Genomic DNA, 72,089 nt, shown 5'->3' on the forward strand with positions numbered 1-72,089 from the left:
GCTTCCCTAAAATGTAAAAAGTTGAGTAAATTCAATTTTTCAAACAAAGCCCTTTTTGTATCTCTGTGAGAGCATCTGTTGTCAATAGCTCCAAAAGTTAAGTAGCTGCAATATTTCCTGTTTATTCAGCGTTACTGCTGTTTCATTACAGTCTGCGTCACCAGAGCTTAAACACCTTGGTGTCATTATTAATGCTCTGCTCCCTGTGGAGTTAACATCCTCTTATCATTCACATCTCCCACCCGTGTGTTATTAATTGCAGACACCTGACTGCACCTACTTCACACGCCCGCACATCGCAGTGTCTGCTGGGACCATGTGGGTTCTGGATAAGATCCGCGGGTCGGTGGAGACCGGCGTGCTGCGTCAAGGGGAGAACGGAGACAAGAAAGGCGTCACCTACAGCAACGTCCTCACTCCCGACAAGATCCCAGACTTTTTCATTCCCCCGAAGCTGGTCAGCGCCCCCCCGGAACCTGAGATTCCTAATATTACGCCCAAAGAAGGACTGCATCCTTCAACTTCGGAGCTAACTATCAGCAGTGGGAAGAAGATGAGCAGCCCGAGGAGTCCACGCCTGTTGGCGAAGGTCGCAGGAGACACCAAGAACCTGCTGAGAGCAGCAAACCGTCACATCATACAGATAGAGAGTGCTGACGATGTTGGGGACACCAATGCAGACCCCCAGTCGCAGACAGCAATGTCCCTGCCTTATGTGCCCAAGACTCAAACCCCTTATGGCTTTGCAACCTTGAAGGAAAGCCCACACACTCGCCGTAAAGAGTCACTCTTCCACTGCGAGCTTACCAGTCCTATCACCTCCCCGAACGCCCAGAGGAAGACCCAGGGGAGAGGCAGCGACGGGGGAAACCACCTGAACCCAGCTGACTTCAACACCTCCCACATGAATCCGTATCGGTACTTCAGCGGAGGGGAGAGCGACACCTGCTCTTCAGCCGAGTCCTCTCCCTTCAGCTCCCCCCTTCTCTCCCGCTCGGCCTCCCTGCTCAAGATCTTCACCCATGAGACGCAGGCCAAAGTGGTGAAAGCCAAGCGGTCGTTCGCCCGCCACAGCTCTCTCTCCACCGACGAGTGCAGCTCGGCCGAGCCCAGCCCCAACGTCCAGCGCCGGCTCCACGTCCCCTCCTTCCACGGCGCCGGAGCGTCAGACCACGGCCTCCAACGGGAGCACACCATCAACCTTCACAAAGGCGGGACGGTGAGGATCAGTGCCAACTACGACTCCAGCACTTCTCGCCTGCTCATCCGTGTCCTGGTGGCGGAGAGTCTCTACGACAAGCACTTTGACATCAAGAGCATCAACTGCTGCGTGTCCGTCTACCTGAACCCAGGCAAGCAGCAGAAGCAACGGAGCAACATCATCAAGAACAGCCGCAACCCGGTCTTCAACGAGGACTTCTTCTTTGACTCGATAAGCTTGGTTCAAGTGAAGAACCTGCAGGTGAAGTTCAAGGTGGTGAACAAAGGCACCAGCCTCAAGAGGGACACCCTGCTTGGAGAGCGAGAGGTGCCTCTAACAAAGCTGCTCACAGGGGTTTAGAGCCACAGGACCTGGGGGTCAAAGGACGCAAAAAACTGATTGAAACTTAAATTAAAAGTTTGTACTAATTTCTATTCAAACTGCTCTTTTTATCCCAATGAAAACCATGAACATTACAATAAAAGGAGAGGTAGTGAAATACGTTCTCAGAAGAAAAGAGGGGCTTTCTTCTGAGATCTGTAAAAACTGCCAAGCTCAGAAAATGAAGCTCTTGATGTTCGTGGAGGGATGATTTGTGGTGGTCGAGACTGGCCTGGCTCCTTTCACCCAATAATGAATGCTCATTAAACCAAGCCGGTCTCGACAGCAACAGATTCATTTTGACAGATGAAAGGGTTTCTTTCTCTGGACATATCTCCCAGCCAACTTCCTCAGCCAGGTCTGGTTCAAAGGTTGGACGACACCTGTGCATCAGCCCTCATCGCTATCTTTGCCTGCGCCGTGTTTGTCATGTGTGGCATGGTTTTATTATTGTAATGTGACATAAATCCACAGCGGCGCAGGATGTGATTCTGCATTAGCTACACAGTGTGTTCAGCACAAAGATGCTTTTGTGAATCAGAGCTTTGAAGTGGCACTACATTCTGATGTGCAAATGACCCTTTGATCCCAGTTGCCATGGCCCACCTCCCACTGGGGAGGGCCAGGGACAAACAGAGTGGCCACAATAGTCACATTTACATGCACATCAAAAATAGAATTATAATTCAAAGTCCTAGTATTTATATAATCTGATTATGTCAGTCTAATTCAATTCTTATTAACAGTAAGTAGAACTACAGTAAGATACATGTGCTGCAAAAAATTCTAATTTGTGTCTTTCTTTGAGTAAAATTAATGTAACTTGAAAGTAAAAGGTGCCCCGTGGAGTTTTCGAGTAAATTATTGGTGTTTTTTACTAAAATGCATTGTGTCAATCCTTGAGGTCCAACAAACGTGTTGAATGCATTTCCTTCCCCATAAAACAACTTTTTAAATATTTTAAATACTGCATTGTTTGCATCTCTGCTCGCCTAAATAATTCAAGTTTGTCTGTCATTCAGCAGAATCGTATGAAACCAACGTCACAAACAAAATTAGCCCCCGCTCTCACCATCATTACTCCCCAGTGCTACTGGCTGTAAAACCCTCCACAGGGTACCTTCAAAGTAGATTTTTCTTTAAATAATTTTAAACATCTGTGCAGTAAGCATGTATAAACCTGTTTCAAATGCAAATCAATTTATTTAAAGTAAAGTAAAAGTAAGAAATTGATTCTTGCAACATTTGCAACGGTTCGTAAGGTATCTTATGAAATGTATTATTTGTGTGCTCTCCTATGAATGTCCAGCAACACAAGTAATCAGGGTGCCTGCGCAGTGCAGAACCTGTTTAGGCAGCTTGGTTAGGTTTAGGGAAAGATTGTGGTTTGGGTTAAATTAAGTATGTCTGTTATCAAACTCACTCTTGTTGCGTTAGTTGAGTTCGTAAGTAACACTGACTTTTGGTTTCACACGGGTCTGAACAGAATTCCTATATTTGTTTGACCCATCCATACAGCCCGACCTCCTCGCTATGTTTGCTTTGTTTGTCTTCACCACGTCGTCACCCATAATAACATGGGTTTATATGAATTATAGTGTGTTACTTTTTGTAGGGATAGGTACGAACATTTAATGTCTTGTGCAACAATTAGACACAAAATCTTAAAAGAAGTTGATTTCTAATACAAACAGGTTGAAATATTCTTACTGCACTTGCATATTTTTCTGTTTTATAATAATTTGCTTTCAAAACTCAATTATAGACAGAACTGAATGTAGTGAGGGGGTTTTATTGTCTTCAATAGCCACCATTTTTCTCTTTAACTGCATCAAACTCAACACACAGAGTTAAAAGCTAAACAGAAGAAATGTTTACAGGATACATGAGAAAATACCTTCTTACATTTGATATATAATTGATTTCTGTTAGGTTGATCTCGTGAACATTTTGACCGACCTGTGTGGACGTTCAGGCTGCAGCCTTTCACGCATGGCACATCCAGTGTGGGCACCTTGATTAAATCTTGTGCAACTAGGCAACGAGCTCTCGCCACATCTTCACTCTGCATGTAGACCGGTTGGCGATACATCCGTGTTATTCTGCACGGATTCTCATGAACCAAGACGATTATCTTAGGAGTATTTATTCAGTCACACAGCCTTTCAGCTTCAAGCAAATCTGTCTCTCCATAAAAAAATTCAAAGTAGCAACCTAAGGATAGAGTTCTCACTGCTTTTGGGTTAATATTAATAGTAGGACGAGAAAGAAGGTGATAAAAAAGTCCCTTTTTTTTTTTTTACTGTGTAATCAAATTAAACATGTTCATCATGTAAACAGAAGTAAACAATCTTCAATTTATGCAAAAAGGCTGCTTCCTTAGTCACGGTATTGACAGTGGACAAATACAGTACTTGTGTGCATGTAAATGTATTAAATGGCTCACATGAGAAGAACAGAGCACTGGTATCACGATGAAGATTACCAGTTGCATGGCACAAATATGTCACTGACATACTCGTGTTTGCATGACATGCTCAAAGTTTCATGAAACCCTAAAGCCTTACTTTGTGTGTGTGTGTGTGTGTGTGTGTGTGTGTGTGTGTGTGTGTGTGTGTGTGTGTGTGTGTGTGTGTGTGTGTGTGTGTGTGTGTGTGTGTGTGTGTGTGTGTGTGTGTGTGTGTGTGTGTGTTTGGTCTGATCAGCATGATATTTTGTCCCAAAATTATAAATTTTTCTATGTAAAACATGTAGTATTTTGTAAAATGCGTTTGAATGGTTTGAAAGGTGTGATGAATTTGTACTGTACATAGCTATATAATTATGTACTAGTTTCTACAATTGTTAGTGAAATGCCATTTATGCACCAGTGAAGTGCTGATGAGAGGCATTTCTAATTACGTCTCTAATGAAGCCCTGGGGGTTGAAATGTCAAAAAGGAAATAAGGAAAACAGTATCATGTGTTTTGACAGCTTGAAGCTCTTCTTTCGGCCGAGTAGAGCAACTACAGACAGAGAAGAAGTCAGAGACATCACAGTGATGCAAATTACTGAGGTGTCTTACACACAGCCAAGAGCTTCAATTTAATTCTGAGAGGATTACTCTCACCTGGTGTTTGTAGCTCACTTGTAGCACTGTTCTTGATATGCTCTATTTGTGTTATATACAGTGACACTGCTGGTTGGCTTTGTTATGGTGTTAAAATTGGTGATCTGTTGTATTCCCTGTTGCATACATACAGTGCCTGCTCGTAGGGTTATTGTATTTTCTACTCAAACTTCCTAAACGGTATTCAGCCCTGTTGTTCCCAAACTCTTTCTGAGGTTTTCTTCGAGCATGACTATCATACTTCAGTAGTGTCAGTAATGAATTTCAGTGGATTCATGTTGTGCAGTGGTGGGTCGCCTTGTGCTCTGATTTGGAGCTGACACAAATGTTTCTAATGATACACCTGAAATCTGGGTGATATGTTCTGCAAACTGTCCAATTGAGATCTGTTTATTTTTTTTTACAACTATTTGTTTTGACTGTTTTTATCATGTGGCTTTATCACAGATTCAGATTCTGCAAATGGTAAAACGTTGGGCCACATGTCTGAATAGAAGAACTTTATCAGTAAACATATGGAGACTTGAGAGAAGGCAACATCTATTACACTTTTGAGCTTTTTAAAAAAGTTTTCTTTGACTTTCTCTCTCTGCCACAAGTGCACCAAAATCAACAATTTATTTGGTAAAAACCCTCTTTTGGACTCAGTCAAGATTCACTTCCTGTCTCTGAAACTTTTTCAGAAAAGGTAGAACCCATAGGCAAAGATTTATGATTTACATTTTGCATTTGACAACATAGCAGCAGAAATTCGAATCTGAATGAGGTGGAATGCAATTAAGGTTTTCACTGACAAGGAATTTGCCTTGTTGTATTGTTGCACACAGTAAACATAATAAGAGGATAAAAAAAATACAAAGTACTTCAAAGTCTGAAGTGTGGAATAGAAAAATATTCAAAGAAAATATGAAAAAGATAGGCTACTATAAAAATCACTACAACAAATATAAAGGACTACAATATAACTAAAGAATTTCATTTTTTTATAATGAACAGGAGATTTATTTTATATGTTTGTGCACTTATTATTGATTTTGAGATGAGAGAGAGGCTGACCACATATCTCTCCCAGAAATATATTGGACAATGATAAGAGGTGATAAGTCCTTATACGCCAATAGGTTCTAAATAAACACGGTTCATTTTTAACGCAATCACCAAATATTTTTTGTTTTTGTGAAATGAAATGCTCCCTGTTTAGCTAGTCAATAGCTTTGTTAGCAAGTGAATGGTCTCAAAATGGCTGGATGGATAAGAAATGAGGAGGTAATGCTAATCAAAAGTGAGAAAACAATATGTGTTGCAATGGAAACTATAGTTATATAAATAAGGTTCATCCTCTGTACAGTTGACATTTCATTACTACTTTTATCCATCTAAGGTACATAGTCTCAGTCTCCTGCTCCCATTAGCATGTTAGCTTGTTATGTTAGCCTCAATCTCAAAGTGTAGCTGAGATTGCGCTTTCTTGCCGGGAATTAGATGAGAAAATTGATTCCACTCTAATATCCGTGAGCTAAATATTGAGCTACAGCCAAGAGGCAATTAGCATTAGCTTAGCATAAAGCTGGGGAACATGGCGATAGCTAACTTGGCCATCTCAGAAGTTAATAAAAATACTACAAGCACCTCTGAAGCTGACTACTTAACATGTTGTATTAAGTATGTTTAATTTTTACACAAAACGAAATGTAACAATAACAATTTATGGGGAGTTATGTTATGTAACTAGTAGCAACCTGCAGAGCAGTGACAAACTGAAAAGTGCCCGTCCGTTACTTGACACTGAAATCTTTCATTTTTTTTCAGACTTATATAAACAATGGATGTTGGTTTCCATGTGCTGTAGCTGTTCTAGTTGTGTGTCTTGCCTGTTCAGGTAGATACTATTTTACTGTGATGCTACAACTACTGACAACTGTTCTCTGGTTATTTACTGTATTGGTGGATTTCAAATAATTTAATTAAAGAAAATGTTCCACAGCATCCTTGCTTATGTCGTTACTGATTTAACAGTTCAACGGTGCAGTTTTTTTTAGATATGGTGAAAATATTTGTGTCAGAATAATCATAATAAATGTGTGTCTAGTCTTGGTCATATTTTCTTTTTCAGATAAACCAAAGGATAAATGTTCTTTATATGTTGCAGAAATGATCCTACTTCTTATTTGCACAAACCAATTCAAAGTTATTGGACTATCTGAAAAACAGTTCTTTGTAAGAATTCCTCAATTTGTGATAAAAAAATGTTTTGGAGTTGAACAAAACACTTTATTAGCAAATATGTTTGTAACAGAGTTTATACGATAACATGATGGTGAACTTAACTAGAAATAAATTATCATAAATAATTATACTAAAACAATACCATTAACATGTATTAAGAAAACTGATTGTCAATTAAACATAACAAATTATCTTTATTGCTGCAACTTTCTGTTGGGCTCTGAGGGAGATATTTTTTTTATTTTTTATAGCGAAACTAAAAAACAACATACATGTATCATTTTCTTTTAACATTGCAGTAACAGACACAAACACTCATAAAAAGAAAAAAAAACACACTTATTGTACATAATGTTCAAAAAGAAATAGGTAAAAAAAATAATAAGAGCAAAAAAAATATATAGACTGTCTTGCAAATTAAGTGCTTTTATTTCATCATTTTCATTCATCAGCTTATTCAATTGGTTTCCAATTGGGATTCCATACAAAGACCAAAGACTAAAACAGTTTAAATGAATGATCTAAATGATGGTGTTTTGATATCAAAATATTGTTGATATTAAGAAACACAGTCTCTGATTATTTGTTTTTGTTTTGCATATGTATTTGCTGCTTCATAAATATTCTCAGCAATATTTTTTCTAGTTGTACTTTGCTTTAAGGTGTGAAGAATGCGTGTAGATTGGCATCTAAGTGTTTTAACTGAGCCAACTATACAGATGTTTTATCTGCACACCATGAATAAGAGAGAAAATTGTGACTGAGAGGATGAAAACATCCCTGTGCTCCTCAAGGCTCTCCTCTCACTTTGACTAAATCCCCAACATTTTCAGTCATGATAGGGTCACCTCATCTCTGAGCTGCTCTGTCTCTGTCCTTCCTGTCTTTCTAATTATTTGATTCACCAGAGTATTGTGACACTCTCGCTCCCTCAGACTAACCCCAAATCATGTTGATGATGTCTTCCCACTTAACATTCCACATTCAACAGAGTTTTCAGGCTTCCTGTCCTTCTCAACTGCTGTCCCTCTTCTCAGCATTAACAGCAAACCCAAAGAGAGATATAAGAAATCTCATCTCTGCCACGCTGTCTTTAATAAGCAGGGTAGACTTACTGAACCGTCACCGTTAGCCTCAGGGAGGAGTCAGTCTTGAGATGCCTGAGGAAGTGCGTGGGAGGCGGGAAGAGACAGGAGGCAGGAGCTGTTACACACCAGCAGGGAAACATCGGTAATAACTGCTGCCAATTTCATATTTCAGAATCAGAATACAGAGAGGGCAGCACTGTGTATTCTTCGGCATGCTTATTTGAACACTGAGCTCATTATAAAGTAATGTGAAAGCGGTTGCTCATTTATGGCTAAACAGAAAATGATCACCCAAATCTACAATGCCCTCCAGCGCATTGGAAACTTTTAGTCTCTTAAAGTGCATTGTTTTGATTTTAAAGACCATGATTTTAAAGTTTTTGGTTAACTCTAACTTCTCTTATCAACATAATTTCTGATTAAAAGCTCTGATAAACTCACTGCACACTATCTGCCAGGTACCAATCAACAGGCAGATAAAACTAGCAACTAGCTGGTGAACATTGTCGAGCATTAAGCAGCTAAAGGGCCAGATATTTTTCTCTGGATATGGTGGAGACCAAAATAGAGCATGAATAGGCTATTTGTCAGATGGCCACAAACACGAGGAGAAATAATAACAGTGTTTACAGCTTATTGCACCCCCACCAAGCATCCCTAGGGACTCTACAGGGCTATACTTCAAGTTTAGCAATGCTTTGAGTTTAATCAAAAGACAAAAATTCACCATGTTACTAAAAGTACAGCTTAGGCTCATGAGAATGTCTTTGGTTTTGCAGGTATTTGGTCATAAATCAAAGTATTGCACATTGAAACATTATTGTTAGGCCTACAGTTCATCCTGAGAGAGGTATTAGAGTGCGTAACTTAGCAGTCTTTTTTTATTTTTGAGATTTTACTAAAAACAAAAAAACATCAAACTCATGATGGCGCTAGAGGAAAAGTCAGAGGGATTAATCCATATAAATAAAAGTCATTGTCATTTTGGGAGCACGACATTCATTGTCGATGCAAAATATCAGGGCAATTCATCCTCTAGTTCAGAGAACTGACCTGGGCAGTTTTTTAAACCCTCAGCGAATCATTTGCGAGGATTTGTGTCACGTGATGCAAAGAGATACGCAATACCCACTGGGAAGCAGGAAGAGAGCAGAGAGGACGGAGCGTAGCACGTAGCTAGTTTAGCTAGCTAATGCGTAACATTAGCCTGGATAGCTAATGGTCAGAAATGTTTGAAATAATGCAAAAAGTATTTTTGATGATTCTGGGAGGAACATTGTATCATAACCTTGATGTGAGAACAGATAAAAACTTCTACAACTACAGGTCTACAACGTATTGTTGTCAAGTTCAGTTGGGAAAGACTTGATTTGACCAGACACGTGACTGTGTGTGATCTGACTAAATGGCAATATTTATCAAATAACCGGTAAGGCAGGTCCTTTATTATTTTGAGATGTTATTGTGTTACATGCTGACAGTTAACGGCCACAAAAAAAGTTTTGCAGAAATTACACTATGTTTTATAGGTTTGTTCACCTGCAAGTGTCAGTTAACGTTGGTTAGTTTGTTTTTTACCAGTGAGAAAACGTTAAGGTGAACTTTGTCTTTGACCAATAAATAGCTAAAATATAGCCTCGGTCATGGGTTAGGTTCTGGTGTGGACATTGTCCAGGTTTGGGTCTTGGGGCCCTTGCAGAAAAGAGTGACTGTCTGACATTGCCATCTGAAAATGAATTATTACAGCATTAAATTTGAGCTTAACATCTTTGAAACAGCCCCCTTTGTAAAAGTCAACAGGTTGGCCTGGCAACAGGAGACAGATTGGTGCTGGACACCCTGCACTCTGACCTCACTGATGAACACATCAAACTTTTGAATTTCTATCGGTCAAATGAGGTGACTTTGACCGCCCCATCTCATTCGCCAAATTGAGTTACCCCAAACAACTTTGCCTGCTATGACCGAACATTTCCACTATTTATTATTCAGGACCCCACACAAGCAACAGACTGATACAGATCGTCCTCGCCTCTCCTCGTCCCCAATTCATCATCACACACAAAAACACTATTAGGTTTCATGTGCCAGCTGCACACGAGACGATGCCACTGCCTACACTGTGGCCGCAAGAAAATGTTATCCAATATCCTTCATCTGCCATTGTTCATTTCCATCCTCTGCCGGATGTCTCTCGCAGCTTGTAAATTGATTTATAATGCTGTCTCCTCCTGAGTAGGGTGGAGGATGTTTGGGGGGTGGGGGGGGGGGGGGGCACAGTATAAGCTGGGGGTCTGGTAGAATGGGTGCAGGTTCTGGGTGCGACATGGCTGCAGCAATGGAAACCCATATTCTCTGTAGGGCAAATTTGATTGGGGCAATTTCCATCGCTGGATTCCGTGACTTGAGGGAGGAAAGGTTTAGGGCTGTTATTGACTTTGGGATTGCTATGGCAACCACAGAGCAGAGTGGTTTGCTGAGTGAAGGAATGAGATGTGTGTGTGTGTGTGTGTGTGTGTGTGTGTGTGTGTGTGTGTGTGTGTGTGTGTGTGTGTGTGTGTGTGTGTGTGTGTGTGTGTGTGTGTGTGTGTGTGTGTGTGTGTGTGTGTGTGTAGTGTTGTTGAGTATCGCTGTTTAAATTGCAATCCAGTATAATTGCAGCACATTGTGTATTTCCTTTCAGATTAACCCTCAAACAAAAACATGGCATTTGGTTTGATCTTAAATTAGTGGCCCTCAAAATGTTTGCAATGTGTGTGTCCAGTCACATACTGAATGGTTTGAATGGTTTTCTTTTCACTTTATTTTTGCCTTCTGTCAGAGGCACTCTACAGATGTTTTACTAGAAACTAGAAACACTTGAAATCCCGCTAATGCAATGGGTTTGGATTGTGAAAGAGCAGCCCGTTGCAGTTATATGAGCAGCTCCACAGACCTGTTGCACTGTGGTCATTTTCACTTTCGCACACACTAATAACTACTATGAAGGTCAAAATGTCCAGTTAGGATCATCTGTTGCTTCTACTGGTGTGATTACTGTAATGTCGTGTGTTACTGAATTTGCTGTTTACAAGAGAATGCGGTATGCTTTGCATTTTTACAAAAAACTATTTATATAAGTTATTTTGATTTTGATTACAACTTAAGTATCGAAAATAGTAGTAGTTATAGAAAAAAAAAGTCCCCTTTGACTGACATATTATTATATCTGACACAACAACATTGTAAATTAGAAGTGTGGAGCATTTTTTCGATTCTTTGATGCATCACGATTTGGTAATGACCGACTCTGCATCAAGTCAGTGACAGAACATAATCAGGTGATTGGTTTCATGTCAGCTTAGTTTGAGCCCTCACTGTGTTTTGCTGCCATTTACTTTCTGCCGTCCCTGTTATTCTGCTCTGATCTCTGTTTTACCGAGGTTGGAGCTTACTCTCCTTGTGTGCGTAGCAGACTGCTAACTTCTGTCTCTCTCTACCAACATTATCTGCTCTGTTTTCAGCAATGTTGGGCTGAAAAAAACTAGCATGCATCAAGTAAAATTTTTAAAAAGCTCTAGATGAGGAAAAGTCTTCTAGTCACAGGGCTAATACATGCTCTGTAAAATGCCGTAGGCATTCAGTGTCCTATTAGATCTGCTATGTGAAAACCTTTTTGTAGGTTACAACACACTTGAAATACAGAAGGATTTATGTTTTGTCTTTATAATGTATTTACTGAGGAGAAACTAGTATTGAAAAGGTGCAGCCTTTTTATATTAGACTGTTGTAGTCTAAAGTCTTTCTAAAGAAAAAGGAAGATAAGATTAATCTGACCTCTTGTATTACTTGATGAAAATATAACCATGGTAGTATAGAAAAAAATAGGATGCGATACATTTAGAAGCATGGAGATGCATCAAGCTTGTTGAAGATTCACACCTGTATTGTTAAGAATGATGCATCAATGTATAACCAGAATTTTACTGTTGTAGCTGGTTCGGGTGGAGCTAGTTTTCAACTGCTACTACCCCCTCTAGTGGGTCACAAAATTAATCTTTTGTGATTGTAATATGATTAATGGGATAGAAAAGAAACACAAAAAAACACAATTTTGCCACACAATTCTGTATTCATTTCTTGGACTTTTCTCAAATCTTTGCTGTTATTTGTGATACATTGGATACACATATCTCTCAAACAGTCATTTAGATAAAAGCACGTGAGCATCTTTAAAAAAGTATCGTATTTTCTTAGTTTATTTAGTTGTCAGTAAAATCATCTGCATCACTGACTGTGATTGGTCTGTTTCTGAGCAGGTGTTTAGACATTAAAGCTAGCAGGTTGACAGTTTCTAATTCACCACTACCTTGTCCTTGTATAAACTCCTTATGATAAATGTCACTGAGTCTTTGTGGTGGATCTAAAGCATAACACTGGTTTGTTTGATGCACGCTACCGTTTGTGTAGACAAAGGTATGTGGTCCTTCTGTCAGTGTATCGCCTGAAATGAACCTTCGCTAAACATCGATCGACCAATTATAGCTGAGCAACCTGCAACTAGACAGGTCACGTCAATCAAGCTTTGGCGTCTACACCACCGGCTTATCAGAAGTGGACCAGCACATCCCCTGCAAACTCTGCAGCAGAGTTCAGGGTAATGGCTCCGTCCTGTTCTTCACTGACGAGGCTTTTTTTCAGACATTTTGATATGCCAGAGCAGAAGAAGCACAGGTGATGTGCAGTTTTTTTCATTTGCAGGATGTTTGTTGGGCTTTAGATGTTTGCTATCAACTTTTTCACATGGTCGTACCAGCACATGATTTGTTCTCGCCCTGTTTTTGGTACAGAATGGTATTAATCAGTGGTGGAAAGAAACTTAGTAAATTTACTCAAGTACTGAACTCAAGTTCAGTTCGGATGCTCAATTACTCTACTACATTTCAGAGGGAAATATTGTACTTTATACGTCATTACATTTATTTATAATCAGAACAATGCATTTTTCTTTTTCAGTAAAATAAACAACCCAACAATATAAAAATAGATTTAATAAAATTAGCTCTATTGCATCCAGCTACAACATTAAAATAAATCTTATATGTTGCTGCGTCAATAATAATTATAATCATATATTATGATATATAATCATTTAATAATAGTAATAACTAAAGAGCCCATTGGCTGCATTGTAAGTACTTTTACTTTTATACTTTAAGTCTGTTTTCTATTATTCAATGACATTGAAACTGTCGTTGTCTCTCTCTCCAATCAGCCTCTTCGTCCTCTCTCCTCATTTTGCTTTTTGAAAATAATCAGCTATGGATTGCACAGCAACAGCTTCGTGGATCGTTTTGTAAAGATTTCTGCTGCTACGTACCCGCGTACAGACGATAGTTAGGATACAAGGGCAGGTCCCTGGAAACTCGTGGCCTGCGAAACCATTGTTTTCCTTTGGTAGGCGCACCTGACCTCGGTCCTCTCTTGCGTTGTTTTTGAAGCAGCAGAGCCTTTTGCAGGTTGTCTCCTTGTTAATTAGTCTCAACCTGTGCCCATTAAAAACTAGGTGCATGGACTTGATACGAGCAGACATAGTGAGCATCATTGCGAGGGAACTTTTCTGCTCAGGTTGTACATGGTCCCGTGAGCATGGACTGTGACTGCTCAACGCTCGTTTGTCAAGTTGGCTGTTGAGACCTCAAAGGCGAGGATGGGATAGAGTAGATAGTGGCTGATGTCTCGGCTCCAGCAGTGGCACCAATGATAATGATCATCATAAACTAGCATGAATGCAACCTCGCACACTCACAAAAAAATAACCGTATATGCAACCATTTTGGTGGCAGTCTGTAGGCCTATTAAGGGATCCTAGGTCAGAGGGAACAAAGACAGGCTCCCATGAAGTGTCAGTTACACTCACAGGTTAATTCAGTCCTCTATCATCACAGTCAGACCTGGAGTGGAACTCTAGTTAATTCAGTCTATAGGAGACACGCGTTACAAAGGAAGGTTTATCCATGAGGAGCATTCTTGGTGTATTTATCACCTGGCAGCCAGCACCATTAATGATCAGTGGCTGCTCCTTTGTTGGCCTGACCTCCAATGACCCTGTCAGCGTCGGCTCCCGGTGGCCCTAAGCAGTGAGATGGCCGACCCCTCAGCCACCAGCACCGCGCCTCAACTGTCGTTATTTATAACCCCAAGACATTCAGTTCACTGCCATAGAAGAGTAGAGAAGCGGGAATAAAAAGAAATGCTCACACTTATTTAATATTTTTTTAAATAGTTGTCAAGTACTTTATTAATTGATTGATGGATCACTTGTGCAGCTTTTAGAAGGACTAAATAAACAGTTGATTTAAAAGAAAAAATGTATTGTTCAAATATTTTAGCATCTACTCTCATAAATTAAATGTTTGAATGATTATAGAGCTCATGACGGATGATTATTGCTGTCATAATTCATGTTGAGATGTTGTCTCATGTAAGGGTTTAATTATAGCAGAAAATATCGGTTTCATTATGAAATATTGACCGATAAAGATTAAGTATTAGGCTATATTGAAACAGATAAATTTATTAATTTTGGTTTTCCCACCATAGCTTCGCGGTAATGATGGAGGATGTGCAATAATGGAACATATTGTATGCATTTGTCTTCCGTGATTTGTCACTGATAAATAAAAGACAGGAAAACTCTACCTCTTTTGATTTTCATTATGGAAATAGAACTGGATGAAAGGAAATGAAAAGCAGTTTCATTAACTAGTCATGAACGCTCCGGAGACAAGGTGAGGGCTATTTTACTCCCAATCTCTCATATTAGGAAGATATTGAGGGAAGTACTGTACCGGTTGTTCTCTCAGAGAACAGCAAATTATTCATCTCTTCAAACAGAGTGACAACATCCTGACATGATGTCCTCGTCAACAAATGCACATGGCACCATTTTATCTTTATATCTTTTTTTCTCTATTAGACACAGCCTCCAAAAGCACATGTCTCAAGATTACAAGGTTAATTTACTGTGTCCAAGGGTTGCACAAGGGAATGGAAGTTGTGCCCGAAGAAAAACAAATAAATACTTGTTAAATAATCTATCTCGCACTCGATGCGAATATAGCAATCTTAAAGGAATTGTGTGATCTTATCATCAACTCTTTGCGAGAGAGTGAATAAGGTTATTTCCCACATTGCCAACCTTTTCCCTTAGGCACATCATTAAACAACCACTCAAATTTTTGATCATCTGTTTACCAGCATATTTCAAGGTATGTCTTGCTGTTTCATGTAAAACCGAAGAGAAAAGAAAAGAAATTGGACTCACTTTCCACCTCTGCAAATCACACAGCTCAACTTATCTGATTTTAACTGTGCCACTTAAAGATGTCTGGCTTTAAGATAAGTGAGATATAACATATGATTCAAGGCCATACTCTTCATTTCTATGCAGTATAGATTTGTGCATCACTGGAACTCAAACTTAATAAAGACTACGGAGTGATGAAAGAGAAAGATTCTCTGCTGAGATTACCTGAAGATGTGTAATCAATCAACCAAGAATTCCCATGATAGTGAGCTCATTGATCGGACAAGCACAGGTTTTTCAAGCAACATACATCCACCTTTACTTAGACTTTGCATTATTGCTCACAATTATGATGATCCGCACTGCATGGCCTGAGTACACATCCAGGGAAGTTAAAGCAGCTAAGGGGCTTTAGTGGATTTCATGAACAAGCCTTGATGGTTTGTCTGTACGATTCAGAATGGACTTTTAAAAGACAGCCTCAATTTCTTGTTCAGCCTCAATTTCTTGTTCAGCCAAAATCAGCGGCAGGCTTCTCATGCCACAGCGACCATTGTTTGTTGTCCAGATTAATCAGCCTTGATAAGAGAAGGGGCCGAGAAAAAAAAAGTAGTGTGTGTCTGTTACGGATTAGCCGGCGTACCTTGAGGTTGCCATGGTGACTGGCAAGCACCAGACACCTGTGAATTAACATTAGAGCTGCAGCACCAGGATCTTAATTAGAGACACAGGAAAGGAGCAGGACGGCCGTGTGTTATTCTGGCCCTTTATCAACGCGCTGCTCCATGAAATCAAAGCAAATGAAAATTAGCTTTCAAATGAACAGGTGTCAGATAGAAGGAGGCAGGCACGAAGAGAATGAGTTTATTTAAACAAAACTCTGGTTGGTTTGAATGCAGACTGAGGAGTGAAGAGCTAGTCCTGTCTGCTTCCCCAGCAGAATCTCTTTTTTTTTTTTTTTTTTTTTTTTTTTTTTTTAAATGTCTCCCTACATCTGCTCTATTCATGTTTCTGCTGAGAATGAATGATGCCAACGGAAAGATTAGCACCTCGGAGCTATCACAGCTACTTCTGATATTTGTTTTTATTTGTTGTTGTTGACTCACCGGCGCCACAATGACTTCCACAGAAAGTTCATCAGTTACAAGTCAAAACAGACACATGGAACTATGTGTACTATATGGATATTTAAGATTTATTCCTCACTTATAGCTGGCCAGTTTTGACCCCCACATACTGTATTTAAGCCTTTCAAACTTAAGAACTCTATACTAGATTTAAAAATTACCTAAAGTTGCCCAATACAGAGTTCAGAGCGTATTGATTGACGTACCTAACAAGCCGACAAGCTGCATTGAAAACTGATGCACAAACTGGTTCAATCCACCATTCATCACCAGCTGCAGCATATGTGCAAAACAGCTGTGCATTATCTGGATACAGACACTTTCCCAGTAAGTCCTGACCTCATCACTTTATTTAGCTGCAATATTGTCAGCTGTGTATCTGCCTGGCAGGTTTTTAGGGTTTCCTGGCAGTGTGTTGCAAGCCCGGTATAACGTTAGGGATTGTCTGGTTTAGAGGGAGTGTGTGTGTGTGTGTGTGTGTGTGTGTGTGTGTGTGTGTGTGTGTGTGTGTGTGTGTGTGTTGCTGTGTGTGTGTGTGTTGATTTAACGTTATAGCTGTGAACGCAGTAGTGCAGTGGGTGTACAATTTAATTGTCAAGCCTCAAGCTTAGTTCTTTTCAAGCCACTGATTATAAAGACTTAGGGTCCGGCTAACTTAAGGTGGGCTGCCCTTTTAAGGTGGACAAAGACTATTCTCTTTTAGGCGACAAGATGCTCCTTTGTGTTTTGCTCAGCTTTTTGATTTAAGATATTTATTTCAATTAAAGTGATGACATTAACCGTCAGAATACCTTTTGACGTTTAACGGTTAATCATTAACATTCCTAGTTCAGATCCTCAAATTCTTAGAAAACATATGGACATGATTCATATGGCCATGATTCCTACTTTTCATACATAAAGTGAAACGGATCACTACTGTAATCATTTTCATGTCACTTGCCTCAGAGTAATTTTATCTTATTTTGAAACCAAATATTATGTATATTATTGTCTGCAATGTTTTGAATTTACAGACCCACTAAGCACTGATCGTACTCTTCTTGGCCCTTTCTGACCCTTGTATCCTTATCATTTGTCTTTGTTTGTCTCACTTTTGTATTCGATATAGCTCCTGCACTCCATCCATCTTAGTCTTTATTGACTCTCAACCTGTTATTAAAAAAGAAAATCTATATACATTATACACATCTGAGTGAAGCACTTGGAGCTACACCGTATGGTAGATGGAAGGTATATTCAGGACGGCTGCCTTACAATACTTTACTCCAGGAGTAAACTTACGAGGGTTAATATGTGTCTTCAGAAGAAGAGAAACATCATATATGATTATATATTACTGTTATGTGCCACCCGGTGTTATGCATCAAAATAATGATTGATATTAATCTCAGTAAAAATGTATTCAAAATGTTTTTAAAGAGCAAAATCAGAAAAGATTAAGAAGATGATTTTGATTTTAGGTAATTGTTTTTGCATATATTATATAGGTGCACAATGTGACCCTCCATGTGATCTAAAATATTTAAAATGTCATTTTTCATTTTATCCCGCCTACAAAGGTGGATTTTAATGGGTTCCTCAAACACTGATGTTTGTAATTTGGATAGAAAAGAGCACATTTCTACGTTGCATGAAAGCAGACACACTGTATAATGTCATTAAAATGATGTTTGTCCTCTACTAGTCGTCTCACCTGAACCTGGTCTCGATTGGTCATAGATAAAAACGATTCCATTTCAGATGCTTCCTGACTTGTGTATCCCAGCCGGTTTAAATAAAAGGCAAAACTTCTCATTTATATCCATCTCATTCAGGTGAAACACAGTTTCATCTCTGCTGATGAGTTCTTCAGTGCCATTTTGTGGAATTTCTTTCACAATTTCTTTTTCTAATTTTCATGTTTGAGTCATATAATGGATGGCTGAGCTTTTAATTTGCTTCACAGTCCTGCTGATCTCTCATCAGTTTTATACTGTAAAAGCTTAATCTGTTCAATGTGAGTCAGGAGCAACATGTCTGTTGTGTCATCCTCCCCTGATAAATTATTCATCTTAATTATTGTTACCATTTAATGATCTTCTTGGCCCTGGGTAGATTTACCAAAACATGATCTAAAAACCTCTGATTCACCTTTTCTCGTACTGAGGTCCATAGTGACCACATGTGAGTGGGTGTTAGCGATCAGAGTTAAGTTACGGCCTTAAATTCTGAATTCTTTTACCTTCTGTAGACACACAAACTGCTTGAGACAAGAGAATGAAGTGAGCCGTTGGATTTATACATAAGCAAATGATGAATTGTCTTATATGATTGCCCTATTAATTACTTGTGTTTTGTAAATGTCACATTGGTGCCCCTTTTTCTGCCTGTCAACCCGTTTAATGAGTGAGTAAAGAAGGGTTTTTAAATTCACACGAAATCTCCTGCGGAGATGTTTTTTATGCAGGGATTCTTATAAAGACAGTTTATGTTCCAGACAAAGTAAAAAGCAAAGTTTTTTTTAAATTGCAAACAGCATGAAGACACACAGCAACTTTTTAAAAAGCCTTCACTTTTATTATTTATTTGTGACCGTAACATTAAATCACTTAATAGAAGCTGATGGAAAAATGGACAAATGTGCTTTTTATATGCATGTAAATGTAGGAATTTTAAAAGCTTAAGTGCTTTTACAGAAATTTGCATGCTAGTGGTTTTGAGTTGAACAGTGCATTATATGAGATTGATGTTTCATAAGACTGAAGATTTCTTTGCATGGTTTGTTAGCCGTTTTGATGTTATAGGAGCTACAGCAGGGTTAAGATGCAATTAAATGTTTTGTATACAACATATTTAATATAATCATGTCCTTAACTGGAAGAGAGCAGGGCTAAGTAGCTCTCTGATTTTTGTCGACCAGATGTACCTCTGAATACCAATTGTCTTTGGCTGTATATAAATAAAACTTTGATTTATTTGATAGATTAATGCCTTCAGGCCTTTAAACACCAAGGATGAACCAAAAATGTTGAATTCTCGTCAGTAAATATTTCACAATATTCATACTGGCAGCAATGCACATTTATGGCAATGGCAGCACTTTTTCAGTAAAAGGTTGCAATAGATTTTGAGAATCGCTGCTTTTCTTTGCCAATTTATAGTTTTTAAAATGTCTGACTTGTCGTTTCCAATTTTTGCCAATCGTCTTTCTAAAAACTCTAATTGACAGCAAGACAACTTTTTTTCTTACAACCGTCCCGGAACTGTCTCAAAAAAATAAACCATCCTGTTTGTAGTAGTTAAGTTTTTAGAAAACTTTTTACAGTATTTTTACTCAGAAAACAGGAAATTTCAACTAATAGGAAATTAAAGTTTGTATTTTATTTTAAGTAATTGCTTTGATTAAAGAAATAAATTTGGTATTTGTATTTTAAATCATGTATTATAGGCCGCTGCTTAGAACTAGTTCTAGGTATTTAAACAGGTCATAATTCTCCCTCTAATATCTATTTTATATCACTGTGGAAACATCTAGTTCAAACAACAGAATTTGTTTCTGTTTAGAAAAATCAACCTTGCTCAGGAAAAAACAAAATTACTTTTTCACAGCGTAATGTGCCTTCTGTGCAAAAGTATTCATGGGAAGAAAAAAAACTGTTAAAAAAATGTATTGATGTGCGAATCAATCCCACAAAAAAATAGACATGCCAGAAAGCACCAATGCTTTTACTCAATGTCAGTTTTTATATCAGAGCTGTGTGAGCAGGTGCAGGAAACAACACTTTCTGCCAAAGATATTGTCATCAAGTTGTACAAAGCTATTCATTCTTTGGTTGACACTGAACACAACCTGTTTCCAATTCCTCAGTCGTTTGCACTGTCCACAAACACTTCTGGGAAACATGTTATTAACTGTTGACTTACTATGTATGCTTTCACTGTTGTGTGCATCTGGGTTGTGGCAGTGCATGCTAGTGATGTTTGCAGAGTCAACGCATTGCAGAGATATGGACAGGGAAGACTAACCACTGTGAACAAGAGAGACACATCTGTGACATAGAGAGGGGGGTAGAAACTGAGATATGCATGGAGCATGTTAGGGATGTTAATAATTAAAGGTTAAAAATAAACATAATATTTTTGACTGCTAAATGATATCAGTTAACGCTTAAAAGAAATGTTAAAAGGAAAAAAGCTGAGCAAAACTCTGAGAAATTGCTGAAGGAGAATAGCTGGTTCCACATCAAAGGTTAGCCTACCTTAGGTGAGACATTTTAATGTTGACTTTTTAATGACACTATGACTTTTTTATGGCTTACTATTCTATGACTTTTTTAATACTACCTATCCGATCCATGACTCAAAACCGTGATACGATATGAACCCTGAGTTTTGTGATCCGTTGCACCATTGCTTTTTTGACACAAAGCAAATACATTTTTGCCATTGTCCGGCACAAAACTTGCTACAGCTAGCTGTCTTATATCAGCATAAACAACTGAAGGGCAGATGATTTTTTTTTTTATCATCAAATATGAATGTCATCTTAAATAACTAAAACGGCAGTGTACAATAATTGCCTGATTTATACCAATTTATACCATTAGTCAGTTATGTTAACAAAGGCATCACGTTACACTACGGTGTTGATGTGGGCCTGGACTGTCGGGCTGAAGAGAGCCAAGGACAGATGATGAGGTGTTGTAGCTAAATGAGGGCCAGTGATGATAATACGAGGCCCAGACTCTGGGAGTGTGATTACCACAACAAAGACTCTAATTGAGGGAGCAATGGTGAATAGCTGCTTGAGAAAATCAGCTGTACCTCCATCATCTGCAATTGACATGCATGACGTATGCCATATTCATGGGAACAGACTCACACAAGCAATACCAAGAAATCATTGCCTTTGCCTCTAAATAAAGTCTAGGCTGGCACTCAGAGGGACAAAAATAAAGTGTTTAGTGTTGATAATTGGTTGCATTTGTTTGTCTCACCCAGTGTGACGTGGAGTAGAAGAAGGAAGAGAGAACATAACAAAACAGTCGAGACAAGACGGCCGTCATTGCCCGGCTGTTATGTATCCCCAGTTTCCTCCCTGGTTGCGTGTTGTCCTCTGAATTGTGGGAAGAAGCATACGTTTGTCATGAAGGTAAGCAAACACTCACAGGTCTCCTGACAGTTTGTAGGTCCTTCCATATTAGATTATCCCCAGCATACATTAACTTATTTTTGAATAAGTTTAAATATATCTAGATCAACTTAAGAGCAAACACATAAACCATTGTGAACCACTGAGTTGAGCGCATTGTGTTTGCTTTACAAGAGATATGTGGTCCTCTGACATTTATCGTGTTAGAACGGGAGTAAGCTCTCATTTTACACTTTCAAGAAAATTCCCAAACAGATAAAATACTTTTAAATGAACAATGATTTCTGTATATTGATTTGTATTTTTTCCATTTTCTTGTTTGAACGGAAAAAAATAAGGATCAAATATTCAGTATTTTTGCAATGATTGGGGCTTTTACTGGATAAGACTTTTATTTCAAGTATTGTACGGACATTTACTTTTTTCATTTCACTCTTAACTTTCAACTGGTAACGTATCATCTAACATAGGCGTCTGTTATGCATTGATAACTTTGTTGGAGTGGGGATTATAATTTTCTGTTAGTATTGTTTCTGGCTGTAATTCATGATCTAACTTTAAGAGGACGACTGCTGTTAAAGTTTTTGTTTTATTTAGTGGAAAACAGATTATATATTATACAACTTAAATTAAACTCCTACTCCAGCAGAATGAACCACACAAAATGCAAGATGTATTCAAATTTATTTTCTCATTTAGAACATACCAGCTGTTGGCTCAGATGTTTTTGGTTACAATAATTGGATCAGCAACGAGCACAACATTTCACAAAGAGACACAAGAGGCACTAAAAGGAGTGCTGATCTAGCATTGCCCACTTAGGAAAAAGTACTTGTAATGTCTGTGATGTCACCTATAGGTTTCTGATAGAAAACTGTCAAGCATGAGCTCCTGGTGTCAAGTAGACCTAAAAAAAAAAAACCTCCTTGTTATTCATTCAGTCAGTAGGATTCAATGACGATCACTGCTTCAGTGTGGGTGCTCCTGAAGTGTTCATGTCATGGTAACTTTCATGAGGAGTGATGTTTTTCCCTTCAATGCGTCACAGGCAGAGCAGAGTTTGGCTCATAATAAACAGTGAGTGAACAGTGATTAGGGTTTGATTCCACTTTATTGAAACATCAGAGCAGAGGACACTCACTCTTCATGGCTGTTTGTTGCTTCTATTTCAGCTATTTTCAGCTACACAGAGAGAACGTTAAGCTTTTTCCTCCAACTTCCTATTCATCTTTTATTTTACATTCAATTTCAACCTGTGTCATTTTGCTTCTTATGGTTATTGATGAGACAATATGCCGGGTCCCGACACTCAGACAGATACTCATACAGACGACTCCACCTCGTCTACTTGCAGCTGATCCAATTTTACGACTTTCGTGAGGAAAGCGAGCAGCTGTCTTGCTTCTGAGTATATTCATTCGCTCGCACCGGGGCCGAGGGCAGAGGAGCTTAAAGGTATTGATTGGTCACAGAGCTGCAAGAGGCACAGATAGGAATCAGACCTCCAGCTGCATTTGGGGATTGATTGTGATGGTGGTGATAGCGGTGGTCTCAGCTCGCTGTGTCTAATTTCTCTCTTTTTGATTACAATAGCCCGACACTACGGTTCATGTGTTTCAATGTACTGCTTCAGTTTCTTGTAATGTATTGGCAATCTGTCCAAGGTGTTCTTCCAGCCTTCTGTCCAGCAAATTGATGCTTGTATTATTCAATGCTTCTATTTCAGTTTTGCATATTTATTCCAGGCTTCAGTCGTTATTTTGAGATGGTCTAATTTGTTCTATTACAGTTAGCCTGTCGTGATCCCTCGTCTCACCAGGCGGCATGAAATGAACCCGAAGCAGAATGGGAGCAGGGAGAGACGGGGGGTTGTTTTGAGACCCGATTGCTCCCTCAACTCCATGTGAAAGACATGGCGTGTTGTTTAACTAATCTAGGCATGTTCAGCATGTTGATGGCCACAAAAATCCTGAACACATGGAGAGATAAATGGCGGCACCTTATAGGCTCACTTGTTTGCTCAGAACATGAAACAACAACAATTTTCTGTCTTTGCATGAACCTAAATAATGCTACATCAGGTTTTGATCATATTTGACTATGAAATGTTGTATATTGTTCAGCTTAATAGGTGCAACGCATATCCCTTAGTCCTAAATACTTAAAGCAACACCTTTTTTTTACTTGTGAAACTACAGCCAGCAGCCAGATAGCTTCTGTCCAAAGGTAACAAAATCCTCCTAACAGCACCTCTGAAGCCCGCTCATAAATACTTGTTTGTTTAATCTTTATAAAAACAAATACGGTATGAATAAAACAAACAGGATAATGTAGCTAATATAGTAATATAGGTCAGACTAGCTTTTTCCCCCTGTTTCCAGTCATTGTTCCAAGGTGAGCTGGCTGCAAATAAGCTACTTCCCAAAATGTCAAACTGCTCCTTTAAGACCCATAGATGTTCACACTTTACAGACAGCAATATTCCCATTGCTATTATATCTTCCACTGTTGCATCTCTGATTTGTCTACTCTTCTTATTCCATCACCTCCTCCATTTTCTACTTATTTTCGTCCCCCTCCCTTCCAGTCTCGCCTGGTCACATGGTCTCAGGCTGCAGGTTTGGGGGAGCAAGAGGATTAGCTGTAGATTTGCTTTGCTTTTTATCCGCAGTGCTTAGGGCCATGTGCTCCCAAAGAGCAGACAGACAAGGGAGTATAGATTTATTTCGCAACCTGGTTTATTAAAGGAATACTTCACCATTAAAATGACCATTTTTATATCAATTACTCACCATGTGTTACCTTGAATTTGGAAGAAAGCCTTTTCTTGCATGCCTCATTGGTCCAAGGAGAATCCAAAATGTAATGTAGGCCAGGTTACATCAACTGTTTAAAGGGATGTAATGTTCAGTACCTTTCACAATTACAAGCACCATTGATAAAGGTGAGCCAGCAAGACTGCCGAAACTAAGCAAAACAGATAATGAGCTGCACTTCACTATGGTTTTTCATTTAACATGTATCATTTATTGGGAGAAGCTCTTCAACTGTGTTTTCATGGTGTGCAATAACAATTCTAAAAAGGTCACACTTTGTGGCGCCCTTGCCAAGCTAATTAAAGTCCTCAAATTTGAGGAGTGTATTACAGAACGCAGCGTTTCCCTGACACAAGATATTCCAATTATTTGACGTTTCTTTCCTGCTCCAAACTATCATCATTATATCAGTTAAAAGAAAAACAATATCTGTCAACCTCTAAATCCAATCTAATGGTCGGTTCTGTTCTGCACAATTTCATGAATATTTTATTTCACGTGCACTCACACGGTCCATATCCGCCATATCTTGACTATTGTGCGACTGAGCCTGAGAGCCCTTGTTCAGTCTGCCTGGTAATGTTTTTCGGTTTCAGCTTGCTGTCTGCACCCCATTTGGACTTGTTTGCCATTGCTGACTGCAATCCTGTTACTGAACCTGTTTTTTTGAATAGTATGAATATTTTAATGACAGCAACGCACGTTGGACTAGATTGTCGCCCGTAAATTTGAAATGTAAATACAGTGATTTATTTGCATTGCTGATTCTGTTCAGTTTGGCCAACAGAGAATTGGATGAGAGTTATTCTCATAAAAAAAACTTCCTGCCGTCAGTTATAAATACACAGAACAAACAAAATACTTCAGGGTTTTTTTATTGCTCAATATATTTTTGACCTCCATGGCATGTTTGATGTAATAACTGCAGCTCGAGTGCCAAAACAAGAACTCTCAGGACAAAGGACAAATAATGGACCTATGCGAGTTACATGCAGAACATAAAACACCAGACAGACAGAATACAGAAGGAGTTTTAGTTTACCTCCAAAGTCACAGATGTATCGACCTCAATCCTCTGTAGATCAATCTCTTTATCTTTACACAGCAACCAACCTACTGCTTATACTCCTCCTCACAACAGGGCAACATTGTCAACAATTCATACTAACTTGTTTTTAGTTCTGTCTTTCAAGGCAACACTTCACATCTTGTTCTACAGTATTTGTCATTTTACACTCAGTTTAAGACACAATTTCATGGCCCCCTTTTCCTAAATACTAAGATGTACATCTGTCTTTTTTCCCCAAATGTTTCCCCTCCACCACTGATAACTATTTGACCAATTATCTCTATATAACTGTGCGGATATAAGTTTAACAGGAGAAAAGGCGGTGGAAAAACAGTTACAATATAGCTGCTGCAACGATGAATTGTTGGGAATGCAAATGCCTGAACTTATAATGATAGTTTTTGTCAACTTTTCACAAAGTCACGACAAACTTTCTGGATAGTTGGCTACTTGGATGATTATCCAATTTGACCTTTTGACCTTATCTCCAGTGTTGGGAAAAGCAGAACATGTTTTTTGGTTTGGTTCTTGATTTTAGGTTGTCCTTAGCCTTTGTGGTTCAATCAGTTGTGTTATCCAACGTGACCACAGGGTGAAATCCAGCCTGTGCTTTCTCGTCAGTGGCTTTGATGATGGTCCATGTAGACATTAACTGGGAGTGAACCAAGACCTGAGCTCAGTGATGCAGCAGGGAAACCGAGACTCTTATGGGAATTGGTGCTGCCAGACTCATTAACAATAGCACCCAACTCTGAAGTCAAGAGGCATTTAACCCGCTGACCCAAACTTAACAAATCCATTTTGGGGATGAGAGAAACGTAATTTGGTTCAAGAAGCAAAATATTGTGGGCCAAGCACCCTTTTCTACTTTTTTTCCACACAGCACACACTCACACATTTGGCTGCACAACCAATATACATCAAACGAAAAGATGGAACAAAAATTATACCACAAGACTGTGATTTGATGGAAGTTTGTCATCTGCAACAGAACTAAATGCGCTTTTAAAGTGCTTTAAAAAAGCAACAGGTAGGTTTTTGTGTTAAAAAACAAACACCCTGAAAACATCAGTGTTCCTCTGTTGCTTGAGAAATAATCTGCCTGCAGATATGATGAATACCTGCAGGCAGATTTTTCATTAGAATCCAATACTCGTCTATCTCACACCAGCCCTCCTCACACCTCCTCTCTCCCCCCTCAGGGAGAATTATCTCTCTGTTTTCTCAACCACATCCTCCCTTTTTTTCTCCGTCTCTACTCCCAATCCCCTCTATAATTTCACCTCTGGTCTGCTGAAACACACACACACACACACACACACACACACACACACACACACACACACACACACACACACACACACACACACACACACACACACAGATATCCCGTCTCCTCACTACGTCATGTTGCCACAGTAACAATATGTTAAGATTACAGCTTAACATAATGACAGAAGAAATAACCAGAGACAAACCTGTTTAATGAAATATGTAATGAGTTGATGGAAATAAAGAAACCACAGGTGGACATCACTGTGTGCTGCTACCTGCTGCTCGTGCTGAAACAACCTCGCTCTCATTGTCAAGTTGCTGCATTAATGTCGAGTTTTATAAATATTTTCAATATTATTATCAAACTCGTATTTACACTCTTAATTTGTAAAATCCATTTAGGAAAACATAGACCATACTTTTTTCTGCTTCAGTAATGTTTAGGTAAAAAGTGTTGCCAAATGGAAGGATTTAGCAAAATTCCCAATTAAAAGTATTCTTTTTTTATATATCTTTATTTATACAGGCATTTTTTATCAAGATTAACATCTCTTTTGCGAGAGAGACTTGTGAACAAGAAACATTCACAAGAACACAATCAGCAAAATAGAAGGAGCACAATTACACAATAAACAGGAATCATGCAAACAATCATTTATTGAAGCTTTAAAATCTCAAAGAGGAAAGTAAGACTCTAGTTTGAGGGCAGTTTGCTTCCTTTGAAAAAGTGCATAGTACCTGAAACCAGTTAATCATGTATGTTCATCGATCCACAAGCACAGGGCTCTTTAGTACTATAAGTTTATTAATGGAGTCATTTAAACACTGTTTGATGAGAAATTATGTTTTTTCCCTCGGTTGACAATGGCCAAGATCTCTAATGCCCATGAGCATCTTCAGCTGCTCTTGCGATGGAAAATAAACCAGTCAGAGACACAAACCACAGCTGGAGCAAATTCAGAGAACTCCGTTGTTGCAGCTGGGAACAAAATATTGCGACATAGCTGCTGAATAAATCCCCCCAAAAAAGTTAAAGTGAGCTGATTTAAGTTGCTGAATTTATTTTCTGGTTTCTATAAAGCATAGCTTTAGCGACACATGAGGAGAATTTTAACATCTGTGGTTGATGTTTATTCTTTGTTTCTCTACACAGTCTTGTACCTTTTGCATTAGATATTCTCTAGAGGAGTTACACATCTTTTGTACTCATAATTCAAATGTGTTAGAAGTCCTCCAACTTACAGTTGTATAAAATATTAATTCCTCAGAAAATAATCCATGTCCTTAGACAACCAAAATAACTCCGTCAACAACCACAGGTGCATTTGAAAATGAGAAGGTATCGCCTGAGAGAGCCAGCGTCTTGCGTCACTAGCTTCTGTAACTCAGTGCAACCTTTCATTCAGCATCTCTTTCATCGTCTCTCTACATAAAATGAAATGTGCTCCTGCAGTTGACTGTCCAAATGTTTATATAAATCTGTATCAACAACACTTGCTGTTTTGAAACCTTTGTAATTTTAGGTCAAACAGTGATTAAATAGCTGCGTCATAGTAGCTTGGTTTTATCTGTATCCATAATATCCACCAATGCTTATTCAAAAATTGTAAAGGTGATCTGTAATTATTAATATTCCTCTTCTTTTTAATAGAGAACTACGTTTTCTGTTGGACACGAGGAAAGACAAAACTCATGTTAACATTGATCTGGTTAAAAAAGTACCATAGAGCATTTCCTGAATGGTAAACCAGGTCTACCATAGTCTTATTTAGACTACCTTAGACCTATTACTGTAAGTTACCGGCCAATATAAGGACACTGATTTCATAGTTAAGTTACTTGATATACGGTCCCAATAAGATAATAAATGAGAAGTAGAGTCATAACTGCTCTTTGTTTTTGTCATGTTAACAATAGAGATGTAAGTTAGATTTGGTAAGGTTAGAGCGATGGAATATTAAATCTGTGTTTTGTATCAGTATTGGCCATGAGAGGCAGGTCATCGCTTAAAAAATCCCCAAAATTGTTCATCCATAGAATAAAAACTTCTATATTCTGGCTATAGATCAGAAGAAAACATACATTTGCTGTGGGAAAGTTTTGTAAAGTTGGACCAAAGCTTGGATATGGAATGAGAAAATGTGATCAAGGTTACTAAAACTACTTTTGAGCCTTAACTGATTCAATTCGTATACAGTACACAACATCAATAGGATGGCAACTAAAGCATTTTGCCATGAAAACAAAGGTCTAGTGAATAAAAATAGAAATAAAATCTTCCGAAACGAAAACAGTGTATTCTTAAAACCCCTTTGGTTCCTAATTGAATGTTTTATTAGATTTATTTTGTAGTCGTTTCTCTTGGCTGTCCTCCAAATTGCCACTCTTAATGTGCTGTGTTGATTGTTCATTTGCACTGTTTGTAAAAGTTTAATTAATGTCTTTTTAAATGCCTTCCTGCAAATGGCCACATTGTTGTTTAATCATGCAAAGTGCTTAGAGTCTGGACCATATTAATCAACCAGCAATTTCCTTTTTATTGGGCAAATTAGGTCCAGAATTTACACAGCATTGTATATCACTATTAAAATGACATGATTTCTTCCAATTGAGCCTGACTTTATTAATTAATCACACTCGCTTGTTTCTTTAATCCTCAGCTGTAAAATTGAGTTTTCCCCTCGATGTCGAAACGCTTTGCTGTCTCTCCTGCAGCACTCAGATGGTGCTCATCTTGTTTCTCATCTTTAGACCTTTAGTCTGAATATTCTCTTTTATTACAGTCTAAAGCCCTTAATGCAGTCACTCTGTCCTCCCTTAAGTCGCAGTTCTTTGCAATTCATAGCGCTGCGTTCCCCTGCTGTTGCCTTCGCTGCAGAGAGCCTTTTCCCATGCTTCACTGCCTGACTGATAAGAGGGAGAAAGAGTGAGACAGACGCAGTCGGGGGGGAGGAGCAGAGAGGTAAAAAGAGGTGAGGTGAGAAGGAAAGACGAGGTGAGGGAAAATGAAAGAGAGAGAAAGGCGGACAGTCAGTGCCATTTCCTGGAAGGGAGGAGGAGGAGTGGGTGGACAGGCTTTGAAGGAGGTGGGCAGCAGGTGGAGGGGAGGTGGGGGAGGCCAAAAGCTTCACCGCTCCTAATTCCCTATTTTATTACCCATTTTATTCATCGGGGGCGACTCATAACGATCCTGCTCCTCCTGTGAATTAAGAAGTGCGTATCATCATCTGGCTCTGACGGACCCTGGTGTCTCTCTCCGGCTCAAAAAGTTTAAATGATATCAGTCTTTTCGGCATCTGAGTCAACAAAGGGTCAGTATTTGCATCGTTATGACTCCTTTGATTAAGAATGATGGGCCCGGAGCTGCTTTCCTCTCCATTACCTGTCTAATTACACCACTGATTATGAGGGAGAGAAGAAGGGAAACCTTGTTATCTCTAAAAGCCTGGTCGTTCTGGTTTGGAGCAGCAGAGTGGAAGGACTTGAACAGGAATGTCAACAAGAACAATGACAGAACAGAAACTGGTCAGAATTAAATATTAACCATTAGAAACTGAAACGTAACAGCGTTAGTAGTAGTTCAGGTGCATGTTACAAGCTGAGAGGTCACATATTTTTAGTTTTCCTTTTTTGATCACAATTGTTTTTGCATACATTGTAAAAACTGTGTTTGGTTAATCCTTTGGTGGTATTGAAGATGTGTTTAGAAGTGTCCCATTAGTTATGCATTCACCTCCTACTGTTATCCATCACTGCTCTCACATACATGATGAAGGCAGTGTCCGGTTTTAATTATTAATATATTGGTATCCGTATTGACATTAATGATACTGACCCTGGCGCCACATTTTGTGTTTCGCCTCCCACTAATTAAAATCCTCCGAGAAAAATCATCAATGCTTTGTTTAACTATCATTAACTTCATAACAGGATCTCCAAGCGGCTCATAATACATAATTAAAACTAGTATAGCCCTGATTTTCTTATCAAAACAAATAATAAATAATTAAAAAAAAGTAATAATTAGCTCTGCACATAGGTTTAGTTCGGATGTATATTATTGTGTGCAATTTAAGCAATCATTTTCTTAAAAGGAAACCAATTAGTTGTTCCATCTAATTTGTCTTTTGCATATTTACTATTGCTTAAAAAAGCTAAATAATTTTTAATCCAATCAATCGATTAATCGATGGAATATTAGGTAGAACTATGTACTTGATTACTAGAATAATTGATAGCTGCAACCCTGATAGTCATTTTTGAACGCCCAGCACCGTTCCCAGTCATCGCAGACTCAATCGACGAATCAACGATTAATAAGAGTTAATGATACATCACTAATCATAGAAATCTGGTACGGTTTAACAGTAATAAAATATTGACATTAGATTGTGCTTTTTCTCGTCACATCAAAGCTCAGTGATCCACTCACAGCCATGATAGCTGATTTTATTGGCCCACAGAGGTTCTTTATTGCACCGATAGGGAGCAGGACCCTGTCTGATGCTCTGCTGCCAGTAAAACACAGGAAGTCCTCCGCCATAAGTTAGAGGGAGAACGATATCTCAGACGGAGAGGTGCCTTTGTGGTCAATAATAGATTTTAAGAATTCAATTTCACCCTAAAGTGTCTCCTGCCTCAATATACCTGGGTTCATTTGCACATAACTTTAATCTGGTATTTCTCTCTGTGCTGCAGAGGGATTCAGCACCGCAGGCGAGATGACAGCTGAACCCCTCTAGACACTAGCTATTCAGTGGCAGCGGGGGGAAAAAAACCCAGACCCAGAGCTCATTATTCAACATTTGTAAAATAAAGAGGATTCATTTTGTCACGATTCATCATCCGAGGTCTCGGGTTACCCTCTGTCCTTGATTAAAATGTGCCATTGTTAGTTTGGACCTGGAGCGCAGAGGAGGCATTAGATGGTGGTGGGAAAGAAGAGACAGTTATGGTTTGTTTAATGAGAATAATAATGAGACCAGCGATGAAATACGTGTGCCTTTATGTGCAACGAAATTTCAGGCACATGCATTATTGCACGTTGTACTTACATTTAATAACAAATAAAACATAGTGTTTTCAAGTTAAGAATTACTTTAAATAGTCCTTTATTATTTTGTTTTCTGGCAAAACTATTGCTAGAAAATATTACACATGCTGTCTAATGCAATATTGTTGGTTACACCTTATGCTCAAGTTCACACATACACACACATGGATACACAAAAACACAATAAGGCGATGGGCACATCCCTGCAGGTCACCCAGAGCTGCCTGGAAAATGTTATTACATTGTTGTTCGGCTCGGGTAAGTGCTCCATAATGTCTTGCTTTGAAAGGTTAAGAGTGCATGTAAATACCCAGCCCCACCCCACTATAGTCTCCACTCTCAATCCGAAATCTCACAATGTTTCTCTCTCACTCTTCTTTTCTCTAGCTGAGTCTATCCATATCATCTTAATGCTTCTCCTTAGCCGTCCATCAAGTAGAGATGTGCTTTGTGTTTTATTCTCAGATTCTACCAGGGCGACGTTTGTTTTGCCTTAACTGGTCCACATTGCTTAAAGAAATAGTTCAGCATTTGGCTCTTTCACGTTCTTGAAAACAATTCGATGAGAAGATTGATACCACTTGTCTAATATGGAGCTTGAGCCAGAAGTGCTTAGTTTATCTTGAACAGGAGGCAGGAAGAAACAGCTAGCCTAACTCTGTCCAAAGGTTAAAAATCCTAACCAGCAGCTCTAAAGCTCATTCATTTAAAATTTTCTATCATGTATTTTTAAATCTCTACACAAAAAAGCAGGTGTGCATTTTTTAGTGCAGGTTCGTGCATGTGACCGGTCGCACTGGCCAGGTCATCACCGCAGCTCTGCACTGCTCGCATACAGCTGCTACTCATGCAGGCGTAGTACTCACCCTCTGCTTCCTCCTCAGGTAAACACTGTTAGCTCTGTCATTACATGAGCCATTATTTGTAGTGTTAGCACTGTTAGCCTCGTTAGCTGCCAGCCTCTGGCTCAGCCGTTGACATGTTGAGAGCAGTTGAGAGGCAATAGAAATGCACCCAAACTGGTATTTAGCAACTTTATCATACAGACATGAGTATGATTAATATTGTTATCTTGCTCTTTGCAATAAAGCAAATAAACATACAAAATGTTTTTTACAACTGTTTTTTACTTAAAAAATGCTGGGAAAAGTTTTCGGCAAATGTGTATTTTTTTTTTTTTTAAATCTATTTTATATAAATATGGGTAAGTGTGCAGGTATTCATGTGTCACAGCCCTCCACAGTATGGAAGCAGCCTCATCACAGCTCTGAAAGGTCAGGCTCATCCACCTCGGCTAATCAAACAGCCATTAGTGAACAATATGTAAATAGGCCACCCAGCTCTGCAGCTACCCTGATGCACGCAGGTTACAGCTCCTCTGTCACAACCCCTTAATTCAGCCACATATACACACACTTTTGTTGGGATCAGTTGCAGTGAACCTTCTCTAGAGGTAATTACACCCTTATATTCATCTATTTCTGTAATTATACCTCCAGCAGACACTATGCACCGTACCACCGAGCAGAGAGCCACTGATTCAATGAATCAAATGTTTTCAGTTCCGCCTGATTATTAATTTATTTTCTTTTTGTTTGGCATAAAAGGATACAACCTCACTGGTTCTCCTTGAATTACAGTAAAAACTTGCTCAGGTCAAACTTCTATATAATCAATTTTTTTCTTCATATCCAAAGTAATATACAGATCACTCTCGAAATCACAAAAGTACCCTGACTCGCCGACAAGGAGTGCTCGGGAAAAGACAAAAAAAGAGGATCATTGCCAAACGGAATGGGTAACAATTATTTTTTTCTGCTGATTATTATAATTGTTGTAATTGTTGTAATTGTTGTAATTGTTGTAATTTGACGATTCAAGGAGTTCGTCTCAGTGACCATTCGTCATTACTAAATAACAAACTGGCTATTTCTAAATCAATTAACTATTTCTTTACAGATACATAAAGCTTAAACAGAGGGGGCTCAATGAGCAAAAAAAACAACAAGAAAAAATGATTCAACTATCAGTCAACTATATGCAAGACTTGACCAATTAGTGTTATTTTTAGTGACCAATTTAATTATTGTCTTGATTCATGAATAGATTTGAGATACCATTTCAATGGTAAAAATGTGAATTTCCCAGCCCTAACTGGATGCTGATCGCTGCTGCTTGCATCACTAATCCTTCTTAAATGTGTCTGTGAGACTCAGTAAGCCTGCGCTCCAGTAATGAGCTTGTCAGTTCATTACTTTAACCTTATTGTTTTTTCTCATGATTATATGATCTTATAATATACAGTAATATATAATAAACAGACATATTGAAGCTTTATTATCTGTGATGTTCTCACATAAGCCTCATAATGAAGTAGGAAGTCAAGTTATAGGCTACCCAGTTCTTGAAAGTTTTTTTGTCCTAGCCGTAATGAGCTGTTTCTGAGGAGAAACATTGTATACGGACAGACACTGAACTATATTTTATCATTTTTAAGGCAGCGACAGACTTTAAACTAAACCGGAGGAGAAGTGGGTAATTAACCACCATGACTGAGCAGAAAAAGTAAAAGATGGTGTATACTTATATAAAACTGCGCCGGCAGAGAATCCATTTAATTGCTCTGAGCTCTGTGGGAGGCAGGCACATGGTGGAAAAAAGCGTCACCACGGAAATTGCAAACATCTGTGTTGTGTTTTCAAGATTCTCTCAGAGATACTAAAAGAAAAAAGACTGATGCAGATGAGGCTCTATGATTTAACAAGAAGAACGTTTTTTCTTCCAACGTCTAGTATGAAACCATAAAGTTGAAGACTTACTTCCACTGTGGTCAAGGACGTAAAGTCAACTAAGAAGCAAAAGTCCAGATGACCGGTCCACATCATACTACCAACAAACCAACACAATAAATCCCTTTAACATGAATTACTAATTATCGTTCATAATAAATTGGTCTGGTTATGTACATTTAGACTTGCGGAGGTAACATATCCCAATTCCTGACACCACAGATCATAAAGAAACCAGAAACCATGTTGGTATTACAACTCACATATGTAAGGATCATGCTAACATAGAAGGAAAGTATTGATATTAAAAAGCAAATGAGCCACCACCTTGTTTATTAAAATATGCATGTTTTCTGTTTAGAACAGCACATTTGGACAGTCCTTGTACACACAGGTACACACAGATACACATTCTTTTCTTAACGTTTGTGCGGTTCCACGACTGTGAAACAGCTGATTAAATGTTAGGAACAAACTTACTGAGGGCAAACAGACGAACATCAGCTCAAACAAAAAAAAAGTCTACAAACTGAAAAAGAGATAAATATCTTATATTTTGGCCAAAGCTTTCAGGAGAGATACTGTTACTCTTCTTCTGCAGAGTCAACCAGTGGAAATACGGACAGCGCCACTTTGCCATTGCAAACCGCATTTTAGTCAAAGGGGGTATATGGTAAAATCCTGTTATCATGATTTAGGCACGCTGCTGCCGTTTCTTTTCTACAGTTATCAAGTTCAACCCCCGCCTCAACTGACTTAACGTCCCTCTGGTAACGTGGCAGCAATCTGGTCAAAAGAAGCCCACACTGCTGTATACCTGACACTGTGTAGGTGGCCGGTATGAATAAAGCTTTGTAATAGTCATTATGCACATATTTCAGCCTACAGGTAACCCTTTCCCTACATACTACAGATTCTGTCATCACAAGCACAATGGTTCCCCTGATTGTCCTACACAGAGAAACGTGTTTGTTGTTCGCATTCCTGCCTCTCCAGGTCTCTTCCTCATTCATGAAAGCAGAAAGACTAAGAAAGTGGATTAGGCATAGAAGGTAAAAAGGCAGAAAGAGATGACGACAAACAGAAAGATGGGTGAATAACAACTAAGAGGGAGATGAACAGGTGCAGAAAGCCTGAAAGGAAAACCATTGGAGTGAGAGCAGGAAGGACAGCCAGAAAAGAAGAGAGAGGGCCAGAAAAAGAAATGATTGACGTGAAATGCTGCTGCCGTTTCTCCTGAGCCCAATTTCATTGCCATTATGCTATATAATCAATATAATGATGCATAGTTTAGCAGGCTGTGGTTCTGCTCTGACTAGTGTAGTCGCACCAGTCCAGAGCTTCATTTCTGCATAACGCCTTTCCCCACTTCCTCCTGCTGCTGTGGACCATGACAAAGGACAAGAACAAAGGCCGTGTGTGGGCACAACTTATTCTCCTGAAGGCTGACGTGCAGCTAAGATTAGGAGGCCGGATGATGATGTCATTATTGCTACCATGTTTGTACGTAGAGATCTTTATACAATTTAAATAACTTATGCTTTCTGGTTTGATACAGTAATTTACTTTTAAATCATGAGGACAAACTGATCTTCTGACTGAATATGTATGTTCATGTTTTATTTTATTAAGTTCATGGGAATGGTTGTTATCACGTTGCTGCTGGAAGTAGTATTTTATCTCTTATTTCTCGCATTCTTTACTGAATTTAACGTTAAAGAGACATACAATAGTTCAATAGTATTTATAATCTTTGAAATGACAAAAATTAAGTTAAAAACAATGAGATGAGGGTAAAAAAAGGAAAAATAAAAGAGAAAGGAGCACAATTCAAGCGTATGACACTTGTTAAACACTCTGGAAAGCTGTTTCTCATTAAACATTTATAAAAACCTGCATACATTGTTAATGGGGTGTACATTTTGGAGTCTTGAATCATCTTCTTTCATTTCTGCTGTGTGGTTGTGCCTTGGCACAGTGCAATAATGTGATACCCAGGCAAATTGTTACCCAGGGATCCAAAGTTTGTGTCTCTCTCTTTCTGGCTCCCAGGTGGTAGAATTCACTCGTAGAAACATCAGCCACTGCCTACACACCATCTGTCTCTGTAATCCTCATTACTCACCTCTTGGAATGAAACACAAAACTCCTGCTAAGTCCCTGCAGCTTCGATTCTGAATTAGCAGCTGGTTCGCAGAAATAACACATAGTGGACGTGTAACCGATTTTCTGTCTTGTTCATAAGCTGTGTACTGCAAACATAACAGGAATCAGGAATCGTGTGACAACTGGACCAACCTCCAGCATAAAAAACATGGTGTTGAGAAGACTTCTTAACTGCTGGATACAAACTTCAACGAAAATCCCAAAGGCAGTGGCTTAAAAGATACATAACCCCCCGAAATGACCATTAGTAGATCATTTACTCCCTGGATTTGTAAAGAAAACCTTTTTTCTGTCATGCCTCCACTATGAAAGAAGAATCCAAAAACATGGAAAATCCTTGATGAAATTTAGATTAATAGGGGCTGCATTTAACTCTGCAAATATATCAAAACTCTCACACAGCTCGAGCAGTGTAATCAAAGTCTCATTTATCTAGTCATGTGCTCACTACTTTCCAAAACTACATTTTCACTAAAACCTTACTATTCAGAAATTGTCCTAATAGACAGTGTCACGCTTGCTCAGTGTATGGCTACATCCCTAATGTCCATTTATTTGGACTTTGTACAAGAAGTTGAGGAACGTACCTTTTCTTTTTTTTTTTGAAGATTTAATGCGTTAAAAATAATATAATTGAATCCATTAATCGATTTAAAAATAGATGTTAACTGCAGCCCGAGTAAAATGTCTTTCTGGCTGCACAAGACTTCTCTTCTCCTTAAAATATATGATCTGTTCTTTTTATGTAAATGAAGGTAGAACACGCATCTGAAGAGCCATAAGTGGTTGTACATTAAATGTACATTAAAGTGGTTCACTGAAGACGTGTCAGGCTCTCTCCTCAGCCTGTAATTGTGCAGGACAGTCGGTCAAAGCCACTGTTGAAGGGTTCTCTCAGAGAGCCGGGGATCTGCGTTTTCTACATGCACCGCTGAGTGCCATAATTACTTCTATCACATTTCAGCAGCCTGTGCAGCTCTCACACGTGGAGAGGTTTCACTTCTGCTCAACTAGTCAATTCCACATGCACGTCACACAGGCGAATAACATGAGGACACTGGTAGACACATGTTTTTTAAAGTTCTGGTACAAATTTAAAGTCAATCCACTGCCATTTTTCCTTGCCATAACTATTTCCCCCACCTCACCTGTGATAGTGCATGTAGGAAGCAAAAAGGACAAGTTAAATGTCTTATAGAGATAGAGTATACTGTTAGACTGTTGTTTGGGTTACTGCCCCATGTGGCCAACCGTGGTAGTAAATTGTTAATAAATTGGCACCCGTTGATCACGACATTGTCTTGTGCATGCAGTTTAAGAACGCCAAGAGCCGAAATAGTTTTTTACAGGTTTAAATAGTTTAAGTTACTTGTTCATTTAACAAAGCTTAAAGTTTATGTTGTCCATCTGCTATATGTACTGGACTTTTGCTGGACAACAAACCGTGAGGAACCTGAATGGACGTAATTTAGCGAAACCTTGTTGAGCATGTTTCTTGGTGATATAAATATGGCTTAATGGAAATTAAGAATGAAGCCATAACAGTGCATCTTTTAGTCAACTACCTCACATAGTGCAGACCGAATGTCACCGCTGATGGCTGCAGCTCCCCGACAAACTCCCCGACAGGTCCAGAAATTGTAATGTCCATTTGCCTCTGATCCGGGGCTTTTGTCGGGAAGCTCCCAAAATTGTTGTCACAAATGAAGCTAAGGAGCTAGCTATAGCTGTTGAAATCTATCAGCAACAGTTCTCATTATAACTGGTATAATCAACAGTCATCACATAGAAATGGAAGGGCTACTTCAGTCTACCTTTCTTTGAATAAGAGGACCTGTTGCTCCAAAATTTACTATCAATTTTGATGGTCACTCTGCCGTCGCTCTCATTGTAAACTGCATATGTAAGAGAATGGAAAAGTTCCTCATACGTAGTAACAGTAATTAAGGGCTGAGTACATAAAGATGTGATTATTCTTGGAGACATTTGAGTTACGAAGCCTTTTGTTTTTTAACTATAGTCTTTTTACAGATCAAACGCCAGCTTCTAATTCTAAGAAGTTCCTGTGAACTTTACTGAAAAACACCTGCAAATTCTCTCTGCTTTGCACATCCCCCCTTCACCATCACTCCAGGCAAACTAGATTACTCCTTGCAGAGTTATACAACCAGGAGCTCTTGAATATATTTTACAGACTGAACTACAGCTCTAAACCAGACCAGACCAGACAATGTATTCCCGGGAGAGGAGCGGGCCCGCCAAAACAAAACCTCTCCATTTAGTCGAGCTAAGCTGCTGACCTGATGTGGATCTCATATCTCGGCAGCGTCTCCCTCCAGCTACAAATATATGTGTTTTGTACTTTTCCATTTGATTTGGTGTCAGCGGTCAGGGATGATAATGGGGTAAACAGCATACAGCTCGCAGGGTGTCTGGCCAGCTGGAAAAAAATAGAACTTTCTGGAAACTTTGGTGTTATGTATTTGCATGGGAGGAGGAGGGAGGTGAAGGAGACCTAAAATACGTCAATGTGAATATGATTGTGTGCATGTGTGTGTGTGTGTGTGTGTCATGCTGTAACATTGAGCCCCAAGGGAGATAAGAGCAGATGATCGTCAGTCTCTCTCCTCCTTTAGCTTTGTGCTCCATTAGATGAAGTGATTAGAGTGGCACCACGCAGAGTAAAAAAACCCACAAAAGCTTCATGTGATGCACGAAGACAATTACAGCAGCCGAACAATACTTCCTTGTCCTTTTATATATAAATACATTGGACATATTTGAGGATGTTGTTATCATCAGTAACAACTGATGGTTGAGTGACGGTGTTCAACGGTGTTGAAACTCTTTTTCTTTATAAACCTGCCTCTCTCCATTCGATTCTCTGTATTCTATCTTGTGGACACAGTTTGCATGCTTGCTTGATCAGATGACCTGTTGTGTAATAAAATACTCTTTGTTGCAATTAGTAAGAAATAATTAAGAATGAGAAGAAGAAGTGTTCAGTTTTTTCAGTGTTTTGATTTTCTTTGTAACTCACGCAGAATTACATAGAATTTTTTCCAGGAAATTTACCAAACCTCAGAAATTCAATCTTTGGGGTTTTTATGTTTTTCAGCCTCAATTTAAAGTTGATAGATTCATAAATTATTTGAAAGTCACCAAAATGTTGTCCTCTTTTTTTCAAATTGTAAATGAAATGAAGGTGGTTCCTTAAAGCTTTCGGGGGTTCAAGTTTTTACAATGCAGCATATTTTTTAGACGCTACAACTAGAATTATGCATTGCAAGTAACTCCAGCACATAAAACTCTCTGAGCCTCCTCCTCCTCCTCCTCCTCCTCCTCCTCCTCCTCCGCCCCTGCACTGCTTTGTGACTCTGGGTTATAGTACACAGTGCTCTCAGACAGGGATGTGATGTGTTCATGCTGCGCAGCCGCCGCCGCGGGACCCGAGCAGCCTTTAGTGCTTAATTACCTGTCTGTATGGCGGAGATTTAGAGACATACAAAAGTAGGGCCACAACAGGGGAGCCGCTCCTAGAATTCATCTTCATTTTAATTGGGAACATTTTGTGTTGCTCCCTCCTCGACATAATAAACCAAAAGCCCGACAGCGGTTTCTAAAAAAACTCATCAATGCATAAGGTGTAGTCCGAGCCAGGTGATACTGAGCAGGGAACACATTGTAGGAGCTATTTATTTAATTGTTTATCATTGTAGATGTTTGATTATTTAGGTTACATTTTTTGATAAATTTCGAAAGATTTTTCTTTTGATAGTCATTCGTTTAGTTTAATTATGTTTTGTCGTTGTTTAGTATACCTAGTTCTTGGTTTGTTCGTTTGTTTATGAATTCGTTAACACTGTGGACACCTGCAGTTATATATTCCTATATAGTCTAGGCATATAGTAGGCAGGTACAGGACCAGCATGCACCAGGGTTGGCCTATGTTTTTTAGCAGAGCAGGTTTTTATTTTTTTTCATCCATTTCTTTGCTTGCTTGTTTTGTTTTGTTAAATAAATCATCAGAAACACGGATTCCTGTTTGGAAAATGCATTATTTTGCCCCCATAAACAAACCACAAACCCTCAGTCAGTGGCCTTAGATATTTTCTTATTTTTCTATTCTTTTCACCATTATCAACATCATTGCCATCATGTTTCTCATCACCATAAACAGTTTTGTAGCTGAAATATTAGATTTGATGATATCTCCAACAACAACGAAAAACAATAATCTCATAAACAGGCTGCTTAAAGAACATGAACTGAAGTAAAGAGCAACATTACTTTAGATGTTATTGCTGACTAAAAAATCTTCTTAATTGTGCTTTTTTAATGTTTTTTTAGAACTGACAGCCACTCAGAGACGTCTTGTTCAACCGGGTCAAGACCCTTAAGGATTTATCGAGGCACGACATTCAAACTCTGGCCCCCTCTGAGTCGAGCAACGTTTTTTAAGCAGCACACAGCGAGGCTACAAAGGGCCAGCTGCTGTTGCAAATTCTGGAGCTGTTTCGGGAAACCGAGTGATTTATGCCGGCAAATTGATTAATTTCTTCTGTTGATGAGCACCTTTTTTCCTTTGTGCCCATATGCTGCATTGGCTTTGAAAAAACCTGTCGAAAAAAACCCAACACATCTCCTCTGCCCCAGTGAAAAAGGTGCAGGGTTGGGTATAGTGATACAATTCAATATCACAAACTACAGCGTCAACAATCACCCTAGGTCAAATCTGCTCCTCTATGAACATTAACAGCCTCACTTGGCTGCAGGGCTTTGTATTGGGTCTCTGTTCTACAGGTGTTTAGATTAATCGCAGCTATTTTTACCCACTAATCTTGACAGGTTGTTATTGTGATTGCAGCCGCGCTAGAATCTGTGTGTACATCTGTAAATGTGCAGCGTATGTTTGATGAGTGCACAGCAGGCGTGTATCTGCTTTGAGGAACATTGTAGGAAATGGAAAAGCTTTGACCAGCTCTTATCAGCAACAGACAGTCCATAGCAACAAACCAGGCAGCAAAAATAGGTTTTAAAAAGCCCACCGGCTAACCTGCACTACACATCTCAGCTCTGCTTCTGCACAGAGAGATCACACAAGCTGCCGGACTTCTCACCAGTCGTGGTGAGACCGAATGTAAGCTCAGGGTTCAGGCGAGATGTGCATGATGGGAACAGCGACAGCGGTGGTATCTGACGAGGTTTGTAGGTCCGTCGTTTGAGATTTACATAAACAAATCCTTAATTATCAGCAAAGGCCACCAAAGTCTGGCTTCCCACCTGTTGTCAAATCCACTCATCTTTGCCAGCACAGCCAATAATTAGGAGACTGGCACACAGTCCCCGAGGAATCAATCATTTTAAATGTCAGCCATGCAAAAATTGGGTCGGCCCCAAACTGGAGCTTTTGCACCAAAACCAACGTATCCTCATACAAGAGTTCGTTTGATATCATATGAAAAGTTATTCCACATTACGTTGTCTTACGAATTTTCCAGCAACTGTGTCAATTTCCGGTCATTACGCGCATACATTCCATTATTTTTTTAACTCCTCTCTTCAAAGGAAATATTGTGAAAGATTGTGGTTTGGGTTACAATTACTAAATATGGAAGTGGCGTTACTTGAGTACAATAGCGACGTGACAAATCAACATTGATATATATGTAGGTGTGTGTGTTTGTGTGTGTGCGGGTGTGTGTGAGTGGGAATTTACTCAGGCACATGCTTCACTATCTGTATAATATTTGTAAGTAAACGCGTGTCACTCTACGTATTCTTTTGATGTCAGTGGTTTCGCGATTGAATATAATTGTGACTGTATTTAGTTTTGGAAAGCGATTTGTCACTCGCTAATCGGAAACTACTTTACCTCTGCTAGCATGGTGGAGGATAGTAAACAACTATCTGACTGGGTAAAGCCTGAACTAACCTCAACTGTCAAATCTACATTTTTAGGACTCTGAATGGATGCGACACCTGTGTTTGGAATGAGCATGGCGTGAAAAAAAAAGATCCCATGTGTCAATCATATGCAAATCTCGCAGTGTTTTATTTGCAAACTGCGAGTCACAGCGAGTGTGTGATTGCAGCCTGTGAGACCATATAAGTCTTGGTGGCAGAGAAAACACATCACACAGCGAGACAGGTAGACACTCTGTCCATGTCTGCCAGAGAAGACAAACAAAGGGAAGAAGAAGGGTGTTTGTTTTCAAAAGTTTGTTTTTAATATTAACTAGAAAAACAAAAGGCTTGCCCACCTCCTCCACCTGAGTCTACACAAAATAATTCACTGCCACCCTACGAGAGGAGGTTTCCCAATGCCAAAAAGTATTCTCTAGACAATCACAGTTTGTGCTGTTGGTAAACAGTGTTAAAAAATACAGCAGTCAAAACTCAATCAAAAGTAGTCATCAGTAAATGTACAGTAAAATAGTGTAGCAGTGTGGAGATCAAAACACTCTATTTACAATTAACAAAAGAGCAGCTGAAACCACAAAACAGACACTTTGTAAGCTAAAGTTAGCCTCTCGTCAATGGCGGCTATTTTAATACATTTCAAAATCATTTTCCACTCAATGACAAACACAGGGGGTTGAGCTCAGCCTCTAATCAATATTATAAAATGATCTTCTCCACACACTGATGTATAAATAGGATGAAGAGAGAGAGTTCACATTGCCACCACCTGTTCTTTCATTCTTTACCCTTTACCCAGCAGACTGCCTGTTGGATTTTTTCCCCCCCCACCATCAATGTTTGAGCTCGCCATGTGAATCGAGTTGTTTCCTCAAACAGGTCTCAGTTCTTTTACTCGTGACCTTTTAAAACATGGTTCATGGTATTGATTACACTGGTGTGCATTACTGCATTGACGCGTGCATAATCCGTCATTGGCTTTTTTGCTTTATGGAAACTGATGTTGAAACGTAGAAAAAAAGGAACAATTAAATATACTATGACCATTTGCATATCTGACTCTCTGAAAAATAGTAATTTGAGCACTAGAACAAGCGTTAACTGATATTTTGGGCATTTTGGGTCAGGGGAAACGAGTTTGAGACACAACATTGACCCCTTTTTAATTTCGATATGGCGAACTCATTAGCAACAGTTGTGTGTAATCTCTTTACACATCAAGCTGTTATGGTGAAACACAAGCATTCATTTAGCTGGTGAATGGAAGTCCAATATTCACTCCCATTTTAGCTCCGTTTTTGTTCTCCACCAACACCTGAGAGAAATATCTGTCTCTTTAGCTGCTTCAACGGCTGGTCGCTTACTGTGTCTGTCTGATGTTTCATGCTGGGCAGGTAGCATACCGTGATTTTAAATAACTTTTTTTGCTCAAAACAGCTGCCTGTTGTGTCTGGAAACAACGGTATGAGAGCAGTGAGAGTAAACCAAAACACAAACTGAAGTTGTGGGCTGAAAGATGTTAATGCTCCAAAGAGCTAACAGTCAAACAAGCAGTCAAGTGATCCACTGTTAATCTAAACATTTTGATTATAGCCACTTTAAAGTACTTTTATCTCCAGTGTTCTGAACATAAACCATCCAAATGTTCTTCATGAGCTTAACTTTCAGACAACATGGATGCACATTAACACATCTGTTGCTCTGCAATAAAACTGGGGCATGCCAACAACCTACCACAAACAGCTGTAATTGTGTTTGAGTAGGAAATACAAATTCATTAATATGAAAATTTCATTTAAGGAAATTGAATAAATTGTGCTCTCTAACATATAACATCGCTCTGCAAAACTCTTGAACAACGTATCCATTTGTTAAATAATTTGATTTCTACATTTTCCAACTACGTGAACTTTTCTTTCGTCCACATCACATCCGTTGTGATTCTCAATTACTGTTTGTACTGATTGAAGACTCACTCACCTGTAGTGTTGTTCTCTTTTTCAACACAGTCTGTATTTTAACAACAAGCAACACCATTAAACGAGACGGAGTAACCTACTGGAGGTGAACGTAGAGGATGTTATCACATCAGGTATTGGCGCAAAAGATGGTGGCTACACAATCTTTCTGCACATGATAATTGATGGAGAAGGTGCCAAACAGATAGCAACACTGCCGTTGTGAGATAACTGTAGTCAATAAGGATTTTGGCTCTCTGGTGACGTTAATCACAGAGAGAAAATCCCCAGATTCAGGATGTCTGATAATAAAAGGTGCAGTGGATTGATACTCCATAACTGCCATTTATGGTGCATAATAGAGTGTTTTTTGTTTGTTTACAGTTTGTGTTTGAACCTAAGTGTACCTGGTGGACCCAAATAAGGTGTAAAAAAGTGTGAGTGGCAGGGTGGTGTACCCAAGCATGGCCCCATCTCCACTTGTAAAAGTCATTACTCCGTTAATGGCAGCACGGTACTTCATAGCATCTCTGCTTCTGCTTCAATTATGGTTCAATTCAAGTCACTGCATCAACCAAACACTCAATATTCGGGGAGGGGGGGGCCTGCTGACTGAGAGATGTGAGGGTGATTACTGGTTCCTCGCTCCCTGATCAGAAGTCACTCAAGTCTAGATGTCTCTCCCAATCTCCATAAACGTCTTCACATTTTCTACTTGAGAGGAAGAGGAGGAGAGAGCGGGGTGGGTGAAGGTGAGAGATGAGTACAAACGTGGCCTTTTGTTCTCCACCTTCCTTCTTCATTGAGACTTGATGAGGGAAAAGAGGCGGAGGAAGAGGACGGGTGGACAGAAGCATGGACGATGGTCGATGGTCTGATTTCGCCTCAGAAAACAAATCATAGAAAAAGAAGTGACATTTTGGCCTTCATCAGTGGAAGTGAAAAAAGTGCAGGCAGAGTGGAGAACCACCGTTTTTCCCTCCTGTTTTTCTCCACTGTGTAAAAGTTCAGATGACTCCGTAGTCCCTGAGAGACTTGAGCAGAACCGTGTCCTTGATGTCGCTGAAGACCCTGCGGATGTTGTTGGTGTCCGTGGCGCAGGTGAAGTGCGGGTACAGAGTCTTCCACTCGTCCCTGTTGTCGCGGTTCACGGCCTGCTGCTCGTACAACTTGCGGATGTAGTTCTTGGCGTCCTCGGGGTCACGCCTCTTACCTGTCAACAGAAATGAGAATGAGATTAAAAGATGAATTTAGGTTCGGATCTGTCAAATGCTAGAAAGTTAACTATTAACTATAATCAATTCATTGTTTGTGATTTATTTTGTAACAAAAAACACCAAATGATCCTTTGTTCCATTTTTTCTCTTTGTCTGATAATAGATCCATCATTTCAGGGTTTTTTGGGGACTCTTGGGAGTCAAAACAAGCTATTTGAAGATTTAATTTGTGTTTTAGAATATTGTAACAGGCACTTTCTTCACTGACTTCATTTTCTTCTTACTAATTTCGAATAATCAAAAGTAAAAACAGCTGTTCATTGAAGCCTGAATAAATTGATTAAACTGATTAAAACAATAATAGAAAAAAGGAAATAAGGGTACAGAAAGGAAGAGATCAAGAATGTATAGCCATATGGACTAGATTGGATAAATTATAGATTAACTACCACATACCAGAAATCATTATTCATTCTCTTGAGACAAAAAGCAACCTCATCAAATAGTTTTGCTTGATATTTTCCCAGCTAGAGTAAATTTGTTGGATAAAGAGCAGTTATAGCTCACAAGTGCAAATTGAATGACAAAATGATTACAGGCAGTTTTCATCACCACAGGGATGGAATTCTATTGCTGGGGCTGACATTTTAAGCCAGTTTTCTTGTTTATTATTTCTATAAATCGTTATTACTTGATAACTACCTCTGTATTGTTATCAGGATGTTGTGATGACGTAAAAGCAAAAGCTGAAGCAGTGAAAAAAAGACAAAAAAAAGGCCTAGATAAAAACTTGAGCATCACATCACTGTTACACAAAGGCAATAAGAGCCGGAACAGGGGATCCCATTTCTTAGGGGACTAACTAACTAATAGTATTTAACAATATTGATTTGGTCCATAATTCTTTCAATTAATCTCTTTAATATAAAATGTTAAAAATGTTATGTAAAAAATTGTGCAAATGAAAAGTTTCCATGGCCCATAGTGATGTCTTCAATGTGGCTTTTTGTTTACAAATGACAAACAACAACTTTATCATATTTGATGGTAAACTGGACATTTTGGGAGTTTTGAACTGATGGTGGAATAAAACAGGCTACCTTGGGCTGTGGGAATTTCTTCCATTTTTTTTCATTTTATAAACAAAATTATTAATTGATTAATTAAGGAAATAGATAGACAATCAAATCAAAATAAGCATCCTTTGGTTGCAGCCCTTAATTACATATAAAAAAGCTGGAAGCAGTGATTGTTTGTAATTTCTTGCTTAAAAAAATACTTTGCGTCATTTATTTGACTAATCATTACAGCGCTAGTCAAATTCACCAAGTTTCTCACTATGTTAACATTTTATAGGACTACTGCAGGACTATTTGACAACACCAGCCTTCACATGTCGTTACAGCGGCGGTCAGAAGGGCCACACAGTCTCCACACAGGAACACGACAAACGGCAGCTAGAGGTAGGAACTGCTCAGAGTTGTTGTTAACGTTAGATTGACATCAAGTAGCTTGACCCTGTATGAGTCACAATTTTAACGCTGATGGTAAAACACAGTGGGCGTACACACACACACACACACACAATCAGTTGAAGTCCCTGATTCCCACCTTGCTCTCATACACACACAAACACCTCTCACACATTTACAACCAGGGGTTTGCGGGGGGTGCAGGGCTTGTGTGAAACTCAGTATCGGTCTAGGGTTGCCATGGGTAACAGAGGGAGAGAGGGTGGGGGGGGTCGCGCGGAGGTTGGGACTGTTAGGGCAACGCTTTACTGCCTTTCACACCAGCAGAGCTACAGGCTGCAGCCACATCATTAAACACACCTGGAAGTGACTAATTTGCAACCATGTGTGTGTGTGTGTTTGTGTGTGAGTGTTTGTATGTGTGTGTGCAAAGAAAAATAAATAACACTAGCTAAATAAGATGTAATGGTGGCTGGCTTTGCTGACACCAGGGCAGTGAAGGAGGGTTCAGATTCAGGGACAAACTGCGGCTGAAATCACTTTACAAAGGAAACGTTTTTTTTTTTTTAAATTACACATTTTTTCTCGTGGGTGCAGCAGGAAGTGATGAGGTATCTGCATGCCCAAAGCACACTGGTCAGAGGAGGTTAACAACATTTCAACCCTCTTTGTTTTTTTTGTCCGCACTGTGATGAGATTACACACCTGCAAAGTTGTTGCAATTTTGGTTGCTCCGCCCCCAGGATTTTTCTAATACTATGATTTCTGGTTTGAATGTTTGACCCTCTAATTTTAGCTTCACCAGATCCTTGGTTGCTTCCCACATTAAATGTGATAAACATGGAGCTGCAATTTAAACTATTGTTTGATGGCGGTACCACAGCAGCGGGTATCCAGCAAAAGTAATCACAATAAGTAAAGTCTAAGTTGATTTTTTCTCAACCCAAGGCGTTCAGTGAGCTAATGCAAAACGCAAGCTGCATAGAGTGGAAAAAGATGCAAAAGCAGGCCACTAAAATAAGGGCCTTTTTTAATTAACACTTAACACAAATTACAGCTTAGGCGGAGGGGATCGTTTTAGTTTGAAAGGGAGTTGGTCATAAACCAAAGTATTGGACAACTTACAATTTTAACCTGCTTTTGGAGCTTGAAGAAAAGTTAAGGGATCACCAAAGTTGTTACAGTTCATTCATTCACCATCATGAGGGGGAGCTGAATGTCTTGACATGACCAAGTCAACCCCATGGCGGCATTCATTAGTACCATGTAGCCTCACTATATAAAAAACGATCAAACAGGCGCATCCTCAGCTTACCTGTGAAGTTGGGGAAGTATCTCTGCAGGTCAGAGGTCTGGACTTTGTCCGCCAGGATGTCAGTCTTGTTGAGGAAGAGGATGATGGAGGTGTTGAAGAACCAAGGAGAATGGATGGTGGTGTAGAACAAAGCCAGACTCTCATGCATACGGTTCTGAAGACAGAGACAAGAGTCAGATACAGCACTCAGCTTTAGCTCAATAAACGGGGGGGAGAGGGAATAGCAAGACAGATCTGGATGTCTGAAGCAGAGAGGAAAGCAGTCCTTTAAGGGGGAGAGGGGGTGTATGGGGGGTCTGGAGCACACGGGCCTCTGTGGAGGTTAATGAATGTGTTGGCAGACTAAAAAGTGGCTGCGACAGATAAACTGCTTAGTGACAGAGGGTGGGAGGGAGGGACGCACAGAAGGGAGACCGAGTGCTCCAGGGGCTGAGGAGAGAGAGAGAGAGAGGGGGAGAGAGGTTTTCTTATACAAGAGTGAAACCTGCTGGTGGACGGATGAAACGTCTCCAGCGAGAAAAAGGTTTGGATGAGACGCACAGGAGAAGATGGACGGATGGAGGAGGTAAATATATTACGTTATATTTACTATATTCATTTATTTGTTTAACAGTTGTAGTTACTGGTTATTTTTAAGATTCAGATTTTTTGATTTAAAACCTCCAATCAGTTGATGAAACATGTTGCATTGTTAAAGATGAAAACGACCAAACTGTTTATAAAGCGGTTAGAAGTAGCTCCAGCTCGACTTATTAAGTTGTTAGAAGTCTGTTTGTATGTTAATGCTGCAGTAATAATAATCCAATAATATAGATCTGCAACTTACAATTATTTTAATAATCGATTAGTGTGTTAAACTCAAATAATATTTAATTGATTCATTTTCTGTCACTCAACTAATCTATTAATTGTTGCAGCTCTACAATTATATACTGTATACATACAAACAATTGGGTCTCCTCTGCATAATGATGAATACAAACTTATTATAGTATTGTGGTATAACTACTTTTACTTCAGTAAAGGATCTTAGTTCTGTTAGATGAGGTTGTTTCTATTATTTTGTCCACCTTTTACTGTAGTAGACCGAGTGAGGAAAGATTGATAAATGTCTCAGGGCTCTTACGATGGTCTCTCTCTCCTCCAGGACCTGGTCGTACTCGCTGAGGGAGGCCAGGAAAATGAGGGAGGTGACATTTTCAAAACAGTGAATCCACTTCCGACGCTCCGACTTCTGACCGCCGACGTCCACAATCCTGTCAGCGAAACGGAGGAGAAGTTGTAAGTAAGAGTACAGTCTGAATCCTCCGATAAGGAATCCAAACTGGCAATCATGAGTGCTAATTCTGTTCAAATAAACATAAATAATAAAGCTTAGACTCTGAGGTTAAAGTGGAAATAGACAAGTGTTTTTCCTTTTCATTATAAAGAAAGTGTTGATTGCACAATGTAACGGCTGTAGAATGATGATACGGCGTTTAGATTGGTTCCCTATAAGCCTCACTTTCACTATGTAGTTCTGTCTGCCATTTTTATAGCACAAAGGAAGTGGGTCAACCATTGCACAACCAAAAAAGGAAGAGGATAGCGCTTTTGTTTACATCTGTAAGAGTAATAATGTAAGCAGAAATGTCCTGTGTTGTTTGGTAGATGCTAGGTTGTGAAGAAAAGCGGGAAGCGATCCAGTTGTATTTGCGACAATAATACCACTTGGAACCTTTAAAGGCGGAGGAGGGAAGTTGTCTGTTTCGATATTCAATTGCTGTGATTTCTACACTGTTCACCTGATATTGACGGAAAAACACTCAAATAAACATTAAAAGTCAGAGCTTTAATCTTAATGTTGTTACTTAATGTCTCAACAAAACCCTGAAATACTAACAGATAATCAAAAATTAGAATGGTTGTTTAATTTGAATGTGTTTGGTAACTCCAAAGCCTGGAAAATAAATCAAGATGGATTATTTGATTTGCATATAATCTGATTGATATCTCCAGTATTATATAGTGTATGTTTTTGTCAGTGACTAATTCACCTTGATGTAGACAATAAAGAACTGAAAGTTTTAGTTTTTTTACTTTTTATACTTGTTAGGGTTACTGTATCTTGCTTTCATGACTTCTTGGTGTCTTGCTAGTGTGCAGATCGTGCATAATGGTTTGCATGACACATCAATAACAAGTTTCATCCGTGATTCGTCAAACCATGTCACAGCTTTTCCTCCATTAGGTTATTTTAACACTGAGCTCTACCTCATGATTTAAGAGCAGGTGTCATTTTATTTGGGAACACACTGTTCCTCCCAAGTTAACCTTGATCTTTGTCTGCTTAGCTGTAGTCAGATCCCCCTCTGGCTTCAGAAAGAAACATGTTATAAATAAACCTCACTTCCCGGCAGGGGGGCTTTGTACAGACTCGATCAGAAACGTGATCCTGTTGCCTCCAAACGGGCGTGAGCAGGCAAAGCCATGCAGTGAATGGTGTCAGTATTAGATTCGTTTTGTCTGACAGGTTGGTAATCTGAAGACCGGCCACCTTAGTGTGATTTTCTTGATGGTGAAGGAGTAGTCGTGGATGCCCGTGGTGGGGAATCGAACTCGCAGCACGTCCTGTTCTGTGGGGATGTAGTCTGGGGCCGAGATGCGGTCCAGGTTACTCATGTAGCTGAAGAAGAAAAGAAGGAGAGAGAACGTTTAAAAGAGATTGTTTGACACAACAGGAGACTTCCAGTAAAACATAACGTTTCTGTTTACACCACATCCAGCCTCGACCGTGTTAAACAAACCGAAGGGACACAAGATATACGATGGTATATATAAAAAAAAAAAACTGTGATTAAAAATACAAGAAGGGGAGTGGAGGATGTCCATATCGGCCTGTGTACAGACGACGGCTTTATGGCCGGTGTTGATACAAGCTGTCATTAGCTGCTGCCGGTCTCTTATCATACACACACCGCGATGATTGAGCTGCTGGGTAAACACAGAACAGGACAGCAATAGAAAAGAGAGAAAAAAACAGAGGCAGGCTGAGCCTTTTGTTCTGTGACACATCGGATACTTTGAGCGTGAGACTCATATCTACTGCATGTTAAATATTTTCATGTTGATTAAAAAAGACACAGACTCGACGGTAGCTCTGTACTGTGATGTAATCAGGTGCTCCTTATCACTTTGCTTCCTCAAATACTCTTTGATCAACTGGTGGTTTGAACATGTTACACAGTACAGTCTGTTCAAATAGCCCCCTCCAGTGGTCTCAGTACAAAATAACTAGAAACTTGTTGTCGCTGCTACAATGACGAACAAGGATGTGGGACGGAGACCAAGGAAAAAACTAAATTAAGAAACCAAGTCAATAAAAAAAGAATGCCCTCCTTTTAGGATAATAATATGACTGTTTGCTTGAAAACAGAAACATAAAAGAAAACTACAACTAAGAATATAAAAGCACTGAACAAATCTAATACATACACACAGCTTCTCCTGCTCTCCACGTACAAAGGTCAGATGTGGCATAAAAACAAACAATACAACAATATGTCGCCACACGTTCTTTTGTTATACACGAGTTAGTACCGAAACTGTGATGTTGTCACTGCCGTTGTTTTCTTTCTTTGCCACATATATAATATTTAACTTTATTGTATGTTCTGATTACTTTTTTACACCTCTTTGATATCAGAATGATAACATGTGTACATGTTGCCGTTTGTGTTCAAAGCTCTTATTCCTCGAGTCTTTTTAGCCATATGACAAACTGTTTCATGAGCGGGTTCTTGAATTTTCGGTCATATATCAACTTAAGTATCGTGGTGTTTTGAAATTTTGGTCAGCCAACCAAATTGAAGATGTCAGTTTGGATAAGCGTTTTTTAACGATTGGATGATTAATCACTGATATGGGCGGCTGTGGCGTAGTGGAGAGCAAGGTAGTTCTCCAATCAGAGGGTCGGTGGTTCAATACCTGGCTTAAGCAGTCGATGTGTCCTTGGGCAAGACACTTAACCCCAAGTTGCTCCCGAAGGCTTGCCATCGGTGTGGACTGGATGTTGCATGAATGTTAGTTAGAGTCTGATGGTGGCACCTTGCATGGTAGCCTGTCATCAGTGTGTGAATGGGTGAATGATATGTAATATACTACTGATTGTAAGTCGCTTTGGATAAAAGCGTCTGCTAAATGACTGTAATGTAATGTAATGATATTAAAAGATAATCAAGAGATTAATAAATGACAATAAACGTTAGTTTCAGGCCCAGTCATAATAATATAACAATATACCCCTGAAACCACTAAAACGCTTTGCACATATTAATCTTTTAATCCTAGATGTCTCTTTAGTAAAGTATACAGTAAAAACATATACCATAGTAGATTATTTCTATTTTGGGAATATAAGAGTATAAGTTTTTGTGTGATATCACATTTGGCAGCTTGCAGTGACAGTGTTTGATCATGTGACGCCGTCTGATCGCCTGTCCTAGCTCAGGGTGTGGTACAGCGTACGGAGCTTTGACTTCCACTGCGACACGGCTACTCACTACTCTGTGGAGTCAAGGAGCTGGTACTCGCAGCGCCGGCTGTAACAGACCCGGATGCCCGAATCTGCCCAGAGGCGTCGGATTGCGTCAACGTAGCCTCGCTCCAGCTGGCTGACATGCACTGTGTTTATGTCCTGCAGCCACTTGGCGTAGATCTGAAAGACAATGAGAGATCGGTGTGTTACCAACACCGTTTTTGTGACTTTTTACAAAACTCTTCAGTGTTTACAGTGACACTGCCTGTTTCCTTTTATAGACTACAACATGCTGAGTGTGTGTTTTTGTTCCGCTATGTTTGATGCCTCTTGTTTAATGTGGGCACTATCTCACAGTTCCAGTGAATGTGACTTGCCCTGATATCCGCACATCTGTGCATTTGTGTTTGTTTGTGAGTGAGTGAGTGAGTGAGTGAGTGTGTGTGTGTTCATGTACGTTGAGGTAGGGGTGGGTACTGGTATCTTTTAAGGTATCAAACGAAATAACCCAGAACAAAGTAGTATCTAAACTTCTCCAGTCTAACGATACCTGCAAACAATCGTTTTTTGGCTCAAATCCACAAAAAAAGACTTTTTTCTATGGTTCTGCTAACAGCCAATCACCGCAATGTTCTTCACTTAAATGCGACATGTGATTGGCTCACTACAACAACAGATACAACAGCCTGTATACGACTCTGAACACAGATGTCTGAGCCGGTGGCTAGAAGCTAACAGCGCGAACAACAGTAACAGTGGTGACAGAGCTAACAGTTTAAACCCGTGGGGGAACTGGAAAGTGGGCGTGGCTTCTGGGATATCACCGTCCGGCCTCGTACCTCGTTCTCGGGGTTGAAGTAGGGGATTTTGAGAGTGGTCATGGCGCCGGTCATGGCCTTCATGGCTGTGAGAATGTTCTGGAAGATGCATTTGGAAAAGGTTCGTCTCTCCTCCTCTGAGAAGCCTCGTCCGTGGATGATCCTCATCTGTCGGATGAAGGTGGTTTTCCCGCTCTCACCAGTACCTGAGGAAATAATAATGAACATAAATCATTATTACAATTGTCTTCAGGCAGCAAGGTTACAACACATACAGAGGGAGAACGACTTCATTCTCTGCTCTGGTAGACATAACTCCACTTTATATTCACGTAGCAAATAGTTGTTTACTTTTATGTTAATGCTCTAAATATAGAATTTATCACCTTTAAGTTGTTGTAGGAATAGAATATATAAAATAGCTTGATGTAGTTGAGTTTTTTCATGATAAATGTTATAGAAAAACAGTAAAGGGAGAAGTGTAAATTATTTAATTAATAACAATAACAAGCCATTGTTGTCGGCTGCTTTGACAAGTCAAACACAGGCTTAAGGAAAGAACGGTAGTGGTAAAGTCCAAGTTGTCAGAAGCTGATTTTTTTTAACCAGACAATACTGTGAGTTATTACAGCGTGGGCTCTCATCTACTTCAGCAGTTAAGAGATGAAAAGATAACAACCAGTAAACCACAACAGAAGAACAAGATGACTGATTGACACTGTTGAACCGGGCGTCACTCTAACAGATGCACATTTTCTCTAAGCTGCTCATTATCAGCCTTGGGGTCAAATAGAGTCGAAGATAAAAAAGAAAAACTTGATTTATTTTATTTAACAGCCTCATTTTAATGATTACTGTATTGAGACTTTACAGCTTCCTTTATTTTATCTATGTAAAAATAATATATCAGCTGCAGAGCAAACGGGATTTAGTTGTTTAAGAGCGTCGCCTGCTGCTCTGTGGATGTGTATCATTCAATCAGCCATCTGCAAGAGGAAGCAGAAACTCTTCTCATTCCACCCAACGCTCTCCTGTTACTTCTCAAAACTACGATCGAAGAATAGCGTTTAATCCTCCAACGGAACCGTGCTGAAACAACACAAATGTTTGCTTACTGTCTTTCTGCAAAGTGAGGCAGGAAATAAGACTGGGAAATGATTTTATGTTATTGTTTACTGTCTCTTCATATCAAGACAGGGTTTCCCCCAGGAAGTTTCCTGAGCTGGTAATCCCCCCCAAAAGATCCTGATGCATCTTGTGTTGTCATAATTTCAGTTTTGTTAAAGATAAATATAACACTAAACAAAAGAAACACTCAAGTACGAGGTATATGAAATAGTGCCTTTTAAGTGTTTTTGTACTTTTTACAATCGAGGCGGCAGTGGTCCTTATTTTAGCAGAGGTCGCCCACCTTCACAATAAAACAAAACACTGCAGGAAACCAGCTGTACACTTGTCAAATTAAGATGTTGTGGTTCAATTAACCGATCAGTCAATCAAAAAGAAAATACATCAATACTTTGAATAATTGGTTCATCCTTAGTCATTCATCAGTAAAGCAAAAAAGCCAAATATTCACTGGTTTCAACTTTTAAAATGTGAGTATTAGCTTCTTTTTCAGTTTTATTGCATTGTAAATTGAATAACTTTGGACTGTTGGATCTTTTGTTTAGACAAAAATATTGAAATAATCAGCAAATTTGTTGTTTGTCAAAACTTTGACAGAAATTTAGATTACAGTATAAAATGTATATAGTATATAAACATAGAATTGAATTGAGTAGATCTGCCTCATTGTCACCGATATCCAGCTATTCGAGTCATTATCAGCCCGATATCTGATATCATGATGAATATTGGTGCTTCCCTATATGTACCTGTCAGCTACCTATGTACCTATCTTACTCCACTGGAACATTAAGCAAGAAACGCCTTAGCTAAAATGTCCCAGGTTCGATTCCTTCCTTGGGACCTTTGTAGCAAGTCACACTCTCTCTCTCTCTCTCTATCTCTCTTTATCTCTCTCTCTCTCCTTACCCCATTTCTGCACTGTCCTCCATCAAAAAAAAAGTCATCCAACCAGCTGTGAAGCAGGCATGTAAGTTTCTGTGGTTTCAGGTACAACCGATCCCAATCAGGACCATACTTTGCATACTCCCACAGTGACACATGCCTCACATAGCTTTCTCACTTGGCTGCAGGTCACCAAACAGGCCAAGCAGTTTTAATGTGCTTGGCAGGCGTTCCTTTGATATTGACCTCTTATTTTCCAGTATTATATATTGTATTTGCTTAATAAATACATCCGCCATCACTGATGTTTTTTTGTTTTTTTTTGTCTTGTTTTGCTCTCATCACAAGATGAACAAAGTGCTCTCTGTGTGTATGTGTGTGTGTGTGTGTGTGTGTGTGTGTGTGTGTGTGTGTGTGTGTGTGTGTGTGTGTGTGTGTGTGCAGTCACTGACCCAGCAGCAGGATTTTAATTTCCCTCCTCTCCTTCTTCTTCTGCTGCTTGAGGATCCTCTTGATCTCTTTGTCCACGGCGATGTTGGTCTTCTCCTCCTCGGACAGGCAGCACAAACACCTGCGGTGGCACCACTGCCAGCAGCCCGCCATGCTCAAAGCCTCTGAGATCAAACTGTTAATGAATAATCAGCTGATGAGCGTAATGAGCCGTTAAGGACCGACCATAAAACTCGTCCGTCAAATTGACCAGTGGCCATTTGATGTCTTTTTCTAGTTTTTGCTTTTCTTGGTGACTTATTAGACACACACACACACACACACACACACACACACACAACACACACACACACACACACACACACACACACACACACAGCGCAGGAGATCTTACTTCCCCACTGCTGAACATAATCAGCGCATGTGTGAACAAGTCAGAGGTTAACTTTAAATGGTTTTTCATGCGTTTACAGTGAAGCAGGAGCCAATTATTAAGCCATCTTTGCAATAATCACCTGTTTGAGAGTGCTTTAAATAAACTTCTGCTGCTGTGATTATTCAAGTTTATCCAAGAGGAGTTTGGAAAATACAAAACAGACAATAAAAAAAAAAGCTCCTTACCTTCAAATCAGTCCGTCACGCTCCCTGAAGTCGAGCAGGTCCGCGCTGTGATTGTTCCATTTCCCAGCGCGTCCCTCCGGTCCACTTCCACTTCCACCTTACCTAATACTGTGGCTGAGGCGCACTGGCAACGTCGTCGTTAACCAGCTGATTATGGAGTTTAAACAACTTGTTTCTTCTTTTCTTTTCTTTTCTTTCCAAGCCCACAGGAGACAACCTGCCGCTCGGGAAAGTCCACCGCGCCTACAGAGGAATGTGCAGCTTCTGTGGGCCGCTGGAAACGCTCTGTAACAGGAATGCGCTGTGGGCGACGACGCGGCAAGACAGCGGCAAACAACCGCATCAGCGCCGCAAGGGAGTATGTTGTGCCTACAAAATAAAAGTTTTTAGACAGTAATGCGTAAAAGACATTGAATTCATATACATTACATTACATTACATTACAGTCATTTAGCAGACGCTTTTATCCAAAGCGACTTACAATCAGTAGTATATTACATATCATTCACCCATTCACACACTGATGACAGGCTACCATGCAAGGTGCCACCATCAGACTCTAACTAACAACATATACATTGAATGTGTTGTATCTCTGTTATGCTGCTCATTCTGTACACATGACATCTATTGCGTTCTGTCCATCCTGGGAGAAGGATCCCTCCTCTGTCGCTCTCCCATAGGTTTCTTCCTTTTTTCTCCCTGTTAAAGGAGTTTTTTAGGGGAGTTTTTCCTGTGCCGATGTGAGGGAAGGACAGAGGATGTCGCATGTGTACAGACTGTAAAAGCCCTCTGAGGCAAATTTGTAATTTGTGATTCTGGGCTATACAAAATAAACTGAATTGAATTGAATTGAAAAGACACATATTATGAAACTGGGTAAATTGCTGGGTTAAAGCCAATTGTAAAACAAGCAGTGTACTTAAATACAATGTTATGATACTTGTACTTTATCTGTGCGTTGCAATATCATGCTGTATACGTTAACATCAAAGGGAAAGAAGGGGCTTTCTACTCCACTACAACAGCTATGGTTAACATAGACAAATTAGCATGATGAAACATATGATCATTGTGTGAGGTAAGATGCAATTTTATGTAATTAATTACCCAATAGTGTGTTTTAAAAAATAACCATTTTTTTCTAAACTCTCACTTAAGGTACACTTTGTGTAAAATGCTGCAATACTTTTTACTTAAGTGACATTTGGAGTTATTTACTTTTTCATGTCGGAAAAACACCTGCTGTATGACATCAATGAATTGTGACCAAAGGTGCAACACGATTAAGAAGTTAAATCCACTGTATCGAGTGCAGCAGTGTGTGATTCATTGTTGATACTGACCACTCCAAAGCAAATACCAGTAAGTTGTTCAGGAGTCTCTCATGACGTGAATGGATATGACAGAATACACAAAACTGTTAGAGCAGCCAAACCACAATAATGTGTTGACAACAAATGTAATATCTTATGTCTACAACTGAGTTTTGCATAACTGAAGTTCCCGGTTCATATATATATATATTCCTTTATTGATCCCCATGGGGGAAATTCAAGTGTTGCAGCAGCTCAACTACACAGAAACAGATAATAAATACACATATTATACAATAAAATAAAAATAAAAATAGAATAAAATAAAAAATAAGAATACAAATAAAAAATGTACAGTATATCCACATGGGGGGCTGGTCAGCATGATGACAGACTGTGGTCTCCGCTGTTGTTGTACAGTCTGATGGCAGTGGGCACAAATGAGCGTCTGAAGCGCTCCGTCCTGCTCTTTGGTAGAATCAGCCGATGGCTGAATGAGCTGCCCAGCTGCCACAGTTCCTCGTGGAGAGGGTGAGAGGGATTGTCCAGGATGGCTCCGAGTTTGGCCTTCATCCTCCTCTCACCCACTGACTCCAGACTGTCCAGCTCCAGACCCACCACAGAGCTGTCTTTTTGACATTTTGGCCACTGACTAGAAAACTCAAGTTTATGATATTATGATGACTCTCAACCACATACATTTCTTCTGTTCAATTTATGTGTCATGGAATAATCACTGGAACCTTTGGCATGAAGTTGGAGTCTGTGTTTTAGGTTCATGAGAAAGAGTGTATCTCCAAAAAGTTATAAAAGTCTAACGAGTCAAATGTTGTTTTTGCATGTGTTATCTATTATCCTGTTCATGTATGTCTTTTGTCTTTACATTATTTACTTACTTTAGTGGTTAGCATGAGGCTCCACCAAAAGCGTTGTGCCTGGTCAGGAAACAGCCTTATTTTGAAAAGGGTGTACCGGAAGTTGTGATGCCTTGATTGCGTGTGGTTTGACGGCAGTATGAATGAGTGCGCTGCTCTGCGGATAAAGTTTCGGCTGCTGCTGCAGAGGCTCCACCGCTTCATGTTACAGCTCGAGTGAAATCACGGACAGAAGTTTCACTGAGTTATTATTTATTATATAAGCTGATAGTTTAATTTTTAACATTGCCAGATTTGAGCTCATAACATTTTTTAATGATTTATTATCTTTTGTTGCTCAGTGTACATTTGGAAACTTTACTAGTTGACCTTAATTCAAAATAATCAACTTTATATAATATAAAACATATAGAAATACTAACATCTTAAGCATTTACTATTTACATGTTATTAATAATTATATATTAGGACACCCACAGCATAAAAGTAAATAAATCAAAGTCTCTATAAAATCAGTAATATTACAAACACGTCATAAGTGCCTGTGGGAATCACACCGGTGTATCAGAGCAGGTTATTAATCCCTGCAGGTGTTTTTTCGAAAGCAGAGATGAAGAGTACAACAGGTATTTTGTCGCTCCTCCTCAGCTGCTATTTGGGTGTCAATCTTTTGTCTCAGCCTGCAGAACCGGTTGGTCCAGGCTTTCATGGTCTCAGATATTGAGATCACCTGAGCTCTGCATTGCCATGGGAACAAGGTGAGGTGAAAGACCAAGAGAGAGGCGTGTGTGGACAGGAGGGTTATATTGTGTACGTTTATAAAGCATAGGAATACAAATGTGTGTTACATTACACATGATGAATTTGAGTTGATGTGTCATTATATAATTATCACAGTATTATAGTAAGTAGTTATAGTAGTTATTTGTTAACATTTGTGAACTCTTGCTTCAACAAATGTTTGTGTGTCTATTTCCACTTTTAAGGAATTTCCTCCTCTACATTCTCTGGCATCAAAGATGGGTTTTTGACAATAAGTCAAGATGAAATCCAGAGACGATGGAAGAGAGAAAGAGAGAGAGAGAGAGAAGGAAAGGAAGGAAGAAAGCCAGACAAGGCGATTAGGCAGTCCTGCACAGCATGTAGGTGTGGACTGACAGTATCAGGAAAAGTAGTTACCTCCTCCTTCCAGTTACAGGAAGTCAGGGACATGTTGTGTTCTCATGATGGCAGAGGTAAATAATCTGAATCTCTAAGAGTGATACAGCACTTTATATGATGAGTTCATCTCCGGAGGATGTCGTTTCCTATTCGTTACAGGCAGCAGCAGCAGCAGCAGCAGCAGAGAGCCCGGCAGGAAGAAGAAGCTCGAGGAGAGGAGACTTTGTCCTCTGTAGCTGGCTGCTGTGGGAAACAGACGAGGATCAATTATTAATCTGACACTGACACAGTGGAGATGATGGAGCACCGCAGTCTGTTTCCTCTCACGATAACTTAGCTTCTGCATCCAGCAAGAGTGATCATTTAAACACAAGATTTGAAAGCAACTTTGTTTAGGAGAATGCAACATTTTTGTTTTATCTTTCTCATGAGATTACCGTTAAATGTCGACCACAAAACAATTCTAATTCAATTAAAGTACACTTTTTTTGTTTCACCTGGATCAAATGGTCTTTAATTGGCCACTTTAAATGGTTCACAACCTTTGTGGGCTTGAGACCCTTTTAAAGTCCAAAGTATCTGAATTGTGAGCAGATACATCAAATATGAACTCTGAGGGAAAGAAATGAATGTAAACACGTGCAGCAGAACATTCACGTTTATAATCTCGTGACCCCTCAGACTTATCTCGCGACCCCTTGGTGGGCTCCAGCCCCCAAGGTTGGGAAACAATGCTATACAACAGTTTTCCTTTGAATCATTTGTTGACACTCAAAGTAGAGTTCATTGTATTTAACATTAGATTACGAACACTTTAATGTCATGTGAGGAGATATCTGAATTTTAGAAAATTAAATTTAGGAAAATGCATGAACCAATGAATTAAAAGAGACTCAATAAAAAGTTTTACTGAAAAAGATAACACTGTTTAGGAAATATAAATATGTGTTTGTTAAATGATATGGCAGGCGGTTCAAAGTGAGTGAATAGAATCATTTCTGAAGGTTTGTGTTTTGAGCTGCAGCCCACTGAGATAAGTGAAGGTCAGGCTGTAATCTTCATGAGTCATGACTGAAGATCTTCCTGATCGTACCGAGAACGGGTTTGTTGACATATGATGCTGCTTCGTTATTTTACTTTATTATCTTTGGCTACTGAGCTTCGGGGTTAAAACCTTAGAACTACAAGACATTTTAAACTTCATCATTTTTTTTTTTTTTGATTGTTTAAAAGTAGTTGATTTAATTGCTGTATTCCCTGTTTCCACACCTAAAGTTTACTTCATTTATTTCAATAAATGTCAGTAAATGAAGATTTGAATGTGATTTTTAGCCCTGATACATTTTTTTGATGTCCCTTTTCTTAAAATATGTTCCAGATATTTAGATTAGACACTTCTTGCTTGGAAAAAAATGAAAGGAAGAGGCTTTTATACAGGTCAAACACACACAGCTCTTCATTTCCACACTATGCCAGATTCCTACATGGTTTATTGAACCTCAGTCTTGCGAGTACTTCACTTGTCCACAAGATGTCACTTTACTCAACAGTTTTGTTTGCCATCTCTTTCACGCTTAAAAGTTTAGATACAACCAGGAAGAAATACTTTGCCTTTTAAAGTGACATAATCACCATCGGAGAATGCTGAAATCTGGACAGGATGAATAATAAATCATTAACTGACAAAGAAGAGGAATTGCTGTTTGGTGACATCACGTGACTGATGTCATTGATTACATTTTTTAACTATGAGCTCAACTCTCTACTGCAGTGGTGGAAAGTAACTAACGACAATAACTCATGTACTGTACTTGGGTCTAATTTTGAGGTACTCCTGCTTTACTTGATTACTTCCATTTTCTGCTGCTTTATACTTCTTCTTCACTACATTTGAGAGTGACATTTTTTATTCCACTGCCTTGATTTGAACGCTATACTAGTAACTGAAGATTTTATACACAAAATATGATGCAGCGTTTTAGATCATATTCCCCAACAGTATATAAGGTAGAATATAATAGAAAATATATTTACATGTAAAAGGCAGACATTTTTATTTGTTTTGCATGTTGAAAATCTGCCATTAAAAAGGGTACATTAAAACAAAAGATATTACATCCAAACAGGACATATTAAAACACATTTACATAAAACCACAGTACACATTAGCAGCTACATTAAAACAGGAAAACAGGTTCTCGATAGTGAGTACTGATATAAAAATATATAAATGCTGTGTGCTACAGTAGCAAGCTGGCTTTAAAAAGTAGATGACGTTCTTAATAATTAAGATATTTTACAGGGACAAAAGATGTTTTTGATTACAGAGGGGACTCTGTAACACCTTAACGTTATGTTGGAATTAAGCTTTACTCTCACCAGCTATAACATTAAAATGCTGCTTTTATGTTAATTCAATAATAATAATAATCCCAATAAATGATAATCAAATTACCAGTGTCACTCCAGGATTTTATAAATAGGATAACCACATATGGGAATCTTTTTTGCGTTACCTCACAATAAGATTTGCCTTCCCAGAGTTTTCCTAGGAAACGAGGGGGAATGCAAAAGTAGTTCAGAAACAAAATTCCCACTGTGACCCTTCGGGCGCCCCTCAGGGTAGAGGATAGTATGGGGGTGGCAACTATTTTAGTTGGCATGTACGTGGCACACAATTTTATCACAGTATCTGGATTTTTGTTCCAGTTTAGATATATCCATATAAGCACAACTTAGTATGAAACTTAATTAGTGTCGGCCTACAGGGAGGCCATTTGGATGATGATATAATAAGACAATACTCTGATAGGCACCAGTCTGCATAATGAGTTGTTTTACTTTTGAAACTTAAGGTGCACTTCAGTATTAATACTTTGGTACCTTTACTCGTAACCATATTTTTACATTGTGCCACTGCTCTACTGGATGTGGACCAAAATATTAATCACTAAAGCTGAAGAAACCACCAAAACAGGATATTCTACAGTCATGTATGCAAATGAGTTGGGGAAAGTAACTTTACTTAAGTTATGTACATATTGAGGGACTTGAGTATTTAGAATTCTACTGTATTATACTTCTACTCCATTACATTTTAGAGGGACATTTTTGAATGCATTACTGTACATTTATGTGGCAGGTTTAGTACTTTACGGATTAAGATTTGACAGACAAGCTTTTTAAAAACAATATATTGTAATGGATACTTATAAGTTATGTAATCACTAATAATTATCTTTTGGTATGAATGAATATGTCCTCCCTCTGCCACCGTGGCTGATAAAGTTTAACCGTAACATATTTAGAATAATTTAAGAGACAAATACATAGACATACAATCAGAACTAGAACATCCAAGAGTTAAATGACTGATGATCTGTAAGAAAATAACTGTGAAATTGTTCTGTTAATTTGAAATTGATATGCTTGTTCTTTTCTTTTACATGCTCATGTATCTTATGTGACACATTACAATGTAAATATGGGACTTTCTGTTCAGTAATAGGTTTGCTGGAAACCATGAGACACTTGACTCATCAGGAAAAGCCAATTCAAATATTGACAGTATCTGTGATGATACCTGTTTGGTTTGTTGACAAAGTGTTCTCTTTGGCAGAAAGACAGAGTGTATATTGAGGTAGAATCAAACCTTTTAAATTTGAACATTTCCACTGTCTTTTGGTGCCGTTTAGTCACCAAATGTTGCATTAAGCTCTGTGTTGCAGACAGTGGTAGAAGAAATACTCAGATGTTTTACTGAAGTAGAAGTTCTAATACAACAATGTTAAATATATATATATTTATAGTCATTATATACAACAATGTGTAAGCATTTTAAAGTTGTAGCTGCTTGAAGAGGCTGGTTTTATCTAATTTATATAGCGTTAGGTGCTTGATTGCAATAGATTGCCTTTCTTAGGGGTCTCAAGTCAAAGATGTTGGAAAACACTGGTTTACTTATTGGCAATGCATTTTATTTTATAAACTTGGAATAAATCAAGTGCTTTTTTTGTCATGTAAAAAATGTATCCAAAAAGTAACCAATAAGTAAAGCTGTCAGAAATATAAAGTGGAGTAAAATTTGCCTGTGACGTATAGTGATGATGAAATATAAAGTAGCATAAAATAGAAACAACAAGCAAGTAAGCAGTAAGCAAGTACTTACTTCAAAATAGAAGGCCACTACATATTTGAACATGTGAATCGTTGCATATTTTTGGAACAAACTCTGCACAAAACTACCACCTCGAAAAATTGCACAGCTCTTTGGTTTTTTTGTGCAATACTATAACTATAATTATTCTGTCTAGATTTTTTTTAGTTTTTTCTTACTTACTTACTTATCTAAAATACTTGTTTGTTTTTTCTACTATGTACCTTGTTTGCACTATATCTATGCTGCTGTAATCCTGTAAATGTCCCCGCTGCGGGACTAATAAAGGATTATCTTATCTTATCTTATTTTAATTAATCATAAAAATGTATATATTATATTTTATTAATATTTCTTTTGTAATTTACTCCATTTAATATTGATACTTCTTGATTTTTTTTACAATATTTTCTTTTTTTTAATTATTAATTTTCTTTCTTTAATGCACCAATACACCTAAGCAGATTCATTTATATGTGAAAACCTACTTGCCAATAAACCGGATTCTACTTCTGATTTAATGAATGCACATCCCTTCTCTGCTTGCAGGTAGATGTTTGTATCTTAACAGAAGTGAACATAGACAGTGGAGACAAACATCTGCTCTTTGACAGGAGATGGGCGTTGCCCGTCCAGCCGAATGTCAGTCGCTTCGGCCGACACGCCTCCAAAAGGAGGACTTCCTCTCAGGCAATTTAGGAAGTCAACCATCCGGAAAAGTCCCGCCTTAAAACGCCCTGCGAGCTCCGTTCCCATTCGCCGCGGCCGCTGTCAATCAATTATATCCCAAGTGACGTCAGCAGCAGCAGCGCCACACCGGGGCTGAGGAGTGGGTGACGAAAAAGCAATCAAAAAAAAACACCAGGAGCGATGAAATGCACGGACTACACGGGTCCATTTGACTGCTAAATAGCTGGTTGGGTATTTTGAGGGTTTGTTCCCGGTTATGCATGTTGGAGAGCATCATTTTAACACTAAAAAGCTCCTCTGTCAAGCCGAGATTTCTGTGTTTTTCCCCCCTCACCACTCGGCTGCTTTTTCCCAGGGATGGCTAGCTGAGCTAACCTAGCTAGCTAACGATTAGCCTGCTACATCGGGCAGCTGGTGTCTCGGTTCTGCAGGAGGATCGCCGATCTGAGCGGTGTTTTTACGGTCGGATCGCTGCACACGGTTGTCGTCCGTCGAGTGGTGGTGGTGGCAGCGGGGGTAGCCTGGCTGTGGGTCCGGTAGATGGACGGTTCTGACGGGCGCTCATCGTCACTGCGCGGGCGTACAGCGGTGGTTTCGGGGCGGCTAGCCTTGCACTCGGCCGGGCGACCAGCGGAGGGATTGTACAAATGTGGCAACCAGTACTGCCCCGCTGTCTCTGGGACCAAAGCTGCTAGTTTGGAGTAAAAACAACCTTTTTTATTTACTTAATGAGTGTTAAAGTTGCTGTCTTGGTTGACTAGCCACACAGGAGAGAGAGAGAGAGAGAGAGAGAAGAGATTTAACATATTGGAGGAAATCTGACAATCCATCAAGTTGTCACGTTAGCTCAACGTTAGCAGCATTGAGCCTGCAAAGCTAGTGGACTGGTTCAATATAATGGTGGTTATTATTTGCACATTTCACAGGTTGCATTGCACATTCCCTCTGATCTGCGGTCGGTCCCTGTACGCCTGAGGATCTGCAAAACAGAAAAAGACTTAGCTGTCAAATATTGTGACACTTGACAGCAGATTCTGCACAAATCTCCCTCCAAGCAGCATCATCAACATCTGGACTGCTGCTGCTTTATTTGATACTTGGTGTGTGATTTAATCAGACGGGCTTTTTCAGCTCATGCGGTGATGACTTTAGACTCCATGATGGCTTGTTGCCTGAGTGAAGAGGCGAAGGAGTCCAAGAGAATCAACGCCGAGATCGAGAAACAACTCCGGCGAGACAAGAGGGATGCGAGACGGGAGCTGAAGCTTCTTCTGCTGGGTAAGTCCTGCTGCAATCCAACAGGTTTGTCTCACATCTGCTCTGCTGCTTCTTGATAAACACAAACACACACACACACACACACACACTGAACCAGATGGTGCACAAGCAAGTGATTTGATTGCATTGTAAAGGTTTTGCATGCAAAACACTTCACACGCAATTGCTGAAGCCATATCTACCAGGACACCACAGGATTTGTGTGTGATAAGATATGCAAATCCATCAAAAAAAATATACATGTGGTTGAGTAGTGGAGGAGCTTAGAGCAACCATTGACCCAGGAAGCTTGATACTATGCGGTGTGTACAGTAGCAGTCAAAAGTTTGGACACACCTTCTCATTCAACTACTTTGAAGAATCTAAAATATAAAACATATTCTGGTTTGTTGAGCATTTGTTTGTTTACCACATAATTCCATATGTGTTCCTTCATAGTTTGGATGTCTTCAATATTAATCTACAATGTAGAAAAAAAAAACCATTGAATGAGAAGGTGTGTCCAAACGTTTGACTGGTACTTTATATACAGTATGTATGTGTTTATCAATATATGAATGACATTTACGCCACCATCTTTGGTCAGTCCTCTTCTTTGCTTTTACCTCCACAGCTTCAGTGAAAGCCCTTTGACATGGTCAGGTTCATGACAATCTTATATGCAAGACAAGTAAGACGACCAGTCACAAAATAACGGAGGCAGGAGAATATCTTCACTTCATGTATTTGTTTCCGGATTCATTTTGACTATGTTGTGACTTTGCTACAACTCGTGAAACCCCAAAAGACACACTTCTGCATAAGATGGGTATAGAAAGAGGTTTCTTTCTGTAAGTCCACTCAATTGTCATCTAAATTAAATTCGATGTCATAGAATTATACATAGTTATCCACGGGAATAAAAAAAGATTTATGCATTTGTTAGTTAAGTTTAGCTTCATCACATCCAGCTGTCAACTGTTCCCTCTTCTTCCTGTACTCGCCTTCCACATTACTGTAGTTTTATCTGCCTGTTAAACATGGCTTGAATACAGATTAACAGTTTGTTTTAATTAAGTCTACTACAAGAGAGACCACATTCTCTTGGTGTCTGGTCTAGAAAAAAGGGCCTTCACTGAGGTGTCCCACTCTGGGAAAACACTGTTCTCCAAAGAATAGACTCTGCCATCCACAGACTCATGTTCATGTTTAAATAGGAGCAGCAGAGCCATTGTGCGTTTTATGTAATGTTATATTGACAGAGCTGTTATTTAGCTTATTAGAGCTTACTAGAGTTAAGTCCAAGTTTAAGATTGTCTCCAAAGAGCATCCCTAGTACTAACTGAAGTATTCAGTATCATGCTATGAGTACACTTCAGTAACTCTGTGGTTTGTTGTCACAAGGGACTGAATTCACACTTTCTGGCTTTATCAGGATTCACTTGCTCCTATCAGCAACAACGTCCAACACTAAAAGAGATGGCACTGAATAAATTTGCAAATTTTCCTTCTGTGGGACTAATAAAGGATTATCTTATCTTCATTTGACAAATAGCCATTCTTGACTGTGTTCTCAAACAATTCATGTTTATGAGTTGTATCACTGTGAGAACCTCACGGGGAGCTGGACTTGTTGAATGCGGAAAAATAATAAGTTGTTGTATTTTTGCTAACATAAGGAGGTTTTATTATCTTGAGGAGATCTTGAGAGAATATGACTGTAATATAATCTCATAAAGATCCATTTAGAAACACACCATGCACAGAAACATTGGTAAATGGACGGGCAGTGGCTTGAGCAATGTAGCCAGTTATTGAAAAGGTTTAACTCCAACCGATTCTCCAAGATGCATAAGTAATCTTTACTCCTTACACCTTTAACTACGTCTGTATAGTGGTATGTTGAAGTTTCAATGAAAACGAGATGCAGTGAAATTAGCATTCTCTTTTTTTAAAGCGGCTCCAGTAATTTTCCAAACATATGGTCATACAGAAGCTATAACAAGCTGTTGTAGCATTTATCTGATCCCTGATCAGCGCTGTTTGATCTGTACTGGTGAGAGAGCATTGATCCCTATGGGTAAGGAAGTAGCGTGGGTGAGGAATTGGCGTGAGTGAGAGCCCATAAGGTCCAAACTTTTGTCTCACTAGTAATTAATTCATGAATGCATTTCATCCGAGTGATATAGATTATGAATCATTTCTAGCTTTTTAGCAAAACCGTTATTGTATAAAATTGAATTTCAAAGTGCAAGTTATTTCACTTTTGGAGGTTTTAACCATTACCATGCAGCTTCAGGCGCATTACCGCCACCATCGGGACCAGAGCAGCACCAAACCTGATTTGCATGTAGCCTGCGAAAACCAGATGCAGTCATTTGTTTTTCTGGGTATCTCGGACACATATGTGTTGCTAACGGTAAACAGACGTGTATTCAATTGTGAGTGTAAAGTGTAGACGGGGGTTTTGATTAGAGGATTTTTAAATACTGCTACAGCATGACCGTCAAACTATACTGGATTTTTGAAGCTAATAGGAATGTAATTACATATTTGGGAAATTACTGATACAGATTTCATAGTTTGGGTTCATAAATGCTAATCATATTGGGGCTGTTGAATAAGTCAGAGTGGCTTACAAATGTTGCTAACCACCAGTCGCTATGTTAAATCAGTATTTGTATAATAAACCAGATGTATCTATGCTAAGTTATGAGATATCAACTTACTGCAATCTGTTGATATTTTGATATACTATGACGTTTCAGTGTGACTGAATGCCACATGATAACGAAGCACTCCTCTTATTGTTAAATGGCTTACAAAAAATCCTGGTTGGTAACACACAAAAGGCATCTGTTGATTCAGTTGGCCAACATATTGCCAAACATTGATTAGAAATATAAAAGTGTTGTTGGCCGGGCGACATATTGTTATTGTCCTTCCTTTCCTGCTCACAGATGAGATGCTCGAATGGTGACTCACTCGTAGAGATTGATTTGGAAGCCATCCGTTCTCCGTCCACACAACCCAAATCTTTTTTTCGTTTGGAAATGCTAAAGTACAAATTGCAGGAGTCGTTTTAGTTTCAGCTCGTGGTGGGAGTCTGCTGTCGCATTATTTAAGCTTGTGTTAAAAAGGATCTAAGCACTATTTAGCCACGGCAGTGTGAGTTATAGTGCACTCTGGTTGTCTCGCTTCATTTGGAACCTATTATGGACGTCTTTGATCCTTTTTATAGACCTTCACGCAAAGTGTAGCTTTTTATTATGTCTTTGGCTGCATATCACGTCTTCGGTCTTTTCTCTGCAGCGGCTTGTGACTGCTTGAGTTCACTGTTTAATTGGGGAAAGAAATGACAAACTTTAACAAAGAGAGTTTTGGGGATTTGCTCACTAATTCAGCTGTAACCAAATATTCCAGTTTTCAGCTGGAAAGACACAACCTGGGTATTTCTCTGACTCTCATTGTCGTGCTCTTCTAAAGTGCGTATGCATCTTAAAACCTTTTACTTAAATGGTTAACGTTGGATGCAGAGTGACATACCTACTTTACCTACTGACAAGTTGTTGTTTTTTAACAGACAACTATTCCAGCTGTTTATCGGGAACAGGCTGGCTTTCCTCAACAGTGTGGTTAGCTGGTGCATGGTAGAAATGCCGGCTGAGGAAGAGTCGGGATCAGAGGAGTGCTCTGCCGCCTGCTGTAGCTAATGAAAGTCACAAGTAATTAAATGTGTACAGCCAGAGCCCAGGGAGCTGCAGTTATAACACCAGTTTGTGAGCTGTCTTCAGTACAGGACATTTTTTTTTTTTTCAAAATGTGGGAACGACTGTGTGTTAGTGGAACTGTGTCAAACTGCTGCTGTGGATTTTCACATAGATATCTTCACTAACTGAAATTGGCAGATGCACACTAAAGTATACATGAGATCTGAAGAAGTAGGAATGGCCAGGGTCTGACAGTTATCAGTGAAAGGTACTTTTATTTCCCCCTGATCTGGAATTTGATCAGTTTCTATAAAAAGTCCTATTTTCTTGTTATTACAATATAGTTTCGTTTTCTTGTGACATATTTTTCTCAGGATTATTTCATACTAAGTATTTATTTTACAACAAGAAACTTAACTCGTAACCTAAAAGTATCTTGTTATATCAAGAAAAAAAGTATTTGTATTTGTGAATCGTGGCAGTGTGCAAACAATGACTCGAGACAGTGACTTTCACTTCTCCCATGTGGATCCTCTGTTGACTTAAAGGTTAAGTCAGTTATAAGAATTAAAAACCTGTAAAACGTGTACTTACGCTTTACTGTCCTAATGCATCATAGCTTTCCTTCTTCTTTGTTCATATTGTACAACCCTGTTACAAAGCAGTTGAGTAATGCATTTTAAAATGTGACATCACTCCCTTTTCTTTATCAAGTCTAAAATCAATGTTGTGTAGATTTGTTGTCCAATCTCTGACAATTTGAATTGTCGTGTCTCATCATTTTATAACTAAAACGGCCAAATATTGTCTCTTGATCACAAAAATCCAGAGAAATGCCATTTTAAATGAAATATCGCTGCAGAGATGTTGTTGGCTACACATGCTGGGGGCGGCTGTGGCATAGTGGAGAGCAAGGTAGTTCTCCAATCAGAGGGTCGGTGGTTCGATACCCGGCTTCGGCAGTCGATGTGTCCTTGGGCAAGACACTTAACCCCAAGTTGCTCCCGAAGGCTTGCCATCGGTGTGGACTGGATGTTGCATGAATGTTAGTTAGAGTCTGATGGTGGCACCTTGCATGGTAGCCTGTCATCAGTGTGTGAATGATATGTAATATACTACTGATTGTAAGTCGCTTTGGATAAAAGCGTCTGCTAAATGACTGTAATGTAATGTAATGTAAAATGCTCTCGGTACAGATGCCCACAAAAATCACAACCAAGATTATTTGAACATGCTTTGATGAAAGTAACCTTGCTCGCCATATTTGTCTGCTGTTTGGTGCTGAGCAGGTCGTGTACAGGGAGTTTTAAGCTGCCTGCTGCGGCTGAAAAAGACACCATGTGAGCAGTGAGACTGAACCAAAACAGTGAAGCTGCTGCTATAAAAACAAAACGACGAACCGAAAGTTGCTACGGAGCTTAGTAGAGCTGTTAACGTGATGATTATCTGTGAGCTCATCACTATGAATGACACCTGTCACGTACATATAATGTAATCCATTGCTAATATAAAATATTGATTATAGCTGCTTTAATACAACAAAGTTATGCAAACTTTGAGCAATTCTGCTAAAGGTTCAGCATACCCATTCACGGGTTTTTCGGGTATTTTTGCTTCATCGGTTACATAGAAAAGCAATTTTCATGTGATCAGCATGAAAGAACTTAACGTAATGTAAAACCGTTGCATGCATGTTTATATTTTCGAGGATGAAATGAGCTAAAATAGTTTGAACTTTTGATTACACACACGAGCACGCACCTACACACTGAGCACACACTCCATCCGTCAATGTGCACACCGCTCAAACAGGTCGGTAGTATCTGGGTTAATGAGTGTTTGTTTTTTGGCAACACCCAAGGATGTCTCATGCATGAAGCCTACCTACGCCTATTATGGT

At 39.2% G+C, this 72,089-nt stretch overlaps 3 protein-coding genes across 4 annotated transcripts in view; 2 read left to right on the plus strand and 1 right to left on the minus strand.

The window, feature by feature from the left end:
* Positions 1-316: 316 nt before the first annotated feature.
* LOC129094872 (C2 calcium-dependent domain-containing protein 4C) lies at positions 317-1,561 on the plus strand. Its single transcript, XM_054603165.1, has one exon. The coding sequence runs from the start codon at positions 317-319 to the stop codon at positions 1,559-1,561; it is 1,245 nt and encodes a 414-aa protein (XP_054459140.1).
* Positions 1,562-43,039: 41,478 nt separating this feature from the next.
* Positions 43,040-57,271, minus strand: LOC129094873 (guanine nucleotide-binding protein subunit alpha-11-like). Its single transcript, XM_054603166.1, has 8 exons — positions 57,025-57,271; positions 56,406-56,578; positions 53,962-54,146; positions 53,148-53,302; positions 51,143-51,271; positions 49,733-49,862; positions 48,607-48,760; positions 43,040-45,815 (listed from the first exon to the last, which is right to left on the minus strand). The coding sequence occupies exons 2-8, from the start codon at positions 56,554-56,556 to the stop codon at positions 45,610-45,612; spliced, it is 1,110 nt and encodes a 369-aa protein (XP_054459141.1). The 5' UTR covers positions 56,557-56,578; positions 57,025-57,271; the 3' UTR covers positions 43,040-45,609.
* Positions 57,272-65,304: 8,033 nt separating this feature from the next.
* LOC129094874 (guanine nucleotide-binding protein G(q) subunit alpha) overlaps positions 65,305-72,089 on the plus strand; it is a 25,361-nt gene continuing 18,576 nt past the window's right edge. For both annotated transcript variants that reach the window (XM_054603168.1, XM_054603167.1), the window contains exon 1: positions 65,305-66,500. In XM_054603168.1, the coding sequence (XP_054459143.1) occupies positions 66,365-66,500 (136 nt within the window). In that variant the 5' untranslated portion in view covers positions 65,305-66,364. The remainder of the gene's footprint in view (positions 66,501-72,089) is intronic.

This window comes from Anoplopoma fimbria, chromosome 8 (genome assembly GCF_027596085.1).
Source record: "Anoplopoma fimbria isolate UVic2021 breed Golden Eagle Sablefish chromosome 8, Afim_UVic_2022, whole genome shotgun sequence".
NCBI lineage: Eukaryota > Metazoa > Chordata > Actinopteri > Perciformes > Anoplopomatidae > Anoplopoma > Anoplopoma fimbria.

What these genes read in the sequence shown, in the direction of transcription:
- LOC129094872 (XM_054603165.1), top strand. Translation starts at nt 317, where the DNA reads ATGTGGGTTCTGGATAAGATCCGCGGGTCGGTGGAGACCGGCGTGCTG.
- LOC129094873 (XM_054603166.1), bottom strand. Translation starts at nt 56,556, where the DNA reads ATGGCGGGCTGCTGGCAGTGGTGCCACCGCAGGTGTTTGTGCTGCCTG. An exon ending in AATTAAAATCCTGCTGCTGG is followed by an intron (nt 54,147 to 56,405) that starts GTCAGTGACTGC and finishes TTATTTCCTCAG; the next exon opens with GTACTGGTGAGAGCGGGAAA. An exon ending in ATACTTCCCCAACTTCACAG is followed by an intron (nt 45,816 to 48,606) that starts GTAAGCTGAGGA and finishes TTCTGTTGACAG; the next exon opens with GTAAGAGGCGTGACCCCGAG.